The 72,089-nt window shown below is 41.4% G+C and overlaps 1 protein-coding gene across 4 annotated transcripts; it reads left to right on the plus strand.

Annotated features, from left to right (window-relative positions):
* Positions 1-17,221: 17,221 nt before the first annotated feature.
* MXRA5 (matrix remodeling associated 5) lies at positions 17,222-49,455 on the plus strand. Of its 4 annotated transcripts, none has more exons than XM_053387279.1 (7): positions 17,222-17,645; positions 30,384-30,599; positions 32,359-32,488; positions 33,211-33,601; positions 34,901-39,631; positions 41,335-42,235; positions 45,858-49,455. In XM_053387279.1, exons 2-7 carry the CDS (start codon positions 30,394-30,396, stop codon positions 47,764-47,766), a joined length of 8,268 nt encoding a protein of 2,755 aa, XP_053243254.1. In that variant the 5' UTR covers positions 17,222-17,645; positions 30,384-30,393; the 3' UTR covers positions 47,767-49,455. The 4 variants fall into 4 exon arrangements, with proteins under 4 accessions (XP_053243254.1, XP_053243256.1, XP_053243255.1 ...); XM_053387281.1 differs by lacking the exon at positions 17,222-17,645 and adding an exon at positions 17,803-18,069; XM_053387280.1 differs by lacking the exon at positions 17,222-17,645 and adding an exon at positions 17,986-18,073.
* Positions 49,456-72,089: the final 22,634 nt, after the last annotated feature.

Genomic DNA, 72,089 nt, shown 5'->3' on the forward strand with positions numbered 1-72,089 from the left:
TTCTTTGGGGGAAGTCATGCATGATACCACCTTCAATGTATAGGGCAGACGGGGCCTAAGATTCAACAGCCTGTCTAGTATGTGGAATGGAAGGTGTGGATTGCCATCTTGTCCACCTCAGACAACAAAATGGCTTGACCTGGGCTGCTCCTGGCTGTCTTTCTCGAGCTGTCTTACTGTCTTATAACAGAAAGGGCCTCTCCTGAAAGCATGTATAATTAAGCAGTTTCTAGAGGAATGGAGAATGTTTTTCAAATCATTGCTATTTTAATGACAGCCTTTAAGCATATTGTTTCAAGTCTTGATATCCAGCAGGCCAACTGCTGTTCCTATGGCCTGAAATAATATACACAGATGTGGCTCCTCCAACATATTAGTCAACCAAAAAAATGTTCTTATTTACAGGAAACACATTTTATCCAGGGAAGCAACAGAGAATAAAAGAACATGCCGAAGTTCAACGCTATGAAATGGGAGGAGACACACAGTAGTTGTTAATGGGGAACATGCTGTGAGATGTAAGATGTATATATATTTTCAAGGAAGGCAGTTTTTCTTCCTCCTTTCCATATCTCCACAGAGCTAAGAAACATTGTTCCCCAGTTCTCTGAATAAATTACTATGACTATGCATGAAAGGTACAGACAGCTAGCTCATTGCCTTTTGGGATTTTTTTTCCTGACGTGTTTTTTAACCAAATGAACATGTGGCAACAGCATAAAAGAGTAAGTTTGAATTCCAGAGATTCTGTTAAACCAACTGATCTACTCATATAGTTTGGAAAGGTACCAAACTGACAGATGGGTTCCAAAACAACAGTTTTTAATTTGATTAATTAGATCACTTTTGAAAAGAAAGGAGGGGAAAGGCTGCTCAAGTTAATTTCCTGATTTCTATAATCTCCTCTCGAATAAAGGAGGACAGCTGAGGAAATAGCCTAGATAAATAGAACAACTATGATGCAAGATTGTAGCAGAAGAAAGAGAGGTTAGATTTGTGGTGCATTCAGACTTTATGAGTTTTTGTTTTTTAAAGCGGTGAGCACTTAATGTTTCAGAAGAGGTGCAAAACCTATTGAATACATGGATGCATGGAAAAATTTCAGTAACATCTGAATGGCCAGGGGTTCGCCATCCCTGCTGTAATGGAAATCAAAGCATCTTTAAGAAGTGATGTCAACTAAAGGAAAAGCGTGTTTAAGTATATCCTAAGAAGGTGTGTGTGGCCAGCTAGCTTGGGGAGTAGGAAGCTGAATAAAGCTAGTTTGTTGAAAGTATTGAAGAAAATGGGACTTGAGCCAACTCACCAAATCACAACTTATTTCCCTTGATGCTGTCAAAGCTGTCTCTCAGTCTTGCCTGCAAGCAGTTGTGCGGAAGACTTAATTTGTGACCTGCGCTCTCCAGTTATAGAACTGTAATAGTCAGGATGAAATATTCCATGTTGATAGCAGCACTTTGAGATGTTATACTCCCGGGAATTGCTGGCAAGTTCCTGTCCATGGGCGCTCCCAAGTCACACAGCTAAGGATGATTCAGTTGGCATTTTAAGGGGAACCCACTTAATTCACACTTTGTGAAACAATAAGTGAACGGTGATCTATCAAATCTGAATTTTGCAGTGCAGTTCTCCAGTCAAGTAAGGTGCACAAACCAAAAGTCCAAGTTGACATACAAAGCCAAACCATGGCTTACCACAGAAGAGGAAGAATTACAGAAAGAATGGAGAGTCCATGGGCCTTTTCAGGAACCCTCATGCTGATCTGTTTGTCCTAAGCTATGGTGTGGTTAGCTATGGTGTGTTACATGCACACCAGTTCTATGTATTGATTTCATTATTCATGGTATAATTGACTCAGCTGCCATTGTCAACATTTGTGATTTTTATCTGATATCCATTCATTTCACTTCTTCTGGATATTCAGCACTGGCTATCTTTGCTGTTGACAACTCAGCTAGAACATTTCTGTTTGAACCAGGGAGCACATATAAAACAATGACTGCATTTTCTGATGGCTCTTTAGTGGATAAGTTTAAACGAGAAATGTGTTTGGGCTGAATCCATATTACATTTTTTAAAAAAATGAGTTTCTAGTAGACCCCTTTCTTTTGTGAAACATCGTTCAATAGTTGTTTCATTATTTCAAAATTGTAGCAGTGGTTGGAATCAACATGCCTATTGGTTGGGTATACCCACTGGGATATTTGGGTCTCCGCCTTTGAACACCTGACTTCCCTGGCTGCTATGCCACAAACTGCTTTTCAAAGTCCCCTCATTTTCAAAGGTGGTATGAGGTTGGTTTTGGGGGGCTGGAGGTGATGTTTAAGACACAGAAACCCAAAGCCCCCTTGGCTTTGAATAACTGCCTTTCTCTCTCTTGTTCCTGCCCAGTGGCTTTTTATTTTATTTTATTATTATTTTTTAGAAATGGGAGAGTACAAATAAGGCGGGAATTTCTTTGAGGAACTAAATGAACAAAATTGAGGCTGTGCCATAGCACCATGGGCATGAATAGAAGATATTGCAGGTGAACCACAAGCCTTATGTCAATATTTAATAGGCGCAAACAAGTCACTCCTACTCATTCAACAGCACAATTAATTCAGAAATCTGTCAACAGAGGTATAAAAGGAATGCCATTCTACGTGGTTCAGGGGGAGCAGTTTGCCAAATAAATGTTTGTTTTCCACAGGATATGGACAATAATATTTGTACAGGATTTCGCGTATTAGAATATTTAACGTTATGTTGAAATCGCCATCATAATCCAAATAGCTTAACAAACAAAAATGGGGAAATGGAGTAATCAGGGGATTCTAGTGATAAAATCCACTTTGATTCAGCAACAATGTTCTCACACAAGAGCATGTAAAAAATGGGATATCCTGATGGGGACAGGATCTCTCTTTCCTCCCCAGGAACCCAAAGGGTGGCAATAAAGGGAGAGAGAAAATAAATATGGTCCTTCATGAGCAATCCTTTAGTTTACACATATGAAAATAGTTTCTACAGTATTGTTAAATACAGGACAACTAATTCTTTCCCCTGTTTTATTTGTCTTCACCTCTTATGAGTTGATCTAAGAGTACTGAAACTTGCAGGCTAAGAAGTCCACATTCATTTAAATAAGACCTAGTGTTGTACAGTTAACAACCCTACAATCTATGAGATCATTGCTGGCGTGAAAAGTAAGGTAAATATGATTACTGGATTTGTGTATATATATCTCCTGTCACTTTCCTTGTATTTCATAATTCCTTAGGGTCTTGTTATCCTATAATAGCTACACATGTCCTGGGGTTACTAGCATTTATATATTTTCATTCTAACATCTGCCCTGTGGGCTTGGTTGCTGTGTTTAATACCTTCCTCAGTGCCAGATGGCTGGCCTTACTTTTTCACCATGCCACTATTTTGTTGTTGTTGTTTAGTCGTTTAGTCGTGTCCGACTCTTTGTGACCCCATGGACCAGAGCACGCCAGACACCTCTGTCCTCCACTACCTCCCGCAGTTTGGTCAAACTCATGCTGGTAACCTCGAAAACACTATCCAACCATCTCGTCCTCTGTCGCCCCCTTCTCCTTGTGCCCTCCATCTTTCCCAGCAACAGTGTCTTCTCCAGGGAGTCTTCTCTTCTCATGAGGTGGCCAAAGTACTGGAGCCTCAGCTTCACGATCTGTCCTTCCAGTGAGCACTCAGGGCCGATTTCCTTAAGAATGGATACGTTTGATCTTCTTGCAGTCCATGGGACTCTCAAGAGTCTTCTCCAGCACCATAATTCAAAAGCATCAATTCTTCGGCGATCAGCCTTCTTTATGGTCCAGCTCTCACTTCCATACATCACTACTGGGAAAACCATGGCTTTAACTATACGGACCTTTGTTGGCAAGGTGACGTCTCAAGGACTCCAGTATCCTTGCCAAGAAAACTCCATGGACAAAGACAACCATGCCACTATAAACCATCCTAAAAGCAGAGATGGTTTTAGGGTAGTGTGACTGGTTTGCCTGCACTAGGCCAAACTGAGAGGGCACTGCAGGAGGTGCCACAACAATGATGAACAATGGAAGGCGAGAGGCAGGAAACTCTGGATTTTTGTGTCACACAGGGTGCCAAAGTCTGCCCCTGCTCCAAGGATCTGTGCTCCTGACTGTGCTCCTAATGGAGCACTCTTGAAGACAATCCATGAAACTGTTTTGCTGGAATAGAAGCAGGATGGAACTACTTCAGTGGTCTGTTATTTACTGCCACGTTCAGCCCAAGTGACTTTGAACAAGTTGTTCTCTCTCAGACTCAATTACCTACATGTAAAATACATCCAATGTGAACAGTAAGCTCCCATCTTATAGAGGTTTGTTAGGCTACAGGGCAGAAAGACACCAAGAAGGAAAGTTGGAAAGATCCCTCTATGCAGGGATTAACTGACTTCTGGGACATGGACTTGGGTCTGGAGGAGATTGAAGTTCTGGGGGCCTTTGGATTTGGAGGAATCTTGAAACATGTCCTGAAACACTTTATGGATTTTAGCTTCAACTATGGAAATTTGGCTGACCTGTCCAGAAGGAATAAAAGTATTGTTAGGTTGGAGTCTTCCCGAGATCTGCTCTTTAGCATTAAAGAATATGAAGAAGACCAGCAGAAGGGACCTGGAAAAGAGTTAAGAGCCTCGGACATAAGATCTCCAGGTTGATGGACTATATGGAATTGACGGAAAGGACTGGCAGAATCCGAAACCAGGGAGAGGAGATGGTGGAAGAAGATTGGAAAATGTAAAGTTTATATATAGAAACACTGTAAAATTAATGAGTGATAGAAAAATGGTGGAATGAAATTTTATGGCTTTAGTAGAAATGTTATAAGGAGTTAAGCATATATAAGTATTTTAGTCTTAATGGAAAATAAGGTTAAAAATATGTTAAGATATTTATAATATGATAGAAAATAGAGAAAGATGGAAAGGATTTGCTGAAACAATTAATAGAAGTGGAATACAAAAAGGGAGGTGAGAGGAGGTCGAGGAAACAAGGGAATGAAAGATAGAGTATGGAAAAGGTGTGATGTATGTTTTTAAATTGTTTTTGTTTTGTTTTATTTAGGGTTAGGGTTAGGGTTAGGGTTAGGGTTAGGGTTAGGGTTAGGGTTAGGGTTTTGTCTAGGTTAGTTTAATGTGTTTAGTTTAATGTGTTTAGGTTGTGTTTTGTATTGTCTATATATTGTATTGTATTGTTTTTTTCTCTTTAGTTTTTTTCTCTTGTCTTCTTTTCTTTTCCTTTTTTGTAATCTTTAAAAGTAATAAATATTATTTTTTTTAAAAAAAGAAAGACACCAATAACTTCCATGATGAATGTGTGCTAACAAAAACAACAAGCCAAATAAACGTTCTTCGTGATATAGCCTCTGTGCACCACAACCCTCAATCATAGAAAGAAGCTACTGTAAGCCCTGCAGTTTTACCTTTCTTGCACCTTAATTTTTAGTCTTCAATGAAGATGCTCTTTATATCATTTTTATATGCTTAATTGATCCTGAACCAGTTACCTAGATATACAATGCTGGATGGTTTAAGATTAAATGTATGTTGTATTACTTTGAGATATTCTAATGACTTCATTTTAATTTTTATTCTGTTGGCATGCATTGCCTTGCCATAATTGAGTATAAATGGAAATTAATATGCAGGCAATTATCAAAATGAGGTCTGTGTCTATTCACTTAAAGGTAAGCAAAATACAGATTGACAAGTTAAAATACAGATGGAACATTGTTTTCTTCTACTATAAATTCCCAGGTGTTAAATGGTTTGAAAAGTAGGAAAACAAATTTGTAAGGTGGGAGTTGGGGAGACAGGATCTGGCCTTTGGGGGGGGGGACTATAAGAATTGGCTTACTGATGCTGATTCTTCCAGGTAGTGAAATAAATCCAGGAAGTGGGTTTCTCAGCTTACTAGTAGTTGTCAATTCCAAATATATCAGACTGTTTTGTTTTTCTTTGTTTACCCTCTCTGCATTTCTTTTGCCATCTTTTTCAAAAACAGAAAATATACATGTCAGCTCCAATTACTGCTGCTGTCGAAAAATCTCCAGTTACAGCCAGTTGTAGATTACTTTCTTATGGCTGTGGGATCAAGTTGTAGATTAATAGAAATGGTGTGATATCCCAAGTCGCATGATTCCAAGGTATGTATAACAAATCCATCATCACACACAGTGTCCCTGACTTTATATTCTGCTGCAAAGTTTTAGCTCCCGGTAGTAATGGCACTACTAGTAGTGATGTATGGAAGTGAGAGCTGGACCATAAAGAAGGCTGGTCGCCGAAGAATTGATGCTTTTGAATTATGGTGCTGGAGGAGACTCTTGAGAGTCCCATGGACTGCAAGAAGATCAAACGTATCCATTCTTAAGGAAATCAGCCCTGAGTGCTCACTGGAAGGACAGATCGTGAAGCTGAGGCTCCAATACTTTGGCCACCTCATGAGAAGAGAAGACTCCCTGGAAAAGATCCTGATGTTGGGAAAGATAGAGGGCACAAGGAGAAGGAGACGACAGAGGATGAGATGGTTGGATAGTGTTCTCGAAGCTACCAGCATGAGTTTGACCAAACTGCGGGAGGCAGTGGAAGACAGGAGTGCCTGGGGTGCTCTGGTCCACAGGGTCACGAAGAGTTGGACGCGACTAAACGACTAAACAACAACAACAAGTAATGGCACTGAATTTCATTCAAGCATTTGTATCCTAAATGTCACAAATCTCTCTCTCTCTCAAGCCTGTTTCAAATTGTGATCCTCTGAAATTTGGACGTGAGTCTGAATGGACCCCAAAATGCCCAGCTCCTACCACGAGCCCTCATCATCCTGACTATCCTCTTCCTTAGACATTTATTTAGTGGTAAAGGCTAGCAAAAGGTACTGCTGTAGGGTCTCTGTGGAACTGCAAGTACACAACAGCATTCAAGAGCCACTGAGAACAATGTGAAATGTTGTTGGTATTGAATGCAGAGGTCCCTAGGTCACATTGCACTGCCTGTAACATCAGAAGCATGATGGGACCTTTGCTTAAAATGCAGCCAATTACAATGACTCATAATCTGAAGATCAGTTACAAAATAAATCTTTTTAACTTTCTTCACTCCTAACCAGGCTTGGAGGGAGTCGTCAGGAGAGTTCTAGAGTTACTACAGAATTCTGCCTTTTAAAATCAATAAAGGCTTTAAAATGCCTGAGAAACCCTACAACTTGTTAACTTGACAGTTTAACCTGAAAGTGTTAAACTGAATTTTCACACAAGTCTGCTTTCAAATTCTTCAAATGTAAATGAAGACAGAACAGTTCTATAACAGGACTATACCACCACATTCCAAAAAGGTTTGGCTCACTCAGTTTCCAAATAGATAGTATTGTGATCCATTAAACAGAAATGAGACAAATCTTGTTTTTGTAACCCCCAATCCAATTCAAAGGCATCTAGCACAACACTTTTTGCACCTATCCATCTGAAATTTGACAGTATCCCTCTATATGTAAAAGGCTACTGTGCCTACAAAATTCATCAAATTATGACAAAATATTTATAATGGCATTTACCTTTAAAAAAAACACCTTCAAAATTCAAGGGCTACTTGCACATACACAAACAATCCCCTCTGCACCTATTTGTCTGACATTTGACATGCATCATCCACTTGGAAGGGGATAGTAAGCCTGCAAATTTCAGTCAGTTTTGTCACAAAGCAAAAAGACCATAACTATGTGCTGATTTCCTCTAATAGTCAATGGGGAGACAAGCGAGGTTCTGATTCAGACCCAATGTGAAGCTATTTACCTCCGTATGGGTCTGAGAAGAATCAACCCACTTTTTGGAGTCCTCTAGTTTTTATTTACTTGCATTTATACATTTTAGACAGCTTTTAAAAATGTTCATGGTAGCAAAGATACTTAACAAGCTTGCAAAATGTTGCTATTCCATGCACAACATGGAAGGGTTTAACCTATCCAGGCTGCAAGGTGGCAACCTTAAGAACCAGCCATAGATTTCTATCTACAGTGGTACCTCAGGTTAAGTACTTAATTCGTTCCGGAGGTCCGTTCTTAACCTGAAACTATTCTTAACCTGAAGCACCACGTTAGCTAATGGGGCCTCCAGCTGCCGCCGCGCCTCCGGAGCACGATTTCTGTTCTCATCCTGAAGCAAAGTTCTTAACCCGAGGTAAAATTTCTGGGTTAGCAGAGTCTGTAACCTGAAGTGTACGTAACCTAAAGAGTATGTAACCCGAGGTACCACTGTATTCAGAGAATGCATTTAGCTAGTGAAGCTGAATTCACACCAGCCAGTCATGAAGACAGATGAAAATGCTAACAGCTGTTTGAAAATTCAGGGAAGCACATGTTCAAGCTCTGAACCACAACTTGGTTTTTTTGCCCACTGTGTCCCTTTTAATTGATGAAGTGACACATTTAGAATTTAATTCCAACATCATTTCTGTAGCGAGTGTGTAAAAGTAAGAACAAGTTGTTCCATAGAAGTCTGTGACGTTAATAATAGTGTGTTAATTCAGGAAATAGCAGAGGCAACATTACATTTCTCCAGAGGGAAACAAATTGAAAGAAAGGCATGAAGGTAGAAGAGAAGTGAAAAATCAACATTATGAATAATATGAGTTTTCTAGACTTTGAGACTCCCTGCCTCAGGATCAGGCTGCATGCACAGATCTAAGCACAACTTTGGTGCTAGAGAGAAAATACTGATCATGTGTTGGAGAAGAAGGAGAGAAAGGGAAACATTTCCTCATTCCTATATCATTGGCACTGGATTAGATCCAGAGTTGCATTTCCAAAAATGGACGGACTCATTGGATTCATGGAATGGATTGAAATCCTGTAGAGGCAATTCTTGCAGATTCCCCCTCCTGGCTGCAGCATCATGCAATTCTCCAGAGCATATTTTCATGGGACTGCAAGGAGGATAGAGGAATCAATATCAGCCCCTTCCTTCTTTCCTAGCGAGAGTGCCCCATGAGTTCAGCTTCACTCACAGGAATTCTGGATCCAAGCCACTGTCCCTAATACTGCCAACCATTTGTTTGGCAATGTGTATGGTGTGCAGAAGTGTCCAATATGTACCCCTTTGCGTGCATGGATCTAATTTAGAACAGTGGCCCATAAGCAGAAGCCAGTTTCCATGCACAGATCTCTTTTGCTGCACTGAAATCTGACTCGGAAATATTTTTTTTGAAAGACAAAAATACAATTTCATCGTGATTTAAGTTAATTCAATAAGGTCCAGGATCAACATATTCAATACTTTTATGCTTTGTTTCTCCTCCCCTGCCCCCAATTTCTTAAATCCAACAGTACCCATTACTTGGGAATGCTATAAAATTGATCGTAAGAAAAAATGGATTTTATTTTTTATTTTTTTACAAGCAAATTGAAGCTTGTAGAGTTGGCACTATAGGAAGCTGTGTAATTCCTTTGGTAGGATCAAACAAAGACAATTGCCTGCAAAATGTGTTGGTGTTGAGTGTTGTCTCTCAGCCTTTCATATGTCGTCTAAGTGGTTTGTGACAACCATAGTACCTGATTTGCCAGCCTCTTTGAGTAAAATATTAGAAGTGTGGGTGGTATGAAGTCTTCCAGGGATTTGGATAGTGGTGTCACAGAGGGGGCACCTTTTACCAGTCTCAGATCCTCATATAAATGTGAAGCATCACTGTAGTATTTTATATTCCTTATCTAATCAGGACTCCAAAGTTGCTGTCTTTCAGAACATCCCATCTGGCAGGACATCTGTACATGCTCTGAAATCCAAGACTCTGCTTAAGCAAGGAAATTGTAAGTTGCTAATTTAAACTGAGCTTTGTTTCTCATTTGCAAGTCTATGTAATCACAATTTTGATGCCTTTCCATTTCCTTCCTTTCCCCCCTCCCTTTCTTATTCTCTAGTAAAATTCCATATGTTTTTACATTTGCCTTTATTGATTTTTAAAAGGCTATTTTCTGGAACTTCTCACTAAAATCATCCCCACATGCTAGATTGCATGCTTGCAAATCTACCTCTTTGCATTCTAAGGATAGTTCACAAGCTTTTCTTAAGTTCTGGCTTTGAGAAACTAAAGCTCTTCTCTTCTTTCTCTTCCTGCCCCCACCCCAAGCTGGACTGAGGCAAGTTATTGGCAGTAAAGACACTCTCCAAGCAACTGGATCCCTTAACTGGAAGCTGCCTATCATAATTTTTGGGGAGGGGAAACCCTTGCAACAATCTGCCCGCATAAAAAGAACCAGATCCGTCACAAATGGAGGTCCATTTGGAACAGATTTTCACTTGCAAGGGGGGAAAAAACCCTCCTTTGCCAATGGTGATGGCATGTGTATGTGCAGAACAGTTATTTTAATCCTGTCCTCCAGATCAGTACGATAAAGTAGCCAAGCACCAACCTGAAAATATAGTTGCAGATCAAGTGATGCTTCTGCAGGAAACGGGGGGGGGGGATTTTGGGAGCAGACAGGAGCCTCAAAATGTGGATACCATCCAGCATTCAGAAGGACAACTCACAACTTGGATTGCAAATATGAGGCACCCCTATTATTATCTTCCAGACATTTTAATAGGATTTATTCACATAATAATTAAGATTGGCTACTCTTTGTCGTGACATTTCCTGAATGAATGAGACTCCCCTTCATAAGTTTCTGTAGCTCAGCTTCTACATTTCAATGACTTCATCCTGTGCTCCTTATGTTGAAAACCACATGCTAGGGGAAACATGTGTAGGTCCTTCTTATCTCATCAATGCTCCCCCTTCTTAGCTGATCAACAGTTGGGTGAGAAAAACTGGACCCACCTTTCAAACTACACTACAGCTATGTGCTGGGTGCCAGGATATTGCTAAATGTCATTTTTTCGAGAACTACAGACTTCCCCAATACTGACCTCAGAAGAAAGCATTACAAGCTGTTACGATGTATGATTCGGAACACATTTAAAAAGTCACCAGAATGTGTACTTCCAAACCAAGGAATATTTTTTTCTGGCAACCACTGGTGGTTCTATATTAGTGCTTTTCAAAGTCTGTTCTAGAAAACTCTGGGTTCCTTGGACATTCCCCTTTACCTGGCGCTCCAGAAAAACAGTGTTTGTTGCCTTGGTGCAGTCATGGCCCAGCTCCAAGAAGCATATTTTCTTCTCACAGCTGTTGGGGGCCATGCTGGCTTGATGCCAAAGGCCCATTGGAACAAGCCAACCAGAGCACCGCTGGGGTGGGTCTGACCCAGCCGAAGCCGACTCCACCTTCATGGTATAAAAAGAGGGCCACACCTGGCGGTTCTCTCCCTTACAGCAGAAATTGTCGTGGGATCTCTACTTACATCTGTAGTAAATACAAATGTCCTGTGTCTTATTGCTATGGTTGGCGGCTCACCAGGCTGCAGGCATCATGCACCTGGGCATGCAGTTTACCATGGGGTGCTCAATGAGAAGACCAGACATATAATGCAAGTACTGATCTCCCTATCAATGTAGAGCCACAGAGCGTGCTGGGTCTATTCCAGAGTGCTCCCTGTTCACATAGGGTGACGATAAACCCATATGCTTTGCCAGTGCTTCATGTGAGTTCTCTGCATCTTAGAAGATGCCCTAGGATCTTCCAGGAGACACAAATGTTCGATGGTCAGCCAATGTGAACAGAGTTAATGGAAAACTGAAAAGCACTGTTCTAAGTGAATCATATTACTTTTGATTCTGTAAAAGCAAGGTTTTATACTTCTTTGAAACTTTTATTGTTTTGAGGGGGGAAGTAGATAATTCTCTCTTTTTTTTACTTTCTTGTCTAAACAGAAATATTGGATAGTGGATTAAATCTATGAAAGATGAGACATTTCATTTCTTCTTTGCTAGATACCTCGGGATATCTAAATATGATATAATAATGATAACGATAATTTGTTGGCTGGGTGATATATCAATCATTCTGGTAGGTGAGAGAAAGATGAGTAAAAGCTGGCTAGGGTTCGTTGATTACATTCTTCCAATATTAAAGCACTCCAGCCACGCAAAACACGAAGGAGTAAACCCTAAGAGGATAACTAGACATGCACATCAAAAACATTGATATGCTGACAAGCTTGAACCTGTCCATCATATCTGAGCTTTACTCCTTCCTGAGAAGCACTGTGATACAAAGCAGGGTCTGGAAGTTATTAGCACTGTTGAAGAAATCCCATGGGGAAAAGTCAGTCTACCTTCTCTGGAGACACAGGAAATGCTTGCCCATATATACAGTGATACCTCAGTTTAAGTACTTAATTCGTTCTGGAGGTCCGTTCTTAACCTGAAACTGTTCTTAACCTGAAGCACCACTTTAGCTAATGGGGCTTCCTGCTGCCGCTGTGCTGCCGGAGCACGATTTCTGTTCTCATCCTGAAGCAAAGTTCTTAACCTGAAGCACTATTTCTGGGTTAGCGGAGCCTGTAACCTGAAGCATATGTAACCTGAATCATATGTAACCCGAGGTACCGCTGTGAGTGTGTATATATACATATATTCTTGTGGAGAAACAACATAGTGCAGATTTATAGCTGATGTACAGGACGGGATTAAATAATTAAATTCAGGCATATCCCTTGTTTCCTTGATTTGTCAGATGTGTGTTTCTCCACCCACAGCATCCAGTGATATGGAGCAGGGAAATGTTCAACACAAGGATATCTAGAAAGCAGGGCAAGTATTACTGCATGCTCCAGAGGGAAATAATTTAGGAATATGGGGAGCTTCTTTTATACTGAGCCAGAGACCATTGGTTTATCTCACCAGCTATCATCTACAATGCGACTTTTTTGATGCATCTGCTTTATGATGTCCCAGAGCAAAGACAGCTGGCCTCCACACAAAGGGACTATACTACTCATGTGAGCAAGAAGCCACAGCCCCCTATGGATGCACTCTGTTCACTAGTGACGATAAACATTCATAATTCCTGTGCTCCTGTTAAGTGGATGTGGATTTTGCCCTGAATCATGATCCCCGTCCTTTACATTTTTCTAACATATTCATTCATGCATTGGAATATTTAGTCATAGAACTGAATGTCATGGACTGGCTGGATGCAGAGGAGTGATGGAAGACACCAGCCAGGGAACCCCTAGGGAACCCCCAGGGGAAGAAGGCTCAGAGCCAGGGAATTAGTGGTGGGACGACAAAGAATTATTAGCAACATCCTTCCAGGGTTTCAGGCAGAGAGAGATTCCTAGCCCTACTTGGAGATGCTGGGGATTATTTATTATTATTATTATTATTATTATTATTATTATTATTATTATTATTCCCCACTCATCTGACTGGGTTCCCCCACTCTGGGTGGCTTCCAGCACATATAAAAACATAATAAAACATCAAACATTAAAAACTTCCCAATATAGATGTCATCCCAATACAGAGTTGCCTTCAGATGCCTTTGGAATGTTGTTTAGTTTTTTTTTTAATCTGTTTGACATCTGATGGAAGGGCATTCTGCAGGAAGGGTGCCACTGCCGAGAAGGCCCTCTGCTTGGTTCCCTGTAACTTCACTTCTCACAGTGAGGGAACCACCAGAAGGCCCTTGGAAGTGGATCTCAGTGTCGGGGCTCGACAATCAAGGTGGAGATGCTCTTTTGGATATACTGGGCCGAGGCCAGGATTCTCTTGCATGCAAATCATTGCACACACTCACCGAGCCGCAGCTGCTCCCATAGCTTGGCATGGGAAATGCTGTCTTTAGTAGCAGTTCCACATTCATTGTGACAGGGATTTCCATTTAATTTTCTTCTAATGGGGGGGGGAGAGATGGGGACAACATTTAAAAATAAACAAAACAGCAGTGTCTCCTGTTCTCGCTTGACAGGCCTATAAAAAAGCATCTTGCCATTTAACTGAGCCACAAAAGTCTACTTTCAAATTAAAACATTATGAAACAGACTCACCATAATTTCGTATTAATAAGCACATCTTTGAAGAATTAACTGTGCTATCACTTACATACACACAGAGAAAGGGGGGCAGGCAATTCAACACAGTGAAATGGTATGAGGATGGAAAGAATTCTTCAGTCTTGAATGGCTCATGCCGTGACCCTGGGTGCAATTTTGAGAGGGGGCACAAATAGGTGCCCCCACAGCAGACTCCTTCATTGGAGCCTGGGTCTGCACCAGAGGGAGCTGTGCCTTGGCGGCGGCACTTGTGCCTGACGTAGCTCTGCCCCAGGTCAAGACTGACCCTGGGGGAAAGAGCAGGCAAGTGGAAGGTAATGCTGTTGCCCACCCTCCTTGCCTGTGAGGCATCTTACGCCCGGCTACAGTAGCTCTGCCACCGGTCAGGCCTGACCCAGAGAGCAGGAGGTGAGTGGGCAGAAGCTTCCTCACCCCTCTCCTACCCTGAACTGTAGTGCATGGAAGAATGCCCCTTTCCAGGCATTGCGGGCATAAGCCCCACTGTTGCCAGTCATAAAATGATTTCAGATACAATTTACCGTATTTTTCGCTCTCTAAGATGCACCCGACGATAAGACACACCTAGTTTTTAGAGGAGGAAAACAAGAAAAATAATATTCTGAATCAAATGTTGTTGAAGAGGAAGGAGGAGGGAGGATCAGCCTAAGGCATCACAACAAGAGGCAGCTTTCCCTCTTGCTGTGCTGGGTTCAGCAGAGCAGTGCAAAGCCTCTTCAGCGAAGCAGGAGGAACGCTCCCACTTCACTGAAGAGGCTTTGCACGGCTATCCCTGAAGCCAGAACAGCAAGAGGGAGAGCTGCGCAGCCTGCATTCGCTCCATAAGAAGCACACACATTTCCCCTTACTTTTTAGGAGGAAAAAAGTGTGTCTTGTAGAGCGAAAAATACGGTAACAATTTGCAATGAAAAAATGTGAGATTAAAAAGCTGACGTGTGGTTCTGCGCTGAGCTTTAAACATCAGCACCGGTTTTGACAATACCAGTCATTTGTTTCTATTCTATACATATTCATTCTTTTATTCAGCGTTGAAGACAGGACTGCCAACAGCTGGGGTGAAACCTTATACTGCCTTGCTCACTATAGAGCCAATGATTGTTCGTTATTAGATGCGTGGTTCATTGTAGAGCCGTCGTACCATGAAATACCAGCAGTGGTGGCTGATGCCTTCTGGAAATTGTGAGACAGAAGGCAAGAAGGTAAGTGGAGTCGGAGCCAATGACAGGAAGAACCAATGAATTTTCGCTTTGTCCCCATCCTCCCTCCTGCCAAGTTCTACAGGGCCAAAACTGAGACTAATGAGGAGGAAGCTGACAAGCAGTGCCACCCCCTGGACAGGAAGCAGCAAGGCAGACAGGTGGAGGCTGGCTGATGGCAGACTGAGGTTGTTGGAGCAGTGCCCCATTCGCCCAAATGGCCCAGCCTCCACTGAGTATTGGAGCCCTTCAGTACTCACTCACAGCTAATGTGAATCGCTGGGCAAGACAGTGCTTTGAAAGAGGATTTAGAATACCCCTGTGGGTAGGGGAGGAGATCACCTGACATCATTGGCAAACTCCCTGTCAAACTTGGCCTCCAAGGGATGGGGAAATTAATGTCCTGGCCCACCAGCCAGATTCCATTTCCTGCTTTAAATTTTAAAAACAGGTAATCCTGTTGCCTATACAGTGGTACCTCAGGTTACAGATGCTTCAGGTTACAGACACCTCAGGTTACAGACTCTGCTAACCCAGAAATAGTACCTCAGGTTAAGAACTTTACTTCAGGATGAGAACAGAAATCGCACAACGGTGGTGCGGTGGCAGCAGGTGGCCCCATTAGCTAAAGTGGTACCTCAGGTTAAGAACAGTTTCAGGTTAAGAACGGACCTCCAGAACGAATTAAGTTCTTAACCCGAGGTACCACTGTAGTCTGGTGGAGCTAGCACATATCACACAGTTTGACCAAAATGCAGAAAATTTCCCCAGCAGCAACAGGACTTGATGTTCTCTCAAACTCAGGGGGAATTGTATAGAAAGGAAAAGAAAAGAAAAGAAAAGAAAAGAAAAGAAAAGAAAAGAAAAGCATGTCTAGCCCCAGTTTGTTTGTTTGCTTGCTTGCTTGTTTACATGGGGGAGCCATGTTTTCTTGTTTTTTCAAGGGAGAAGCAAATCGTACAGCACAAACACATCTTAATCTGAAGAGTAAAAAAAAAAAAAGACCCCTAACTATCCCCAGAGCCTGGAGAGTGACAATTTGCCAAAGTACCCATGCTCATGAGAAGAAAAGAATGGGCTCAACTCAACTCCGAAGCCTCATGGAACAAAGTGAGGGATGCAAAATCTGGACCTCCTGCAAGAGTTAAATTCTTCCCTTAAAATCCCATACAAACCAGGCAACAGAGATCTCTCACCCATTCTTTTGGTCCAGGTCCAGTGGGGTATGAAGCTGGTCCTTTTTTTGCAGAGCAAACAGGGGGGCCCATTGCTGTTTTGAACTACCTAGCCATTGAAAATCTAGGGTTTTGGTAGTCTTTTAAATCAATGCAACTTTACGGAGAAGAGAGGGGTCATTTGGGGTGAGTGCCAAAATATCTTTATTCCTTTCTACCATTATTTCGTACAAATTCCTGTTTCCTATTTTGCTACCTCTACCTAGTTGCCTTGTATGTTTCTTGAATCGTGTGTTTTACCTACAGGAGATGGTAATTAAAGTTGGCTGGTAGCGCAGGATTGCTGATCTTTCCTTTAGGCATTAGCTCAGGATATTTACTCATAACTTCCAGGACATGCAGAAGATAAGGACTAGTACCAGATAATGGGCTCCTTATTTTATATCAGGTTATGCCAACTGCTCTATCATGATCTATGACAATGAACCATGGGGGGAAATCGTATTTGTGAACACCCTTAGACTATCTGGTGCAATGATACAGAGTTGCTTTGGCAGGAGCTTCTGTGGAAAGGGGAAATGGTGGCGGACAGCCAGGAGCACCAAGACGAGTTCTGGTGGCACATGCCAGGGGGTTGGACTAGATGACCCCCACGGGTCCCTTCCAGCTGTACCATTCTGCGATTCTATGCCCCTTGCAGGCGGCGTGTCCCACGTGGGCGCATGAATCGCAGAAAGGCGGGCGCGCAGGAAAAGGGACGGCAAGTTAAGTTGCGCTTTTGCGCGAAAGGGGATTTCCCCACGCCGCTCGCGCGCTCAGCCAATGGGCAACCGAGGGGCGCCCCTTCGTCGTCTCCTCCCGCGAAGCTCAGTCCGCCGCGCGCTCCCCTCCGCCTCCCAGAGCCGCCCACCAGGCAAAGGAGAGCCGCCGCTCGCGCCTGCTTGCAAACGCGCCGCGCAAGACGCAGGAGGCAGAGAGCCAGCGCGGGGCATGCTTGGCGCGGGGCGCGCTCCTCTTGCTAGTCCCGAGACGCAGCAGCTGCGGAGGGAGCCGGAGGGGCAGAGTCCGTCCGCGGGGCAAGAGTTTGGCTGCGGAAGCGCCTCGGTGGGGAAGTAGGGAGAAAAAGAAAGAAAAAAAGCCCCAAGCTCGCTGGTGCCTCTTGTTTCAAAGTGTTCAAAGAGAGAAGCGCCGAGAGGACAGAAGCGCTCCAAGTTCCCTGTTCTGTTACCCTGCTTTGCATTCCTTCGCTTTTCACTTGGCTCTTCAATAAGAGTTCCTGGATTTACTGCCTAACAGGGGTGAGGAAAACAGAGAATAGATCTTGGGAAGGATTCCTGAGCTCCCGTTTTGTTTTGTTTCCCTCCCCATTTTTTTTTTAAATCTTAAGATGTGTATCTATTTCCCGCCCCTTCTTCTCCTCACATCCCCACTTTCCCCGGATTGATGCATCTCAGAACTGGGAGTTGCAGAACCAGGAAGGAAGACTGCTGAGCTCGGCTCAAAGCGCGCACCTTCGGGGTGGGGTGTGAACTACGTTTGCGCGCAGCTCTGGAGTCCACGGAAGAGGAGACCCAGAAAGGCGCTCGAGGCGGGGGCGTCGGCGGGGGTGGGGTGTTGCTCGGGCAGGCAGGCGAAGCGCCCGCCCGTGGCACTAGCTGTTCTTTGCTATTCGTCGACAGGATGGATCCTGCAAGCAACAGTGTCTGACACTCTTGGCCAACAGTAGGTAATCTCTCGCGCGCTCTCCACCTCTTGCATGGCTTGCTGCGCCTCCCGAAGGCAATCTTGCTGAAGGAGACTCCTCCTGCCCCGTAGTCAAACAGCCTCAACTGCTTTTGTCATTATATTTTGTTTGAAAGAGAGAGAATAAATTGCACAAGCTAGTGGACTTGCAGTTGTTGCTTTGGAACGATTAGAAAGGATTGGAACTTTGTCTGGCTTAGTTTGAATTTCACAATCCGCCCCTTTGTTGTTGCTGTGTTTGAAAGGTCGGGATGAAATGTGGAATAGAAACTCACTTTCTAGAGATGGAAGTGGCGCTTTCTCCCTCCCCCTCTCTTTTTCTTTCTCTCTCTTTTTCTTTCCTCTTTCTTTCCCCAAGGGATATATCGCTGTAATGACTCAGTGAATTAAGGACATTCTTCTCTAATGAGAAGCATGTGCCCTCCAAATGAAGCTAGGAGTGGAAAGCACATCCAGCTCAGGTATCCCTTAAACAGTGTAGCTCTCAGGCACATCACCTTCAGCTGCCCTGAGAAGGGCTGGGGAAATAATCAGCCTGCCTTCCTTCACCACCTACTCGTTCTCCCGCCTCCAGGAGGAAACCTGAGGCCACCTTGGGGGATAAATCCTTGGACTTGATCCCACCACAGCCCCTGCCCAGACAAAACGCACATGCAGGATGGAGTGTTGTGAAATCATCTGCAGAGGGATCGACACAAGACGGTCCTTTGCCCATCCAGAAGTTAAGCTCTCTCTGACTTCACCCTGTCTGGTCTCCCAGATTCAATGTGTCTTCCTTTGCATCATCAGCACTGTGTTTATATATAGCCCTTTAGAGTATTCAGAGCCTTCCTAGCACCTCATACATTATCTCAATAATCCTGCTTTCTTGACCCTTAAGGTCTCTGCCTAGGTAATAACTCTAAACAATCCCTAGGGGGCGGTGGGAAACAGTATGAATGCTGAGATGGAATGGGGCAAGCAGGATTTCAAAGCAGTAATTTCCTCTGCTGTCTTACGTTTCCTCTATTTTCTCACCCTTTCCCCCAACTTCTCTGTTCTAGAGAGCAAGGAAGATGTTTGGAGTTGCAGGATGTCCCCTGCAGATGCAGGGATGCTTCTGATAATCCAATTCAAGCACATCACCCACCAGTTTGTACCACTTTGCCAAAGTTTTCTACCCTCAGGGGCACACATCTAAGGCAGTGTTTACATGTGGCCCTCAGAGGGGTGGCTGTCAGTGTGGCCCTCAAACTGAAATTGGAGAGTCACCCCAGTCTAAGCCAAGATCTCTTTATCCCTGTCACATGTTAGTGTCTTTGCACATCGCCATCCCCATAGGCCACTTTTCAATAGGAGAGATTTGGTAATTAGATCCAAGTATTATATTCCTTCTGTTATTTTGGTACCCTTGGAATTGCTTGTTCATTGCTTCACTGGTGTTATAGAGTTACAGGCTTGGAAGAGATCAAAAGTCATCTAGTTCAAACCACTTTCCCTCTCCACAGAGCCTATCTCCACAGAGCTTAAATTAATATTTCAGTTATTTTATTTATTACAGTTGCATCCCAAACTTCTGCTGATGAGCTCAGAGTACTGTATATAGATCACCAGCTTGCGAGGGTGATTGGAGGTCCAACGTGATGAGGGTGACATCACATGTGATGCAACATCCTGATGTGACACATGTGACGTCGAGAGGAGCTGGGAGCAGAGCCAAATGTTGTGGCTGTGAGGCTTCAGTGGCCAGTTACTCCACCTCTTCCTGGTTCCACCACTGACAGAAGGCTGCTTCCAGCCTCCTTCTCTTCAATGGCAGGAGGAGCAGCAGTTTGCCACTGAAGCTGTACCACACTCAGCTCATCATTGGGCAGCCCTGACCCCCTCCCAAAATATATTAAGGGGGAACAAAACAGCTTGACCCCCAGGAGCTGGCATCCCTTAGCCTTTGAGTTCTGGTGACTTGCCCACTAATTAATCTTTATCGGCTAGAGGCAAGTGAGAGTACCAAAGTACAGTCGTATCTTGGATCCTGAACGCCCTGGAACTCAGATGTTTCGGCTTCCGAACGCCACAAACCCAAAATCAGAAGCCACAATTTGGCTTTTGAACATTTTGGAAGTCGAACAGACTTCAGGAATGGATTCCATTTGACTTCCAAGATACGACTGTAAAGCTTTCTGACTAGAACGGTGGTTATTCACTGTTGATTATATTTTACTACTTGTTTGTGCCCTGCTCCCTTCTAACCACAACTCCTCCTCTGATGTAGACTGGATCTCTGCTTGTGTCATAATGTGATCTGCTGCTCTTCAACCCATGACCTCTCTTTACACATCCTCTGTTTTTTGCTCTCCTGTGCACCAAGCCCAGATTCCTAGACTTGACTCTATCTAGCATGCTACTTGGCTTCCTTCTACTGGTAACCACTTTTCAAAGTAATCATCAAACAAAGGGGAAACGGGCTCCTGTAACTCTTAAAACAGAGCTTTCCAAATTTTTCATGTTGGTGACACATTTTTTGGACATGCCTCATTTCACTATACAGTAATCCAGCTTTACTATCAAACCGGAGGCTAAGCTAACCCCTTTCCAGCCCTGGGAGGAGTGTGGGGAGCATTCGCGTGACACACCTACACACTGTAGCCGACACACTAACATGTCACGGCACACATTATGGAAATCTCTGCTCTAAATGCTACATAAGCTTGCAGATTTTGGCAGGGGCTCCTTTTCGTACTCATGTAACATAATAGCATGACATGCTGCCTTTGCTGAAATTCCTTCTTCTGTATGAGGGTTAAGCACCCTAGCAGTCACCAACCACCAAACTGCTAATAAAACAAGGTCCTTGGCCCTTTCAATGCAGTTTATATCCATTACAAGCTAGAGAAATTTAGGAGAAGTGTTTTTTCCTGTCAAGCACAGTGTAGGTACAGGACAGGACACAGTGCAGGTACATTCTTTCTCCCCTGTGATTATTAAAAAGTGCAAATTCACCTTCAACCTTACTAGAAACTCAATAGCAGGCTCACTGGTCACTCACATCCATGAAGCAGGTTTCACTGTATTTCCCAACTACTGAGTAGCAGATTCCCGTAGCAAATGATATCAAGGGCTGCTGTTTATTGTGGACCTGGTGGTGCTCATGAATGCATGTTTTGTGCAACGTTCACTTGGCATTGTCCTCCTCAAATTCCACCCTATATTATTTTTTCCATTTAAATCAGATTTTCCACAGAAAACTCAATGAAGTTAAAAAACACACAAAACCAAACAAATCACTAAACTGGTAAATTCACATTAAATGGGGTGGGGAAGCTGAGGTGGCATTTTGATGAGGACCCTGAAAAGTCTTCCATGCATGAGCATCACCAAATCCTCAATAAACTGCTGTATGGAAGTGTCCTGTCATTTGGCTCATTTGAAGCATTTACATGTCCATTATTGGCTTTGACCCAACCTCCAGTGGACTATTCATATCCATCATCAAGGTATGTTTAGGAGGCATGGTGTTGTCTTTGCTGACCCTACACCTAACATGCACATCCCCTCCTGCTCAGTCTCCAACCTTGTCCTGTTGAGCCGTCTGAATGAGACTTGAACTAGAGTTTGCTTGAAAGCGAGTAGAAACCTCTGTGTGATTGGGCACCCTCCTTCATCAGGATCCCTGATAGCTAAAGCAAATATGAATAAAATAAACCCCTTCAGACCTCTCCTGCTCAACAAAGGGAAGGATCAGAGAATGAGCAGGTTCGTCAGAACTCACCTGGACATTGGGGCCAGGCATTGTGTGTGCATCCCTCACCATCATCACTACCAGACCCCAACTTGAGCATCTGTGTCTCTCCATGCCTATCTCTGCCATCAGAGACTGGAGTACCACTCTTCCGGCATGGAGCTCCCCATTCCGATTCCCAAATATGCAGTCAGAAGAAAGTACCACCTGTGGGATCCTCACCTGCAGAAAGTCCACAAATGAGGGGAGGGAGTGAACTGGCTTCACTGCTGTCACTCATTAGCATTGAGCCTGGTCACTGTGCAAGCTCCAGTTTGGCACAGCAGTTCCCCTGTACTCCGCCTTCCACTCTGACTGGTGAAAGCAAAAAGGGTGCAGAGGTGATGATGTCTCTGCTGCCCACCTGGGATTTGGATTGTTCTGTCCACCAGTAATTGTGTTTTTGAATGTTTGAATAAGTTGCTTCTTTTTTAATCTCACATCTTCTCGAGGAAAAGACATAGATAAGCAGCACATTACAAAGAATATTAAGAGAAGGCACCAACTGAGAAACAGAAATACCTATATGTAGTCCCTGTGTGATTCAACAAGTATTCTCATTGCAATCATCTTCTAAACCCAGAAACAGTGCAAATGCCAGCATTTATACTGTGATGGGCTTAGATAACATCAACAGAGCTCTCTGGTTAAATTAGTAGTTGATATCCTGATACAATTGCTAGTCTTCATATATAGCTTCTCCATCATTCATATTTTAAATGTTCATTTCTGTGTAATAAGAACTTGTGAACTTTAAAAAGCCATTATTTCTAGCCAGTACGTGTTTGCCATTGTGCCAAATGTAGGAAGCATAGGAACCTGCCTAATACCAAGTCAGACTATTGGTCCATCTGCACTGTTTGGCAGCTGCTCTTCACGGGTTCAGGCAAGAGTCTGAAGATTCCAGGGATGGAACCTGGGATATTTTTGCATACAAAGCATGTGCTCTGCTACAGAGCTACAGCTTTTCCCTAGGGTCTTCCATCTGTAGGGGTGGAAGGCATTGTGACGGCATAATGCATTTTCCATTGTTATGGATCTTCTTATTTAAAAGGAAGAAAGAAACCTCGCGGTACATCATTTTCCACTTAGAGGCCTGAGCCCAGGATTTTGAGTAGGAAGTCATCTTTTGATGTTGTAACTTCTGTCTGACTCTAAGCAGGAATTATATGAATAGAAGTAGATGATTATTAGTCCTCTAAAGAAAAGAAAATATGGACTTCCGGAGGCGGCGCGAAACAGCAATGGCGGTCCTCTTCAGTTGTTGAAGAGGGGCTCCGCGGAAAAGGGTCGTGCGCTGCGGCACAGCGACGACCCGTTTAGGAAAACCACGGGTAGAGTGAGCCCGTGGCCGTGGGATTCGGCGGGCACCAGGAGCGACCTCGGATACGCAGAAGGGACCCCGTAAGGGGCTCCGGAACGTGGAGGGGGTAGCGGTGCTGTGAATCCATCGCTCTTTCCGCGGAAGCGAAGCCGCGCGGCTGCTGCTGATGAGCGCTGACCTTTCTTCTTTGAACATTTGATTGGAAACAACAAACTCGTGAGTAAGAAATTTGAGGCTTTATTTGGACATCAAATTGGTGAATTTCGGCTGAAAGCGGGAGACGCTAAAAAGGAAGTCAGTCTTCCGTCCCTGTTTAAAGTACTGAGCAAAGTTTTTTTAATGCGGAAGCGTTGAAAGGAGTTTAAAAGAAGTTGGAACTTACCCTGCAAGTTTGGATTTGATTGTGAGACTGTGCTATACCTCTCTATATTTTGTGGATTATAAAGTTATAAGCCCCAGCTCACGGGCTGCCTGGATACAAAGTAACATCAGACTGTGGCAACTGTGTATAGAGACATAAAGTTACATTGGGCTACTTTGCAGTTACAAAAAAGGAACTGTTGTTCACACCTTCGCAAAGAACCTTTATCATCTGCAGTTTAAAGTGAATTTAGAGGGTTTCCCCCCCTTATTTTGGATTTTACCATATTTGGGAATTAAATGGTGGAAACTTTTGGGGAGCTCCCCCTGCTGGATTGTGGAAATATAAACCTCTGAGAACTGCTGGTTGTTTTGGAAATCTTTTTGCCTGGATGATTGCTTTTCCCATGGGATTTACAATTTGACCTTGAAACCTAGACAGTTGTGGAATGAGTGTGGCAGGAAAAACAAGGGCTGCCAAGAAAGCAAAACAAACTGAACTATTGCAATCAACTTTGCCTGTGCAGCCACGTAGATCATCTGTTCCAATTGTGACAGGTCTGCAAGAAGGACAATTTAAACAGCCAGTTTTGGAGGATATGGCTGCAGGAGGATTAGACCCTATTTCTAAAGAAATATTGGATCAACTGGCAGCATTAAATAAGAAAGCTGATGAACAAGCGGCTAAATTTGACCAGGTTACAGCAACGATTAATAAGTTGACAGACCAAGTTGCTCAAAACACACAGGCGATAGGAAATTTTGAAAAGACTATATCAGAGAACCGAAAATTAGCTGAGGACGCAAACACGAAAGCAGACCAAAACAAAAAAAGGATTGAGGAATTAAGAGGGGAAGTAAGACCACTGAGTAGACAGGTCACTGAACAACAGGCCTATCTGTCTATGGCGGAGCTGAAAAACCGGGAAAGTAATCTTAGGATTAGAAATATTCCAGAACTAGAAAAGGAAGATTTGGCTGGCTTTTTGACTGCAGAAATATCCAAGTTCTGGGGTTTGGCAGAAGAGAAAGACTTCAAAATCGTCACCGCTTTTAGATTGGGAAGAGTGGCCAAGAAAGATAAACCAAGGGATTGCTTGATCATATTGAGATACAAGCAAGAAAAAGACAACATACTTGGCCTACATTTTAAAAACCCATTGGTGATACAGGGAAAGACAGCAGAAATCTTCAGAGACATACCAAAACAATTGTTGGACTTAAGAACTACATACAAGGATCTGGCAAGATTATTAAGAAACAACACAATCCCTTACAGGTGGGAATTCCCCCAAGGATTATCTTTTAATTTGAAAGGGAAGAAGGTGAGAATCAGAACAGCAGAAGAGCAAGAAAAATTCCTAAACGATCACGGGGAGGACCTTCGAAAAGGGACAGCAGGTACCTGGCCACCCCCCACGCCTGGTACAAAAGATCCACCTCCAGACATAGACGAGAAGGGAGACAACCCCATCGGCTAACAAGCTGATCCAGGATGTCTCTGCAGCTTTTTAGTTGGAATATCCATGGGGCAAATTCCCCTGAAAAAAGGAAAAGGATTTTTCACATTTTGAGGAAAGAACAACTAGACGTCATTTGTCTCCAGGAAACCCATGTGACTAGGCTCCACAGAAGAGTGCTAATAAACAAGCGACTAGGCCAAGAATTTATTTCATCAGCTAAAGAAAAGAAAAGGGGAGTCGTGATATATGCAAAGGAGAGCCTAGCACCAAAATTTGTGTTCAAAGATGAACAAGGAAGAATTTTGGCGATCGAAATACAATCACAAGGAGAAAAATTTTTGATAATTGGAATTTATGCACCAAATGAGGGGAAATCTGAATTTTATGGGAAGCTGCATGAGACAATGCTGGACCATATGGACTATAATAACATCATTCTGATGGGAGATATGAATGGGGTTGTCTCCACACACATGGATAAGTCACAAAATCAAAATGTGACTAAAGATGGCAGACTACCAAAGACTTTTTTTGAACTCACAGACAATATGGACTTGATTGATATCTGGAGGACAAAGAACCCCCTAGGTAGAGAGGGAACATTCTTTTCTGAGGCCCACCTATCCTGGACAAGAATCGACCAAATCTGGATATCTAGAGGACTGGCACCCAAGACCAAAAAAGTAGAGATCTGCCCTAAAACTTGCTCCGACCATAACCCCTTGAAAATGGACTTGAGACTTACACCAGCTGGATCCTTCAGATGGAGAATGAATGATGCATTGTTTAGAGACCAGGAGATAGTGAAGAAGGCCCAAAAGACGATGAAAGACTACTTTGAACTAAATTTGAACACTTCGGTGGAAAAAAAAACAATCTGGGACGCAAGCAAAGCTGTTATGAGAGGGTTTCTGATACAGCAGAATTCTATTAAGAAAAAACTCTGGAACGGTAAAAAGGACAAGATCTTGGAAAGGATAAAAGACGGAGAGAAAAAGTTGAGACTAAATCCAAAATCAAAAGAAGTTTTGAGAGAAATAAAATTCCATCAAGCACAATATGCAAAACTGATAAATCAAGAAGTTGAATGGAAAATCAAACAGATGAAACAAAGATCATTTGAATCGGCAAATAAATGTGGGAAGCTGCTATCATGGCAGCTGAAAAAGAGACAAAAACTGAACTTTGTTACCAATCTAGAGGTTGAAGGAGAATGTATTCAGAAACCAGAGGAAATTAGAAAGTGTTTCCAGAGATATTTTAAAAAATTGTTTTCCCAAGGACCCCAAGTGGAGACTGAAATAAATAAATTTTTAAAAAGCTATGGCCTACAAAAACTAACACAAGACAAACAAACTGACCTGAATTATAAAATAACCCAACAGGAAATCGAAAATGCCATTCAGAACATGCAACTAGGCAAATCCCCGGGCCCAGATGGACTTACCTCCAAATACTATAAGATATTGAAGGAATACCTGACTCAGCCATTGATGGAGGTATGTAATCAAATTATGGAAGGGAAGGGGGCACCAGAATCGTGGAAAGAGGCATTCATCACTTTGATACCAAAATTGGAATCTGAAAAGACTCAACTTAAGAACTACCGTCCCATCTCACTCCTAAACGTGGATTACAAGATTTTTGCTGACATTTTGGCAAATAGATTGAAAAAAGTCTTAAATGGAGTTATTCATAAAGACCAAGCAGGCTTTCTCCCTGGCAGGCATTTGTCAGATAATACTAGGAACATTGTTGACGTTCTGGAACTTCTACAGACAAATTTGAATACAAAAGCAGTTTTGATATTTATAGACGCGGAGAAGGCCTTTGACAATATATCTTGGAAATTTATGAAGAAGAATTTGGAAGGGATGGGAGTGGGAAGGGCGTTCCAAAATGGCATAGATGCAATATATTCAGAACAAAAGGCTAAATTGATAGTAAACAATGTGGTGACAGAAGAGTTTAAAATTGAAAAAGGAACACGACAGGGGTGCCCCCTATCACCCTTGCTATTTATTTCTGTCCTTGAGGTTTTGCTAAATTTGATCAGGAAGGATCAGCAGGTGGAAGGAATACAGGTCGGAGGAAAACAATATAAACTGAAGGCCTTTGCAGATGACTTGGTTTTGACATTACAGGAGCCGGTGTCCAGCACAAAAAGAGTATTGGAATTAATTTCTGAGTTTGGTCGGGTGGCGGGATTCAAGTTAAACAAACAAAAAACTAAGGTTTTAGCAAAAAACTTGACACCTTTAGAAATAGATGGGTTTCAGAAGGAAACAGAACTAAACGTTGTTAATAAAGTGAAATACCTGGGGGTCAACTTGACTGGGAAAAATTTGAATCTGTTTAAAGATAATTATGAAAAATGTTGGTCTGAAATTAAAAAGGATCTAGAAATCTGGTCAAGATTGAAACTTTCCTTGTTGGGAAGAATTGTAGCAGTAAAGATGAATGTATTGCCAAAAATGCTGTTTCTGTTCCAGACCCTACAGATCGTGGACAGAGTGGAATGTTTTGGAAAGTGGCAGAGGGACATTATGAAGTTTGTCTGGCAGGGCAAAAAGCCCCGAATAAAATTTAAAATATTAACAGATGCAAAGGAAAGAGGGGGTTTTGCCCTGCCGGACTTAAGGTTGTATTATGAAGCTGCATCCCTCTGCTGGCTGAAAGATTGGTTTTTGCTAGAAAACACTGATGTCCTAGATCTGGAAGGGTTCAACAATGCTTTTGGGTGGCATGCATATTTGTGGTACGACAAGGTAAAGTCTCATAAGTTGTTTAAAAACCATATTGTAAGGAAATCTCTGTTTTCTGTCTGGACTAAATACAAGGACTTATTTGAAAACAAGACTCCGAGGTGGTTATCACCGATGGAGGCTAAAGCCACAAAAATACTTAATATGGGGGGTGGCTGGGCAAAATACTGTGAAATAATAGAAAGAGTGGGTGACACTTGGAGGTTGCAGAGCTTTGAAAAATTGAAAGGGAAGGTGCGAGACTGGTTTCACTATGCCCAAATTTTAGAGATCTTTAAAAAAGATAAAAAAATTGGTTTCCAGGTGGAAAAATCAAAATTAGAACTAGAATTACTTGAACCTAAGACGAAAGTGCTTTCAAGAATGTACAACTTGCTGCTTAAATGGAATACTCAAGATGAGACAGTCAAATCAGCCATGATAAAATGGGCACAAGATATTGGATACAACATTATGTTTGAGGACTGGGAAAGGTTATGGACCACCGGTATGAAATTTACGGCATGTAGTGCCTTAAAGGAAAATATTATGAAAATGATGTACAGGTGGTACATGACCCCAGTCAAACTTGCAAAGATATACCATTTGTCTGATAATAAATGTTGGAAATGTAAGGAGGCTGAAGGAACTTTTTACCACCTCTGGTGGACATGCCCGAGGGTGAAGGCCTTCTGGGAAATGATTTATAACGAGTTGAAAAAGGTATTTAAGTATACCTTTCAGAAGAAACCAGAGGCCTTCCTCTTGGGCATTGTGGGCCAGAGGATACCTAAGAAAGACAGAACCTTCTTTCTATATGCAACGACTGCAGCAAGAATTCTCATAGCTAAATACTGGAAGGCACAGGAGCTACCCACACTGGAAGAATGGCACACACAACTGATGGACTATATGCAACTAGCCGAAATGACTGGCAGAATCCGAGACCTGGGAGAAGAGGCTGCGGAAGAGGATTGGAAAAAATTTAAGGACTATTTACAAAAACATTATAAGATATATGAATGTTAAAAATTTGCTAAGGTTTGAGGTAAATATGCTTCAGTATTGAAATTCGGAGTTGATAGAAACAAAGTTAATGATTGAGAAAAGTTTTAATTTCAGAGTGAATAATTAGATGAAAATACAAAAACACAGGAAACAAGGTATTAATTTGCTGTTTATATTTATTATAAAGAATGCAGGGATGGAGGAGATGGGGAAGTCCAGTGGATGATGAAAAAAAAAAAAAAAAGACTTCGAAAAATGAATTTTTTCTTGTTTAATTTCTTTTTCTTTCTGTAAAACCGCTTTTGTTGTGTTATTGATGATGGATTTAGATTCTGGAAAAAAGCAATAAAAAATTTATAAAAAAAAAAAAAATAAAGAAAAGAAAATATGTAAAATATTGATATGCATTAAAGAAACACTGTGTTAAGTACAAAGTTCTTTGACGTGCCATGGAGTTATTTTTTAAAGAAGGGGCAACTATTGTATTAACCTGACCACAGACATTTGAGAAGCCCCTTCAGCCTCTTGAACCGCTGCTTTAGAGTCATAATGGCTTGCATATGATGCTGATAGGAAAGGAATGACAGCATTATTGCTTGCAGATCTAAGAACTTCGGAGTATACACAAAGAAATAGCTTTGTAGAGGCTAATGGCTCAATCCCATGAGCCATTTTTCTGAGGAAGCGGCTTGTAGGGATCAGGAATGAGAATTCCAGCACGGATGTGAGACTGTAACTCACCAGTTGCTCCAGAGACTATAACTCGCCAGTTGCTCCAGAGCTTCAAACAAGCTTATGGCAAAGCCGCTCTTGTGCTACTCCTTGACTCACACACAGCCATGTAAGGATGTCTGTTGACAGAAAACAAACCAGGTCATGGATGGCATAGCAGAATCAAGGGAAGGGCAAACAGGAAGGGAACAAGTAAACAGAAACAGGCAAGAGTCATGGAGAATTAGATCAAAATGGCCTGGGGTGAGCTTACATCCGAAGAGCGGGTGGGGCTGACTGGTGAATAGGAGGAATTTGAGAGGCACATCGGGGGTTGAGCTCTGATTTAACTCAGATTGGCTCAGAGTAAGCAAAGCTTATTGTTTGAGGAAATAGGTCAGATTATTCTAAGGAAGTTCAAGGAGAATGGGGAAGATCCTTCCTTGCTTGACATGTCATCGGTCTTTTTCATACTTTGCACCAGCCACGGGTAGTATTAGGAGTTATCCATCCATACAGCCATGCTTCAGCTGCAGCAGAGCAAGTAAATGCTTGCAGTACTTTATCTAAACCTCATTCATTGGCTCTAAATGTTTAAGATCTGCCTTTTGGTTATTTAATGGGTGTGAACTTGTGTTAAGTCTTAAGTATATGGGTGTGTTCTGCTCCCACTTGTTACTTCCTTTGTGTATGTTTATGAGAAGAGTGCTTGCGGGTGGTTTCTTCCACGTTGGGGTTAATTTGGTAGCAGTGTTTTAAGTGTGATGGATCTGGGTTCTTCACATGTTACTCCATGAAGGGATTCCACACACTTAAGGAAGTAGTGAGGTCATCAAACTGGCCACATGAAATGCAGAGTATCTACATAGTCATGTTTGACATCTATTTAAAAATTAAACTAGTTCTCTCTCTTTTGAATTAAACAGGTATAGTGAGATGAATAAATTGGTGAAGATGCTAAAGCAAACATATTTGGGGGCACTATCCGTGGTGCTGATTCTCTCTCTCGGGCTTCCGGAAACTACACTTGCGTGTCCTCATCCATGCGCCTGTTATGTTCCCACTGAAGTTCACTGCACATTTCGGTCCTTAGCAGCTGTGCCAACGAGAATCTCTAAACATGTGGAACGAATCAATTTGGGGTTTGTATTGCAATTTTACTGCGGCATTTTACATTCTTTGAGAGTTCATCCCACTAGTTTGAAGCATTGTGCATCACATGAGCTGCAATGTGATACCATTACTGTACAGATTAAAAGCCTTCCATAAAGAGGAGCGTTTATGGGAATTGATCTTAAACTACTGTGATCTACCTACATTTATATTTAACATTTTTGTGAGACCCAGATAAATGCTACTGATTTGTCTTCAGTATATGAGCAACACAATGAGCCAATGGTGAATGTGCATTAGCATTTGCTGTCTTGCTACAAACCTTTCTCCTGCCCACATCATGATCACTTCATTTTCAGAGGGGAGATAACAATTGTTGTAGCACTAATAATCACTTCTTATCCTTTTTGGAAAATAGATCTCCAGTTTCAGTTGAACTTGCTTTCTTGCTCACTTCTTACATTCCAACCCTACCAGTCTTGTTTCTTCTAAGCTCTTAAACAAAGACCTTAACCAGCTAATTTTATATTTACCACACCTGTCTTGGTCATGGATATTTGATAAGCTGTACTCTCTGTGTGTCCATGTCCCAGCAATTTCCTTCCCTTGCTTTGCTCCAGAATTTCCTACTTCCTCTAGACTCTAGAGCATCTGCTCTTACTACCACCATTGCTATTGCTTTTATCCTTTCTTCTGCCTCTGTTTACCTGGGTTGTGACTCTCCTCCTGCCCACACTGGGGTTCTCCCCAAATCAATTGCTGAATTTGTGTATAGACCACTTAAACAAGCAGCATCCCATTTTGCCTACAAGACTCAAAATATACAGAAATAATTGCTGTACTACTGTCTCTGGTGCTGCTTCCCTAAATGATGCCATATTGTAATAGTGGCCTACAAAAACCAAGAGAATAACCACAACCCTCCACAGTGGCTGCTGTGTAGCATTCAAGGAGAGGAGCCATAGAAGTCATGAGAGCATTTTCATGTTTCTCTTCATTAGTTGTTCTGCTGTGCTACTGTGATTGGGACAGAGGTTAAAAGATGGCCTTCTAATAATGAACCATGGCTTTCTTTATTTAATATGCTCCCTTCAGTAGCTGAGACAACTGCAGTGAAACTTTAGTAAAATGCAAATATACTGAGAGTTAATTGATTGGCCTGTCAAAGGGCAAGCGATTAATCAACTCAGCATTTTTTAATCAGTTTGCAGCCTGAGTTTCTAGATTCACAGTTTTGCAATTTCAAAACCACATATTTATCTTAACAGTTAAATACCTAATTACATGCTATATGTGCAAATCTAGCAGTTTAGCTAGTAGCTGTGGTTTTCTGGTTCCAGAAACTGCTTGGCAGTCATCCATGTTTAAATGTCCTCTGCACAAAATGTTATTCATTTATTGTTACATGTTCTGTTGGCATCCTTGCACGCCTACTGGTTGCCAGTCTCCATATCATCATAGGTTGGATCCCTGCCACTGACTAATATATCCAGCACATGGAGAACACTGTCCAGAAAAGCCTTTTCTAATTAATTGATAATTCCATTAATTTAAGCTGCAACTGAAGAGTGTGTGTGTGTGCGTGCGTGTGTGTGTGTGTGTAGTCAAAGAAGCATTGACTTTTAACACATGAAACACCAGGTCTTGTTAAAATGCTTCATTAACTTTGTCAGGTTAAGTGTATGATTTATGAATAACCCAAAGGTGCCTAAAAATGTCTGGTTTACTCAATGCAAAATGATGATTCAACACTTAAATGTGGTTCTCCCCACCCCCACCCCCCTCCAGGTTTAACAGCATACAGGCAATATCTGGAAACTCGTTTGCAGGCCTTGCAAAACTGGAACTGCTCATGCTTCATGGGAATGACATCCAAAACATACCTAACGGAGCCTTAAAAGATCTGACATCACTACAGGTTGAGTCAAAACGTTTCTTCTTAAAATAACAACAGTTTCAGTCTATTAGCTGTGTTCCCACAAAGCCCAGATGTGCATACATGGGGAAGGAGTAGAGCATCTGTGTTGCATGCAGAAGACCCCCAAGTTCAATCTGTGACATCTCCACACAGGGCTGGGGGTGTCCATTGCCTGAAACCATAGAGAGCTGCTGACTGGCAATACTGAGCTGGGTTAACTGATGGTCCAAAGACAGCTTTGTATGTTTCTATGGAATTAGTATAAACAGTGACTGCCTGGTTGTTGGTGGCATTGGAGAAAGCTATATAAGATACATGATCAGAAGCTCCTGCATACACCCACAAACACCCACCCACCCACATCTGTAGTCTGTATTACTGAACCATGTTTGTTAGTGGGTACACACACACATACACAGACATACAGTAGCACACAGTAGAGCAGTCACTTTCATTCCTCACGTATGTAGGAGTTCCTGAATCAGACTTACAGTTCTGTGGCTCTAATCCACATAAAGTCAATCATACTGTATGTACATCCTACTGAAATCCATTTTGCTGTGTCTTAAGTAAATCCTGCTTATTTTGAAGGGACTGAAGTGTGGCTACATTTGTCTAGTCTGGGCCACTATATTCTCCTGTATTGCTTTATGTGTGCCTATTCTGCAGTGCCATGTTACTACTAAAAAGTATTAACCTATTCGTTTTACCTGGCCATTTAGGTGTTCAAAATAAGCTACAACAAGCTGCAGGTTATAACTGGTCAAACCCTCCAAGGGCTTTCCAGCCTTATGAGATTGCACATGGACCACAACCGAATTGAATTCATCCACCCAAATGCTTTTAATGGATTAACTTCCCTCAGACTTCTCCATTTGGAAGGAAACTTGCTCCAACAGCTTCACCCCAACACGTTTTCTACATTTTTGGTCCTTGATTATTTCAGGCTGTCGACAATAAAGCACCTCTACTTGTCTGAAAATGCCATTAGGACACTGCCTATGGGCATTTTTCAAAAAATGCCACTCCTAGAGAATGTTTATCTTCATGGGAACCCCTGGTCTTGTGACTGCAGGTTGAAATGGTTCCTTGAATGGAATCAGAAGTTTGCAGGTAAGGGAAGATCATAGTTGTTGTTTTACTACATTAGAAATAGACTCCGGCAGAAATTATCACAGAAATATTGCCTTCCTTTGTTGGCCTATACTCAGGGGCTGGGTTATTTATTTATTTATTTATTTATTTATTTATTTATTTATTTATTTCTAAACCTTAAAAACTGCCTTTCCATAATTCATAAGAACTTAAGAAGACCCTGCAATTTCATGCCAATGGCACACATAGTCTAGGACCTGACCAACCAACCAAACCAATGGAAAGTGTTAAAAATATATAAGTGAATACACCTGAACTGGTCCTGAGATATTTCTCCAAGCCAATTGGGCACTATTTGAATAGCAAAGTACACTATAAGGGCCAAACTACACATTATGCTAAATACATAGCATGCCGTTCTGTCTTCCCTTCTATGGGTCCCAGTTCTGCTGGTATCCCTCCCCTCCCCAGATGCAGTCTAGACAAACCACATAGTTACAAGGCTTAGGGAAAAAAGTGCCAAAATTGAAGACACAGCTGCAGGCTACATACTGGGCCTTAAAGGCATGATTTGGGTGTGGGGAGGCTGATTCTTTCATGTATTTCTGATGTTGTAGAGCAGTTAGCTCAACAGAACCAACTTAATTGGGGAACTTTCCATTCTAAAGAAAAGGGTATTTTCTATCTCTTGTCTTTGGGACAATGATAGCAGTCAGGCATACACATGTTTCAGAATGTGGTGGCCCAGTTCAGAAATGGCAGAGGGGACTGTACCATTTCAGGTGCTCAGGGAGTTCAACCCTCCTCGGAGCAGCCATATCTCTACCTGTCCCATACCGAATATCACATATGATGTCAGATGTGGGGAAAGTGGCCACAGCATGAGAAAAATGGCATCTTGGATCAAATGGAGGTGCCTGGTAGGCCAAGTTTGACCCATAAACTGGAGGCTCCCTATTCCTCATTTAAATGTTTTAAATAGCATGTATCAAGCTCCCAAAGCTGCAGAATTAATGCTTGTGAAACCAATAGCTATTGCTGTTGGGCCGCATTTCTGGAAGACAGTAGTATGATAGGGCAGAAGGATATGAATAGTCAGAAGGAAAGTTCTTGCATTTCTTATTCCATATGATGATACCTTCAGTTAGAATTCGCTTCCTAGTTCTATCCTCTAAACCAAGGCATCTGAAAAAAAAAATATCAATAGGCTGTACAGGCCAATTGATAGAGTGTTGTATAGGCAAAACTTTCAGATAAAATATTTCTCTGTCAAAATTCCATCTGACTTTTAGATTATTATTATTTTTTGTCTTCCAGCTGTTTTAAAGTGTAAAAAAGACAAAGCCTATGAAGAAGGCCAGCTTTGCCCTAAATGCACCTTCCCTAAGCAATTCCAGAAACAAGACATTCAAAATGTGAAAAATGTTTCCTGCACAAAGCCTATCATACAGTCTCCACTGAAACAGAGCATTGGCCTCGAGGAGGTGGAGGAGGTAGAGGAAGATGATGTCTCTGAGCTTCCCATGGAAGAATTTCAGCTGTCTCCATGGAACATTACTCTGAACCTGACAGATGAGCATGGCAACATAGTGAATCTGAAGTGTGAAATCAAGAAGCCAACAAACACCACCCAAATTCAGTGGAGCCAGAACTCGCCTCAAGAAATTGAAATCAATGCAACCATTTCCTTGGATCTGGAATGCCCCATGAACCGAGAAAACTATGAAAAATTGTGGAAGCTTATTGCTTATTATAGTGAAGTGCCTGTCAAGTTAGAAAGGGAGTATGTGCTCAGCCATGAACCCAAATTAAGCTATCATTACAAGCAAGGTTCTGATTATGATGCTCTTTACTACACAGGTGTCAAAGGGAGAATCCTTGCTGAGCCTTCCTGGGTGATGCAGCCACTGATACATATCCAACTGAACAGGCGCCAGAGCACAGGGAATAAAGTAGTGCTCTCTTTTTCTACCCAAATTTCTCAAACACTTCAGATTCAAGAAAACAGACAGCAGAGAAGCAGCTGGGTTATGATAGAGCAAGACCAGCACACAAAGGCAGCTCAGAGTGTAGTGGAAGGTTCGGATGCTCAGCTAAGTTGCAATGTGAAAGCATCAGAAAGTCCCTCCATCGTGTGGATGCTTCCAGATGGAACTAAACTAAAAGCTCCATTCAGAATGGAAGACAGCAGGTTTTCTGTCCTCAGCAGCGGTCAGTTAGTCATCAAATCCGTGGCCTATGCTGATTCTGGTGTGTACCACTGTGTTGCTCAAGTGAGGAGTGATGCAGACACAATGGCCTACAGACTTCTGGTACAACCCGCAGTCATCCAGCCAGCTGACTCTGAGACGATGAAAATTGAAAAAAATGTGGGGGATTCCATACTTCTGCCCTGCAGTGCAGTGGCTGTACCAGAAGCGCACATAAGCTGGGTACTCCCAAGCAGCCATGTCCTTCATGATTTATCAAACTCATCCAACCAGTACCTGTTAGACAATGGCACCCTCTTAATTCCACGCAGCCATGTCAGTGACAGTGGGTACTACAGGTGTGTGGCTATAAACCAGCAAGGATCAGATCAATTTGCTGTTAAAGTCACAGTAAATAAAATGGTCTCTGACAGATCCTCAAAAAGGGTGAAACTAAAAAAACGCCTTGGTTCAAGAACCTCTGTAAAAGCAAAGGGGCGGGTCATAGAAGATGATGAGGGATCAGGTGCTGAAGAAGCTGATGATACTCAGAGCAAAAAATTCCACCTGAAGGACCGTGAAGTGCCCCTTAAAGAAAAGAATGACAATGTTCCTCAGGTTCAGGTTAAGAAGAACAAGAAAGGAAGGCACAAAATGAAATTATGGAAAGGCATGGACAGGACTGAAGAGATCAATGTTGCAGAGGGCCGTAGGGTATTTGAATCCCGAAGGAGAATAAATATGGCCAACAAACAAATTAATCCGCAGCACTGGGCCAACATTTTGGCAAAAGTCCGTGGGAAAAATTTCCCTAGAACAACAATGGTACCAGGCACTTCCTTCAGGACTACAACAGAGACGCCGTCCATGCACCAAACCACCAACGCTCCTCCCATTATCAGCCCTCCACCAAACACTGCTGTGGAAGTCAATGGAGAGGAGTCTTCTGCAGATTCATTGCAGCTGGGTGAGGGAGAAATGTTCTCAGTCACAATTCTTCCCACTGACAACGCTCAGAATAATAACCAAGACCACACACCGTCTACACCAATGAGTACTGAGTCTTCCATAGCAAGTGGATTATCAAACAGGGGAGAAACACCTACTGGAGGAGATGCTCTGATTTCTCCAACTGTACAGACACAGGTGTGGGATCATAGTGATTTGAGGAAAGATGATCCATCAGGGGCACGAAAAGGCATAGATAGCTTCACCCAAGACCCTTCAAATGAAGAAGTAACAAGCAGCTTGCCTTATCCATTATCATCTGTGGAACTATCACCTAAAGCACCTGTCCCTGCAAAAACTGAAGGTTCAGGAACAAATTTACAGCAGAAAAGTATGAATAAGCTACATCATGCTGTAAAACATCCCACACATTCTCAAACTGAAAATTATATTAATTCAATAGCCTCTACTACTATTTTTGCTTCTGTAGCTACAGAGAGTGGTAGTATAGAGCACCAGCAAGGAAGAATTTCTTCTGACCTTTTCAGGGGTTCTGAAGGTATAATACTTGAAAAAACAGATGCTCAAAACCCCAAAGCCACTTTTATTGTAGAAAGTACCACTGCTCCACTTAACAAGAAAACCCAAACAATGACTGCTGCTGCCAGTAACAAATTGACCACAGTTACCATGATTACAAGCAAAACAACTACCTCTAACTCACAGGTCATCCATCATCCCAGAAGACGACCATATGGGAGAAGGAGATTAAGACCAAATAGGTTCAGAAGACCAAAACTTATCCCTCCTACTGTCTTCACCATAGAAGAGACACCTTTTATTAGAAAAATATCTAAATCGGAAGCTGCTACCCAAAGTTTGCAGGGTTCCATTTTTAAAGGTCATCATAAATCTGATGCTGAAACACAACATGGAAATGAATATAAGCCTCCTGAAGTAAGTTCTCCACTAGCTACAAGTACTGCTGCCTTAAGGAAGTCTACTGGGGCCCAAGACACAGAAGAAGCTTCATTTCTTCATCTTTCTACTTTGCCACCTAAAATACCTGTAACTCTTTCCAATGCTGCCAAGGACTGGAAAAGTCACATGGTGACAACACCAACACCGGATTCTCTAACTACAGCCCCTGGTAGACAACCACATTTGTCTCACAGCTCAGGACATATGCTTACAACATCTGCAGGCAATGAATTCATCAAAGTCTTGGAAGGTGTTTCAGCAAATAACCAAGTTAGAAACACTCATACAACAAGCATTTCAGTATCTATAGAAAGTATCACTAGACCAGTGTCACTTTCTGAGCTTAGTTTCTCAAAGATCCCAGAATTCAAAGAAGAAGCTTTTCTTACTGGCTCATCAGCTTCAAGGAATGAAGTTGACTTAAGGGTAGCTCAGTCAAGACCTTCCCAGGTACAGCGTTTAAGTACTGCTGATGGCATGGGGGAACGCTTTAAGGATCCTCCAACTGTAGATGAACAGGAGAAATTTTCAGACTATCTAAAGATAAGTACAGTGGCAACATCTCCTCATCAAAGAGAAATACTGACTTCATCTCACCATGGTACATTGGGTGATCACATTTTCACACCTGCAAAAACTAAACAAGTGATCAGTCTTTGGCATAATAAAACACTTATACCACCATCTTCAAGGCACACAAAGGAAAGTATTACTCAGTTACATGATCAGACCAATGCATATAGAACTGAAAAAAACTATCCCCCAGTATTACCCATTCCATCTGCACCATTAGCCACTACTCTTCCTCCATCAAAGCCTAGCACTCTTAATTTGTCTACAAAAGAAAATTACACATCTGGTCAAGTAGCAGTTCCAGACATCAAAAGATTCAGTCTCAGCCCACGACAGAATGAACTTTCCACTTCCCATTCAAACTACAACAGAATAACTTCACAACAAAAGCAACCGAAAGAACCATATGGTGGTAGGAGATACAATACACTGAATCCAAATATTCCTAACCAGCCAATTGGAATTATACCCATTTTTAATCAGGCACCTGCTTTTGCACCTCCAAAACAGATCCCTGCTAGAGGGACCATGAGACCTCCATATCTCATTGCACCAGGTCTGTATCACCATTTTGTAACTCACCAGGCCCCCCTTCACTATACCAATAAGCCAGAAATAACAGCTTACGCAGCACATACCACACAGGACAAAAGAACCTCTTCTCCTCATACAGAGACCTTTCCCACCACAACTGTTGCTCCTTTATACAGACCTAAGTTGCAGACCCCCAGCAGATTTGGCAACCAGGGAGAAAACCGACTCAACAGTCACTCCAGAGTTTTTGCCAATAACTACCTTCCTGACACCAGAGACAAGCCTGGAAGAACAACAAATCAAGCTGTACCCTACCTCCCCAATTCCAGAATACCATTCCTGTTGAACAGAACTAGGGTATTCCAACAATTGGGAGTAAACGCAAAACCTATAGTGCCTAATCCGCTTTACCCAATTAGCAAAACCGAGAAGAAATTTGTCTCTCCAACGAGGGTGATCACACAAAGCACTCCTCTAAGGGCTGCAGCTACCCCAGTGCCTCCTGTGCCCCTTGATACTACACTGCCATCTGAGAGTACTACTCCTAGTATTAAGCCACAAGGGACTTCCACATTGCAGTCCTCCAGAAACATCCACTACAATAATCCTAATGTGCTATTTGTGCCTAAAATTGGAGGAGTGAAGGCACTTAATTCCAGTATAATCCAGCCTTCAACACATTTCAAGATACAAGGAGAGAGGCCTAAGATTATAACAAAAGGATCTAACAGTCTATCCATCCTTGCTGAATCAGATGCTGTTATCCCATGTGATGCCACAGGAGAACCCAAGCCTCTCCTTTCTTGGACAAAAGTATCCACCGGTAAGATATTTAAACTAGTTAGATTTACTCAGAATGCTTTTCTTTCTTAAAAAAACAACAACCGTGATGTTTTTCTTCTTCCCCTGCCCTTAGAAAAGGCACGTTTATAGAATTTTCTTTAAATATTATTTAACTTTTTGAGGCTGCTACTTTCCCCCCCAAAAAATGTGTTTAGGGCTACTCTCATTTTCCTACTCATATTGAAATACTGCCCCTCATTGAGGCCAAACTTAGATTCACAAAATGTTTAGGGGTCTTTGTATCCCTGTGTTCCCCCCAGAAAAAAGCACTGCTGCTACTACCCTTTCTCTTGGAATGATGCTAGAACCAGAGAATTGTGGAGGATGCAAAATGGTGACCAGGCTGCACAGTAGTTACTGCTGCCACCACTTGTTATAGAAACAAAAAGAAATAAGTAAGGAACATAAAAGTTGCCCTACTCCCACCCCTAATGGTGAGTCCTGCCCCTGAGAAATTGGTGAATAATTTATCTTCCCCTCTGGAGAAATTCAGTCCCCCCCCCCACACACCCAGTTTCTCTGCCCTTAAATAGAGCAGATAATTTTTAGAGGCCATTTTCCCACAGCTTGTATTAAAGCATTCAATTTTGATCCAGTCACAATAAGGCAGAGGCCACCAACCATTTTTAATTTTGAGAGCTGGGGGTGCCACTCACAATATGATTGTCATGAGGGTGTGGCAGAACACAAAATGAGCAAAGGTACATGGTGAAAAGTACAACCGTGGGGAAAAAGACGTATCCTATTGAATATCAGCCTAGAAGATTAGACGGAAACAGGAAAAGTGCATTAATGGGCAGAGGGGAATTAGTTATTCAGGATCCCAGGGATTCCAAACAACTCACTTATTCACTGCAGCTTTGATGTCAGTCATTGGCTAAAAAACATTGACAGGAAGAAGAAGCCAGGCTTGCTCATCTCAGAGAAATCACATAGAAGAGTACCTGCATATTTTGCTTCTTACCTTTCTTTGTAGGAGGGCTAGAGACTTACTTTTTAAATGCAAATTCAGAGTTTGGGGCTGCTGCCCACAGGTGCCAGGTTGGCAACCTCTTCAGTAAAGCATTCTCTATATCTCCCCCCCCCCCAATGAACAGTATGCTTTATGTACAATAAACATACATTTTCATTCCCTTTAGGAACCTATTTGGAGGGTACAGTGTCCATTTGCCCATTAATTTAGGTGTGCGCTGATTCGGTTTTTTTACCTAATAATAGGGTTTGATGGTACCTGTTTTGGCACAACTGTTGCACCCATCCAGTTATACCCTCTGTGTGTCTGGCTGCCCATTCTCATCTGCACTGTGATGAATGTCTGTTGGTAGTGCCAGAAAATTCTTATGATGCAAATAAGGACATAAAACTGCATCTGGGACCATTGGGTGTTCTGACATGACTGACTAGATTGGATCTTCGTACCTCTGCTTCTTATAAGGTCCTACCAGAGTACTATTGTGCAGCAAAAAAAGAATAAAGTGATGTGTCTTGGCCTTTTCTAATTTATTTAAATTAGAAATTTATTTATTTAAATTTTATCAAATATACAAGATATAATACTAATGCATAATAAAATAATAATAATCTTGAATATTGTAGTTTACTACAGTTTCTATGTTCCTTTTCAGAAAAAAAGGTTTCCCCAAAAATGCTTTTCTTCTTTTTCCTTCCTGCTTTTCCTTTCAGGAGCTGTCATGACAGCCAATACAAGGATACAACGATTTGAAGTCTTGAAAAATGGTACATTCCTCATTCGCAATGTTCAGCTTCAGGACCGTGGACAGTATTTGTGCACTGCTCAGAACCTGCATGGTGCTGATAAAATGATCGTCTCGATGACCGTCTTAGCTCAGCAGCCCAAAATGCTGGGTTCCCGCTTCAGAGATGTGACTGTTTATTTTGGAGAAAAAGTGATCATGGAGTGCCAAGCCAATGGTATTCCAAGTCCCCATATTTCTTGGATTTTTCCCGACAGGAAAATATTACAAACTGTGAGCACTGCAGAGGGAAGAGTGATGCTGTATGAAAACAGAACCTTGTCCCTCAAGGACACTAACTTCTCAGATCGTGGAGTATATAAGTGTATAGCCAGCAACGCTGCAGGAACCGACAGTCTTGCCGTGAGGCTTCACATCGCTGCCTTGCCACCTATTATCCAGCAGGAGAAACAGGAAAACATTACCCTCAGCGTGGGGCAGAACATTAACATTCACTGTAGTGCCAAAGCAGCTCCTCTGCCTGGCATCCGCTGGGTGCTTTTTGATGGAACCCAGATCGGCACTTCCCAGTTTGTACGCGGCAATCTGTTTGTTTTTCCAAATGGAACTCTTTACATACGTAATGTCTCTCCCAAAGACAGTGGGAGCTACGAATGCATTGCAGCCAACATGGTTGGGGCTGCCAGGAGAACCGTATGGTTGCATGTCAGAAAGCAGTCCACAAATGCCAAGATTACTGGGAGCTCTCCTCAGAGAACAGATGTGACCTATGGCAGTACCCTGAGACTGGACTGCAGTGCCTCTGGGGACCCCTGGCCACGGATACTCTGGAGGCTGCCTTCAAAAAGGATGGTGGATTCTCTACAAAGGTAAAAAAATTAAAATGACCATAGATATATGTATCTAATTGTTGTCTTTGATTAGTTTAAATATAACAACTCTTCAAATTAGCACTATAGCTATAGTCATTTCAATGTTACTTCCTTTAGGCTGCAATCCTATACACATTTACATGGGAATAGCTCTCTCTGGGCTACTTCTGAGTAGAGTGCAGTTTAGCACATATTTATATTGCACATGGTTTCAGAATGTAAACCACCAGCAATAGTGTTATACCTTTCACAGCATTTCAATTCTCTTGCATGCATAGAACTTTAAAATAGTAGAGTTGCATGGGACCCTGAGCGTCATCTAGTTCAATCCTCTGCAATGCAGGAATCTCACCTAAAGCATCCATGACAGTTGGCACTGTAATGACATGTTGGACTTAAGTGCTTGATCATACACCATGGCCACTCAGAAACAAATTGCACCGAGTTCAATAACACTTCCTATGAAGGATGTATAGGATTCCAACCTAAGACCATTTGTTTAGAATACCTGTTTTATAAAGAATCCTAAAGTGGCGCTGTGGTCTAAACCACAGAGCCTAGGGCTTGTCGATTGGAAGGTCGGCAGTTCGAATCCCCGCGAACCGTTGTTCGGTCCCAGCTGCTGCCCACCTAGCAGTTCGAAAGCACGTCAAAGTGCAAGTAGATAAATAGGTATTGCTCCAGCGGGGAGGTAAATGGCATTTCCGTGCACTGCTCTGGTTCGCCAGAAGTGGCTTAGTCATGCTGGCCACATGACACAGAAGCTCCCTCAGCCTATTGAGCGGGATGAGCGCGCAACCCCAGAGTTGTCCGTGACTGGATCTAGGTCAGGGGTACCTTTACCTTTAAGGTTCCTTGCAGTCTTATCAGAGTTTTCTCAATGGGAAAGTATCCTTGAAAGACAGGTAGCCCACCACTGTCAATTTTCCCTTGCTTCGCAAAGTGGTAGGGTGTTTGGTGTGTTCTCAGGTACACTCTTGTTTATGCATATCAGCAGTGAAATTCAAAGTGCCACACTATGGAGCCAGATTATGCTTTTGAATGTCTTGCAGTGCACAGCATGCAGGATTCTGCAGTGAGCAGAATATCCTGCAGTGAGCATGCAGGATTCTGCACTGTGGAAAAGGTACCTTAAAGGCAGAAATTTTCATTCAGACCAGTATAGGTCACAAAGAAATTCCTCTGGATATGGATGGGTTAAATTAAGGTAGAATGCCTTGAAATAGTTCTAATGAAGAGAGTAGAGAAGCTAAAATTGGCCTGCATAGCTATCCACTTTATTTGTCCAACTTTTCTCCATCTAAAAAAAATATAGGCTGTAGTGTATCCAGAGTGAAGCATTCTTTAGTGCATTGGCTTGAGGAGAGATAATTGTGTGGTGAACTCCTCACTTAAACCAGCAGGGCTTAAATGTATTTCATTTTGACTGGATTGTGTCCATGTTTGCTAGAACAGCAATATGAGATTTGATTTCACTGTTCATGCTTGTATACATCCAGTGAAATTCAGCGTTGATATTTATATTAAACATAAATACAATTATTTATATTTTCCAAGAGGTTCAGGTATGGAGAAATGCTTGGGCTTGATTTACCGTATTTTTTGACTATAAGACTCACCTTTTCCCTCCTAAAAAGTAAGGGGAAATTTGTGTGTGTGTTATGGAGCGAATGCAGGCTGCATAGCTATCACAGAAGCCAGAACAGCAAGAGGGATTGCTGCTTTCACTGCGCAGCGATCCCTCTTGCTGTTCTGGCTTCTGAGAGTCAGGATATTCTTTTTCTTGTTTTCCTCCTCCAAAATCTAGGTGCGTCTTGTGGTCTGGTGCATCTTATAGAGCGAAAAATACGGGTATATTTATACCAATGCTACTTCACATTGGTTTGCGATTGCAATGTTGTTTTAAAATACATAGTTGTGTGTGCATATTTTTCGCACTGACCCTGCCTTACAAAAAGTTATGTAAAAATTGTTAGCCTTAAGAGAAGGGCATTAAGCATTTATGACTGTAAGGTAATTTGTTCAGGAATGTGAGTTTTATAAAGGATGCTTATTCACCCATCATATAAAATGCATTAATTATACCTGAGGTCATGGAACTATAGTAGGATGTGTATGGCAAACTTTAACATTCAAAAGTGTAGAACTCTTGAGGCTCCTGGTTTTTTAGATGGATTCTATAGGACTTTTCTATAAACGTACTGTGGAATTAGATATTACAGAAGACATGGGATCATCCCCCTATTTCTCCCCCATTCCCTGTAACATGTAAGGAAGTCACAATAGGTCATCATACTGCGAATTCCCCCAACTTGTGCTCTACATCATGGACTGCCACTCTCACTAGTGAGAGTGAAGAATGTCACAGTGTGATTGTATCACACCATGCACCGAATCTTATTAGTCTTTCCTAACAGTAGATAACAAGGTACAGGGGTCTCATTTTTTATTTTGTTTTTTGCAGCAGCAGCCATAGACCTTCCATAACATCTTCTTCCACTTTTAGGCTCCTTGGTAGCAGGAATGAAAAAGATCCCTTAGTTTAAGATAGTTTTGAGAGTGGTTTGCATCTGATTGGCAGTGCTGGTTTTAACATTTGAAGTGGAGCATGCATGGGATTTAGATACACCACACAAGTTTTCCTTTGAAGTCTGCCTGAAGCTCCTTTGTTCGGTGAATGCAGACAGTAATCGCCGAAGTAACTCAAAGAGAAAAGTTTGCAATTCTTCCATCTCTCTGATCTGAGAATAACGGGAGGAACTCCCTAATTGGTCATTGCTAGAAAGACTAGGTATTCCTGCAGAGCAGCATCCCAGGCAAACATCTTATTTATGGTATCACTGGATGTTTATAACCATTTAAAATAGATTGATCATACATTTTGCTGTTGCAGAGAGGATAAATGCCCTTATGCATTAAGTAGTTAGGCTTTATAAACTTTTTAGATTGCTCCATGTAAATATTTTGTATCATGTTAGTGAGACCCAAACAACCATTATCTTCTGCTTCCAGAGGCCCCATGGTAACTTTTTGGGAATTGGCAGCACAATCCTATTCATGTCTACTCAGCAGTAAGCCCCATTAAGTTCTGTGTGGTTGACTTCCAGGTAAATGTGCATAGGACTGCATTCTGAAGGTGGGCACTCGTATGTACAATATAATAGGTAATATATCTATATAAAAGCTATATAATAGCTAATAACTTCTCTGGCCTGTTTCATACCAAAGCAATGTGGCTCTCTATGGAATAAGTGTATGTATATCTTGCCATATGGAGTATATTGTCAATATCCTGTTCACTTTATAAACATATGTATCCATGCATATAAGCTTACATGGGATTTATCTGTGGTGTGTATATATACAGGAGATTCCCCCACCTCCTTTGTATTTCCATGTCTAAATGCAGCATAGAATACTGTAAATAAAATCTGGATCTTCAGAAGAAGCATAATGATGTAAAAACATCCTTCCACTAGAAGAAAGTCAGTTGCAGGGTGGAATTGTTTGATTGCAAATGAAGATAATTGTTCTTGTTTGTTTTCTGGCTCAAAATATGATGGTTTATGAACATAAACTTAAAACACATGTTTTGTTTTCTTTCTTTTTTCTAAATCAGTTTGGACAGCAGAATCAAGGTATTTGGCAACGGAACTTTGGTTGTTCATTCCATCACTGAAAGGGATGCAGGGGACTATCTGTGTGTGGCCCGCAACAAGATTGGAGATGATTACGTGGTTCTTAAAGTGAATGTAATGATGAAACCTGCCAAAATCGAACACAAGAATGAGAATAATCGCAAGGTGATGTATGGAGGGGACCTGAAAGTTGACTGTGTAGCTACAGGTCTGCCTAACCCTGAGATCTCCTGGGGCCTTCCAGATGGCAGCATGATCAATACCCTCATGCTAGCAGATGACAGTGGGAGCCGAACAAAGAGATATGTCGTATTCAACAATGGGACACTGTACTTCAATGACGTAGGGCTGAGAGAAGAGGGGGACTACACCTGCTATGCCGAAAACCAGATTGGTAAAGATGAGATGAAAGTGCGGGTCAAAGTAGTGGCCGAACCTGCTACAATTAGGAATAAAACCTACTTGGTTCTCAACATCCCATATGGAGATGTGGTATCTGTAGGATGTGAAGCAAAAGGAGAGCCCACACCTAAAGTGATGTGGTTGTCTCCAAGCAACAGACCTATCCCACTTTTGTCAGATAAATATCAGGTGTACAGGGATGGGACGCTTCTCATACAGAAGGCCCAAAGATCTGACAGTGGCAACTACACATGTGTAGCCCGGAATACCGCTGGGGAAGACCGGAAAGTTGTCTGGATCCGTGTCAATGTTCAACCTCCAAAAATAAATGGGCACCCAAGTGCCATCACCTCGGTGAGAGAAACGGCCCTGAGAGACAGCCGGAAGCTCATTGACTGTAAAGCTGAAGGCATCCCAACTCCACGGGTCATGTGGGCTTTCCCGGAAGGAGTGATCCTGCCTGCTCCCTATTATGGGAACAGAATTACTGTGCACCGCAATGGCACACTAGACATCCGAGGAGTGAGACAGACAGACTCAGTGCAGTTGGTGTGCATTGGCAGGAATGAAGGAGGAGAGGGCAGGCTGATTGTGCAGCTGCAGGTCATGGACCACATAGAAAAGCCAGCCTTTCGGGATCCAGTCACTGAAAGGATCACTGCGGCAGCAGGACACAGTATCAATCTGAACTGCTCAGTGTATGGGACTCCTCAACCTAGCACAGCCTGGATCCTTCCAAATGGCACCGAGCTGCAGAAGAGCAGCCATTTGCACCGATTCTACCACAAGAAGGATGGAATATTACACATCAGTGCCTTGTCTGCAGCAGATGCTGGGACTTACCGCTGCACAGCCAGGAACCCAGGTGGTTATGCAGAAAGGGTGGTCTTCCTCAAAGTGGGGTTGAAACCAGAAATCAGCAATCAGTATAACAACTTAGTGAGCATCATCAATGGGGAGACCCTGCAGCTTCACTGCATCACCCAGCCCAGCCAGCAAGCTCGCATAACCTGGACTCTACCCAATGGGATGGTGTTAGATGGTCCCCAGGCTGTTGGGCGATTTTCCCTGTTAGAGAATGGCTCTCTCACAGTGCGTGAAGCATCCGTGTTTGACAGAGGTACTTACCTGTGCAAGGTCACGACCGAGTATGGCTCTTCCCTTATGAATGTCCCAGTGATTGTGATAGCCTACCCACCCCGGATCACAAGCGAACCGGCTCCCATCATTTACGCAAGGCCAGGCAATACAGTGAAGCTGAACTGCATGGCCATTGGGATCCCTAAAGCAGAAATAACGTGGGATCTCCCAGACAAATCACATCTGACAACGGGAGCTCAATCCCGTCTGTATGGAAACAAATTCCTTCACCCTCAGGGCTCATTAATCATCCAGCAGGCTACACAAAAGGATGCAGGCTTCTATAAATGCACTGCTAAAAATATACTAGGCAGTGATTCAAAAGCAACCTACATACACATATTCTAAAGTTTTTAAAAAATGCCTTTGAATACACAAAAATATCTAAAGTCCCTGCCAAGTGAGCACAGCTAGGAAAATACAGTTGCTAAATGAAAACAGTTGTACTGAGAGAAGAACAGGGTTGTGCCAGAAATGGTGGATCACAGCTTTACCCTTCATGAAATTCCAAAATACTATTCAGACAGGTAGCAGATCTGAGAAGCCGTCTACACGCTCTCTGTGATGTAAGAGGGCTTCTTGCCACCTGTCTTGAAATCTGCGACTAGACCTTGGGGGCTGCAGATTTAATAGCCCACAATCTTTCATCTCAATGTGGTGAACTTTAAGCATTTTACAGTTTTTCATTTGATTTAGAGGAGTGTGCTTTAATCCTGCCATATACCTATCTAGGGTATATAGTGCAATTCAGCCAAAGTTAAGTACTTTCAGGACTCATTGATTTCAGTGGAAGAGTTAACCACTGTGATCAGTGGAACCTAATAAGTGGTTGGATTGTGTAGCACAACCTTAAGGTCAGGAATGGGGAACCCCACTGTTGGACTCAACATTGCTCATTGGCCCCAGCCAACACAGTCGGAAATGATGAGAGGTGTAACTCAAGAACATCTAGGGGGCCACAGAGCAGGTGGGCAACCTGTAACCCTCCACATGTTGATGGAGTGTAACTCCCATCATCCCTGACCACTGAATCCCCCTGTCAAGTTCTTCTCTCCTGGATAACTTCTCAGAACACTCACCCTATTGTGAGTTTCCTACTGGTATTGGGGATGAGGAGAATACTTGATCCAGGAATGCTATTCACAGAAGCAGTCTTGTAGGGCATGTAACAAGTAATTCTGTCCTAAGTATAGCATTAGCTTGACAAATTAATATTTTCAAACCTTGTGCTATCTAAAAACTCCAGTGGCAGGAATGGGAAACCTCTGGCCCGTCAATCGTTGGACTCCAACTCCCATCAGCCCTGGGCAGCATGGCCAATAGTCAGGTTAATGGGAGTTGTAGTCCAGCAACACCTAAAGGGCCACATGTTCCCTTTCCATGCCCCATGGCTTTATTTTGAGGGAGAAAATAGGAACATAAATGTGCATCTTTTGCAAGAAAGCTCAAACTGAGAGAAACATGTTGCTAATTCTCCTTACCCCAATCAATTTTGGTTCTGCCTATGATATAAAGTACTATGACCAGTGATAGTGCAAATCTGTTCCTTTATGCAACATGCACCTTAAAGCGTACCAAAGTAGTATTAAATATAACAAAAGAGCTGATGCAAGAGAAGTTATTTCATTATTATCTTTGTTGGACACAAAATTATTTCCATAATCCCCTGCAATACTTTTGACATAGCCAAGCCTTTATAGAATATGATTACTAACTTACTCTCTAACCATTCTTCTATCAGCTCTCTGGGATCAACTCTTCAGTTAGCAACAACCCCGATTTTTTTCCATCACAGCACAGCAATAATTACTGTAACAATGCAAATGCCTCACAGCAAGGGAATCCCTAGCTGACTTCAGTCCTTCTGTATTTTGTATGGTGTTTGTTTCGGACTATGAGACTGGAAGAATACAGTGACCTGTGTCTCAGTGTATAAATTATTGGTCTTTACAAGACTCTGATACTTCTACTGTGTTTTATATAAATATTAAGATCAGTATACTGTATGTTTTATAATAAAAAAATATTTTCCACAAAGCTTTGTCACAGTGGGTTTTCCTGGTAATAAAACCGCTCCATGGACCATGTCAAACAGAGTGTGGTTAAAGAGTAGACAATTCCAAAACACTTAAAAAGAAAGTGTTTTCTTTAAGGACTCAGCCCAGGGCCAGCCCAAGGTAACGCTCTGCTGCTTGACATGAAGGAAAAGATGGCACTTCTCCAGTCCATGTACTAAGCCTGACAGCACTGGCAGTTGAGTCGTCCTTCAATACTGGCAACAAAATAGCATCCAGTGAACCTGAGGGGACAGTTTAATGGGTGTATGACAACCCTGTGGCAGAAAGAGAGATGGGGGAGAAATTTGATTCAGTTTGCCTTTAAAGGCAAACTTAGTTCATTTGTACTAGCAGTGCAAGAAAAGAAATAGTCGTCTTTTCTGATAATCTGATCCTGAATATTGCAATGCAGCTCTCCAGCCCCAAAGCACATCTGCTGGGGCAAAATGTGCATCAAAATACATCTATTCGTGACAGCATCATACAAAAATGCATTGTATTAGGAGGGAAGTGCTTTACAAAAATGTGTATTTCGGGCAAAATTGCATACAAAAAGTGCATATTGTAAGAAAGGTGTTCTAGAATGCTGGTGAACTTTAACAAGGACTATTTTAAAAAATCACAAGCTCATATGCAAATGTGGAGAACTGAGCTTAAAATTGGGAAACGGAAACAGAGTAACCAGGATTGACAGGTTCAACCATCCTTAGATACACACAGCTCTGCTCAAAGTTTGGGAATGGCTGGCGGCTCATGGAAAAATGGTTTGAAGGGACTGCTACTGTTCCCCCACCCACCCGCCCACAGTATTTGTTAGCTAAGGCAATTGACTTATTCTGTCTAATGGTAGGGCTAGCACTGACTTGATCAATGGTGCACAAAGCTGCCACAGCCTTAGTGTTGATGTGGTTTCATAATCTATCCTCCTTCCCCAAGGTGCTTCAGTGCTCAGGACTCGTGCCTTGTGACTGAGCAAATGCTATTAACTGCTATGGAAATGCTAGGTAAACATGGCAGTTGTGAACTGTAGCAAGCTCCACAATGCTCACAATCCTTTTTTCATACACTGATCCTGTAAAATGGGTCACAGATAATATACATCTCTTACAGATGGGGAAGAGAAGCTGAAAAATTGTGACGGTTGGTCAAAGTTACACAATGAGTCCATGTCAGGTGTACCAAAACTCCCAGGTACAATTCCATATCTGCTGTCCGATCAGCATCAATTCAGGTGTGAAGGGTAGGGAGAGCAATGGACCTTTAATATGACATCCTGTCATGGGTTTTTAAGAACATAGCTCCTTCCCCACCATTTGCAAGCTGGCCTAAAGTCTTCATCCATCAGCCAACTTGATTTTAAATCTCCAAAATGTATTGTTGCGGGGGGGGGGGGCTCTCAGAAAACTTTTTGTCTGTCTAGGTCCTATTTATAACCAAATGAAGGGTATATGAAATACTACTTTGTTCCACCACTGCTTAATTTCTCGCTCTTTGATAGTCACTTAAAGAACATCATGCTAAAAGTTGACTCTGATTTAAAAGACATGTTTCTATTTTTAAATGATAGGGCACCAACATCTGTGAAGCATAATGCAACATCTTTTAAAAGAAAGAAAAGAAAAACAGTTTAAAATGTCAAGCCCACTTCAGTTATTATACTGAGCAATGCATTATTTATTGTTGTTGCTGCTGCTATTATTATTATTATTATTATTATTATTATTATTATTATTATTATTAGAATTTCTATGCCGCCCTATACCCAGAGGTCTTAGGGTGGTTCACAGAACAAAATCAAAATATAAAGCCACAAAATATATAATCAAAATAAAAACAAGAACCCAATAACCCCCTCCCCCCCAAAAAAAACACATTTTAAAAGGGCAATTAGCTCTATATGGATTCTTATTCTGAAGACTAAGAACAATAGCACTTTAAAAGACTGCATGATTAAAGCTGGCTCCATACTTCAATATCATATTAAATTGGAGTCTTGGGCAATCTGTTACCAGAGAGAGTCAGGAAATCCATTAACATCGACCATGCATTGCAAAGCAGATTTTTCGATTCAAACAGCTGCACATAATGTGGCATCCAGAACTTGCAGTGGTCATCTGAGTACTCCACTATGTGGCATTTACCCAATTCCACTCCCTCCAAAACACAGAGATGCTAATTATCATTTCAAAGTATTTGCAGAAGAATACTGCTAGGTTAGATACTGGCCTTGTTTGCACAAAACAACAACAAGTTAATAAGTTGTCTCACAGAGCATCAGACTAACCACAGTTTCTTTTGCCAAAGTTTGGTTTGTTCTCCATCTGCTCTTGCCTCATGCCTTTTTAATTTAGTGAGGATGCTCAAAGAAACCATAGTCAGGGAAAGATGATTGATTTGCCGGTAATGCCAAACCATAGTTAAACCATGGCTCATACACCAACAACAAAACACAGCTTCAGTCTGGTTTGTTGGCAGTAAACAAGTCATAGTTAAGGCACTGGGCAAGGCTCACACTTAATACTAAGCTTTAGTGTAATCACTCAGCCATGGTTTAATAAAACAGTAATGCCACATCCGGGACGCAGGTGGCGCTGTGGGTAAAACCTCAGCTCCTAGGACTTGCCGATCGCATGGTCGGTGGTTCGAATCCCTGCGGCAGGGTGCGCTCCCGTTGCTCGGTCCCAGCGCCTGCCAACCTAGCAGTTCGAAAGCACCCCCGGGTGCAAGTAGATAAATAGGGACCGCTTACTAGCGGGAAGGTAAACGGCGTTTCTGTGTGCGGCTCTGCCTCGCCAGGGTAGCTTCGTCACGCTGGCCACGTGACCCGGAAGTGTCTGCGGACAGCGCTGGCTCCTGGCCTATAGAGTGAGATGAGCGCACAGACCTAGAGTCTGTCAAGACTGGCCCGTACGGGCAGGGGTACCTTTACCTTTACCTTAATGCCACATCCTATGATGCTATGCAGGTGTTAATTTATTCATTTCAAAAACAAAGCTACCCATTTTTAAAAGGAGAAACTGAAACATTACGAAATAGTAAATATGTTTTGAGTACTCCATAACTCCATCAGGGCTGCTGTTTAGCAAAGCAGAAAGGGCAGGGAAAACATATGCTTAGTGTTGAAACATTTAGGGCTAATCCACACTTACTTTTTGCCTCACAATTTCTAGGCACAGGCCTGCACGTTAAAGTTCCATGTGCCCCCCCAACCCACTCTTTAACGTTGAATCAGAGCAAATGGCAATTTGAGGTCCCTACAAATTGCCCCTTGATCCGATTCAGCAGTAAAGAATGGGTTTTTGTGGGGAAAGTGCTGGGGCGAAAAATAATAATAAATAAAAGCACTCAGATACAGAGCTTTAAAGCATGGACCTGTGCCTAGAAACTCAGCATAAAAGGAAGTCTGGATGACCCCTAAGTTATGGTGTTAAGATGGAGAGAGGATGCTTCAGTTAGGCTTTACTATATGCAACTGTTCTCTAAGAAGATCTGGAAGATTGGAGGGGGGGACCTCTATCTTTCCCCACCCCCAATGAGAGGGATTCATAAAGCAGGCTTGTTCATACAGAGAAGCTGTTGTAAGTATGCAGGGACCCACCACATATAATATGAGACAATCATAAGGCAAATAGCATAAATACCTAAGAGAAAGATATCTGTTTTCAATCATAAGGAACCGTTTTGCCTCCCACAGAACAAAATGGCATATCATATCTTCTTCAATCAATCGCAGTTAATTTGTAACACTTGAAGGTGAAAGCTGTCTTCGGGCTAAATTTACACAGAATTACTTGACTGCAACATGTGAGTTGCAAATCCCTGTGGAACTTGTCAAAGAGATTAATTATCTGGAGACATTGTGAAGACACAAGGTAACTTGCAGAAAGTGAAAGAGAAATAAATGCCAATGTTAAAAAAAAAAAAGGAGGGGGTTTCTTTTTCTGAAGTAGCAGTTTGAGGTTCAGTGAGACTTCAGGGTGGGGGTGGGGGACCTTATTGAAAAGCATGAGAAACTGACCAGTTTTGGGGGAATAGTCAGGCACATACATGAGAGCAAAGCAGGGAAGCATGAATCTTCAACCAGTGTACACAAATATACTTAGAAGATTTGTCAAAAGAAGGAACAGGGTCATGGAGCTGTAAAGGCAAGAGATTGAGGCATAAGTCCAAGGACCCACTCAGCTGTCAGAGGGCCCTCAAACACAATAGGGCTGGCTCACCACATATTGAGGTGAAGTAATACACTTTACCATCTAAAGTGCAATGCGAGACCATAAAGTATCTGAAAATATCTAACTGCACCACTGGGATAAAGTATGTACTTGATACAATTATTGTTGTCAAAACTGCTGCTGTCAACATAACAGCTAAGAGGGGGAAAGAAAAGAAGCTCAGAGCATGCACATACAATTATGCAATTCCATACCAATATAGATCCCCTTAGAGTTTTGCTTAACGGTTTCTCCAGAAATTCACAATAATGATCGGTTTCTATGGTTATAAAACAGATTTCCCTCCTGTCAGAAACTGTATGTCTATATTTAAAAAATATAAAATGAGCTTTTTCAACACAAGCAAATCCGACTTCCTATATTTTTGAGTACATGAAACATCAAGAAGGGATTATATGTTTTTAGTGTTTTTTAAACAACAACAACAAATTTGTACAGTGGTACCTCTAGTTACGAACTTAATTTGTTCTGGAGGTCCGTTCTTAACTTGAAACTGTTCTTAACCTGAGGCACGCTTTCGCTAATGGGGCCTCTTGCTGCCACTGCGCCACCGACATACGATTTCCATTCTCATCTGGGGCAAAGTTCTCAACTCGAGGTAACTCTTCCAGGTTAGCGGAGTTTGTAACCTGAAGCATTTGTAACCTGGGGCATTTGTAACTCGAGGTACTACTGTATATTATTTGAATGGCCCATTTCAGAATACTAAAATATTCTGAGTTCATGAAGATGTGAGAGACTCAAAACTACATACACAAATTCCCTCTGCAAAGAATGATTTATTTATTTTAATAGAAACATCCAGATTTTAATTTACTAGCATTTCTGTTTCAAGAGAGAGAGAGAGATTTCTGTAAATTGAGCTGTCAACATTTTTGTACATCATTATGTTTAAGACATCTCATGGGCTCTGAATGGGGAACCGTTTGAACTGCATGTTCTACAGCTTTTGAATGGAATTATTAATCTTCTTTCCTTTGAGTGGCCCGACCTCAAACCTACTGTATCCTCGTCAATTCTCATAAGCTTCCAAGACAAAAGAAACGTTAATCTAGATTCTGTACCCGGGTCATCTCGATACACTGAACACGCAATTACATTAAATCACCACCGCAGAGCTAACAGCGGTTGGAATGGCCAGCATGTGAATAAATGCTCATTTCCCTCATTACTGGAAGCATGGAGTGCCTTGGGAAGTACTGTAAAGTGCCACATACAACAAAGGAGCACTTGGCCTCGTGAACTTATGCTGTATGTCCTGCTGTTACATTACTCATTGTATTTTGATTCAGATAAAGCGGTTCTCACTGAGCGGAGGGCTTGGGTACAATAAAAGGTTGAACCGTGAGGCAGGAATGCTCGCGTTGGCCTGTGCTTGCGTGTTGATCTGCCACCCATGTACCATCTGTAAGGTAATTGTACAGATTTAAGAGGCATAAGCGGTCTTGCAAAGCATTTAAAAGTTTCTATGTGACCTACAGCATGATTCATACATTAGCTTGAAAGGAAAATAGAAATTTAAGGGCCGTATAGTGAATTCAATTAAGAGCATTGCTATAAGGATGATGTATTCCTGGTGATTCACACATATATGCAGGAGGAGTGAGGCGCAAACAAGTAACGTGATCCCTTGTTACATCCAGTTGTGGAAGAAAACCTTTCTTGTGGCTTGCTTTGTTGGAAAGAGATAGAAAATTCCCACTTTGGTAGATGTTTTAAAAGTTGCTGGGATCTATTCCTTTTCCAGCCTCCTCATGACCTGTTTAGGAGCTTCCCAGAGGGATCCAGTTTCCACTGTGGGAAATGGGATGTTGAGCTAGATGAGTTGTGGTTTGATCCAATGGGACTCTTGCCCCCAGACCCCTGAAGAAGACTCAACAGCCAGCAAACTGGTGGAATGATTATGTTTATTGAAATGTAAGATCTGCAAATCAAGAACCAATTAATAAGTGTGGGCAGATGAGTTAATTTATTGTAATTCAAAGGGCAAGCACACAAGACATTTCCCATGCGCCTATAAAGCTGTAGTAGGCTGGTGAAATGTGGCCAGCAGATACCCTACAGATCCCTATCAGGGAGCCAGGATTGGACACGGGTTCACCTGATGAGACACCTGTGTTTCTGTGCCATGCTGGTGGAAGAAAGAGGCCATAGGTCTCTGAAAATCTGAATGGAATTTCCCACAGCTTTAAAAGGAAAGAGGGACTGTGAAATTATTAGTTTCATTTTGGATGATTTGCCCTCAGACTAATGGTGTAATCATAGCCTATTCTTATAACATCCAAGACCAAAGAAACATATCGAGTCCTGTCGTAAATTTGTGTTATTTATGCTATGTCCTCAACTAGCGCAGACTGTTTCAATAAACAGGTTGCCAAGACCTGCTCAAAGATTCTTCAGTTTTTGTTTCTTCTACACATCAGTATTGACCTCCATTCCCTCCCCCCCCCCTTAAATGTCTTTTAGGAACAAATAGTCCCTTTTAGGAGGAAGGAGGGGGAACAAACTGACAGGCCTGCCAAAACCAACAACTAGCCTAAGTCAGAGTGAGCCACCGATTGTCAAGCTCCCGCAGGCTTTGCTGACTTGGAATATTTGTATGGCATCCTTTCCTCCTGCTTTTAAAGTAATCTGAGCTATAGGACGGGAATCTTAACCACAAAGATGACAAGACAAGACATGCTTTGAAACCATCCAGAGAATTACGGCTGCCATAAGACTGCTTAATGGCAGACTCAGATGAGTGGCCAAGTTCTCTGCAGATCTGGAGTCAGTAAAATTATCCAGACATAAATTAGCACAGGATATGCCAAAAGGTAATATTTAATATGGAGTTGATAAACAGGACACCACACCTTAGGGAGGAACAATCTCAAACAAGGACAAACTTACACTGTGAAAAACAGCTACCTGGAGAGGTGGGGGAGCCCTTTCAGACATCATGTTTGATTACTGCTACTGAGAAAACGTGATATTTACCCTTATCATTGCATCATCACTTTAACTCATGGGATACACCCTGTGCTCAACATAACCATGTGGCACACCTATCTCTTCTGCTGCTGAGCCTTCTGGCCTCATCTTGCAATGACATTCCACACACACTTTCTGTCGGTACCTGTGGTTGGGTGTGTAACTGTCAACTGAGGATAACTCTTTGTGTATCCTTGTTTCAGACTAACAAGCTGCATCTCTGGAATTTGTCGCCGTGCAAATGGTACTGGTGTTCAGTCATGTTTCTGCCTAATGTGTCATATACTTTGATCCCTATACATTTAGAAGGAGCCAATTCCTTCACCATTTCCTGTTGTGACAATGAATAAAAAGTCTCTCTCATAGACTAAAAGCAAATACATAATAATACGCACTTTCAGTAAACCTGAGGGCACAGTCATTGAAAGGGTTTCTTCCTGAATGTCCAACAAGTTCCTTTGGAAGTTCATCATATCCAGAATGACATCTTTTTGCAGAGATAGCATAAATGCTTTTTATTTTCATTGGATGTCTACAACTATTCCCTCTTTCTCCCTCCTCTCTTTTTCCCCAATGTCTATGACGGTAGGGTATCATACCAAATGTAAACAACCTGTGAAGAAAGACTCTATAAATTGAAAGTGGAGATGCTATATGTACTTTTCCTTGTTTAGTTGTTTGTTTTGCATTACAAAAAAAACTTTAATAAAAACTAATTTTAAAAAACTAGCGAATGACCCAATAGGAAATTATTCTGCATATCTATTTTTAATATTCTAATTTTCTCTTTCTATTTTTTCCGCAAATAGGATACTGTTCTGAGTCTTCAAGACAGTCTGCTATTATTATTATTATTATTATTATTATTATTATTATTATTATTATTACTACTACTATTATTATTATTATTATTATCTTTCACTGTTGGTATCATGATACATTGTACACAATGTATGCAAAGAACAGAACACCTTCTAACATCATCTAACATACCATCTAATAAACATCATGCCTAGGGAAGGCATGTATTTCTACTACACATGCAAGCTCAGTGCTTTCCTTCTAAAACTTTCACGAATAAAGAAGATTAATGAGGCTGTGTCAGGCACATGGAGAAGCATGGCTGAAATTACATGGTCTAAGCATAAGTAATAAATGGATGGTTTGATCATATGGATAGTGCAAATTATGTGGGTACTTCTGACACCAGTTGCAGTAACCCCAACAGACAGTAGGATGGAGACATGATGAGAAGTATTTGTCTAAATTAGGCTACTCACCCTGTCAAAATGTTCATATCTTCCGCACCATTTGAAAAACTTGTCTCTTTGCATAGGGGTTCCCAGATCACTGTGGTCAGCTTTTAATGGATCTGTATTCAACATTGTGGTTTTATATTTTATGATGTTGTTGCTTTGTTTTTTATCTTGCACTGTTGCCATTTGATTACTCTTTTTGTAAACTGCTTTAAGATTTTTTAATACAAATGCCTTTTTAAAAAGTTAGCTGGTCAAGGGTAACAGAAGACTTTAACAATGTCAGTGTAGGCATTGGCCAAGTCTGCTTTTTATTACAATGCTTTTAGTGCCAGAGCAAGAGTCCAGCTCACAGTTAGAGCAAATGGGAAACATATGAATCATTCATTGCATTTGGCACTGCTTTATGAATTGCACTACTGTATATGGCAGAGCTTGGTGTGTGTGATGACTATGAATCAACACTACAGTTGTCAGAGCATATATAAAATAAAGGAACAACCCCCGCCCCCGGCAACAAAGCAATTCTGATACTCTCTGGGTATATTCACAAGTAACACTACAAACCCTTTAGTGTGAATTAGGAACACAGTTAATGCAAGATTAAAAGCACAAGAGAGGGATTTTCTCATTTAAAAAACTTAATAGTCAATGCCAGTTTTAGACGCAGGCAATGCAATCATTCATTTAAGCACCACTTCTGAAAACAACTTTGAACTTCAATGGATTTCTTTATGCTGGCACTTCCCACAACCTCTGCCAACCACAAATCCCACCCTCCAACCCAATCTACTTATATGTAGTTTTTCTATCAATCTGTTATCAACCTGCCTTCAGTGACATGATACAAGTCATTTGTAGATCCGCATTTGTGTGTAATGTTGCTTAATCCCCCCCTGTTGACCGGTTAACCACAATGCTAGTCAAGGAGACATGGCTGTCAATGATCTGTTATACAAGCCTCCAACTCATCTCTCTGCTGGACATCTTCTGATGTTGATTCTAACCTCCAATGAATCTTCAGGGTGCTGCTTTTTAAGTTCCCCACGTATTTTCTGTCAGTTACCTCTGAGATGCTCCCAGTCAAAGCAGAGAGAGGCGGAATGGGATGAGAGATTCTCAGGCTCAGGTCTCCCTGGGATGCTCAAAGCATTTTTAAGTTTATATTGTGGGCCTTCCTGTGTACTCACCATCCCCACAGAACAGCCCTGCTGTCAGCAATTTTGAAGTAACTGTTATTTTACACCCTATGAAGTCCTTTGTGCTCACCATCTATTTATTCTCATCTGAAAATTTCACCAGAGGTTTTCTTTGAAACTTGTTTGGATTTCTTCTACAGTAGCCCCCTGGAACTGTTATCTCTTTAGGTGGTCAGTGTTTCAATGACATTGTTTCAATATCGCTCGGGGGGTGGTAAAATGTCACGTAACTTGCATTCAGGATTTTATATTAGAGAAATCTTCCAGCAATTATATGATTATATCAGCATTTCCTTTTTATCAAACATATAACCAGTCACTGTCCATATAGACTGAGGATCTATATTGAGCACCAAGTTGGTGAACCCCACTCTAGAATAGTGTTAAACTCTTTGTGAAACTCTGTGAAACTTACAAATGATCACAGAGACAGAAAAGAAACCTGAACTCACAAAACTGAATTTTTATATGGATTTTATGGACTTTCTTAAATATTGTTAACCTCAAAGTATTAAAATTTCATAACAGTACATAAATGGAAGCTTTTTGGAATGGGATGGTTTTGATATTAAAATGTCAAAATATGTAATCCAAGATGAAAATCTAATTTAGCTGCATTTCAAAATTGGACAATATTGTGAAGTGGTGGAAATGATTTTAAATACCAAGACATTCTAATATAGTACCGTAATGGCCTTATTTTTACAACTGTTTATCATTCAGCTCCATCTATTAATGAATTGTGTTGAGAAGTCAAAAGATTAGTAACATTTGTAAATAATTAGTTTTCAATAAGTGAACTGCTTAACAAGGGCTTCTTTTCACATGGATATCATATAGTGATAAGAAAAATATTATGCTTTCCTCGTAGCAAACAAATAGGGATACATTATTTTATCTGTTAGTTCATGTTTCTCTGTTGCCTGAAGACTTATTTTTATTAGGTATTTGTGATTAGCATCTCATGTAAAGAGTCACTCAGCTAATTACTTTCAATATATTGCAGGTGTTATGAAACTTCAATTTTTATGCCAAGTTGGATTCTTTTTCTTTTCTTTTGCAAGTCTTGTACTTGAATATGTCAGCCTTGTAACATAAAATAAAGTTTCCTGCCTGCAGTTCTGATAACATATTTTTTTTCAGGACAAAACTATTTGTTAAGCATTTATTTTGTTTAAAATATTTCAGCCCACTCTTCATCATAAGTCATCCCAGGACACTTACAATAACTCAAATAGAATAACTGGACTATTGTAACACAAACTGTGTGGGGCTTCCCTTGAGACTAGTCTGGAAGCTGAAGCTGGTGCAGAACACTGTTGGATCTGTATATATTGCACCAGTGCTAAATGAATTGCATTGACTGCAAATTAGCTACTGGATCAAGTTCTTGTTATTAACATGTAAAAACCTGAAAGACCACTTCCCCATATACAGGCCTATTTGGCCACTTAGATGATCAGTGAGAACCTTCTTGTTGACACTGTCCTGCAATTTTTTCCAAGGTGTTTTTCCATTTTCCATGGTTACCCTGTAGTCATGCTACAATTCATCAGACAGCATTAGTTATCTGTTTTAGTCACTCCTGAAATCATATATTTTTACCCAAATCTTGCCTGACCCTCTATGTTTTTTAAAACATATATTTAATATTTGTGTACCTTTGCTATTTCATTTCACTACTGATACTGTATCTTTAGGAGCTACTTAATGATTTTACATCATGTTCTTTGTTTAATAAAAAACAGTCATCATGGAAATTCATCAGCATTTTGTTGTGAATTTCCCCTAGTATTGAAGTATTTAAAAGCTGCATATTGGTAGCCATTTTTGCCTAATGTGCAGAGTTTTGCAAAGACTCTCCTCCTGCAAAAGAGGGGTGTGGTTGTGGGTGGGAGCCGGTCTCCGCCTCAAGCAGGGGGCATTAGCCCCCCCTGGCTCCCACTCACCTGGCTGGCGCACCACGCCCATGGGCAGGCACCCAACCAGGTGCCTTCGAAGGGGCGTGGACGGCAGTGTAAATCGCTGCTGCTCCAGCCACACGGCCTCACTCTTCGTCGTCCCGTTGCGAGTCACCCACCCTCCACTCCCTTAGAGCTCAGGGTTTCAGTTTTTCTCTTGGCCTTGCTATGGACCTTAGGTTGGTCACCCTGGTTGTCCGGGGGGGCTGGTAGGAATTTTTCCATTTGGCATTAGGCTTTGTGGTTTTTTCGCCTACCTTGTAGCAATCGTCACAACTTTCGTGGTATTGGTGGGTAGGTTAGGCATTGGAATAATGTGTTGTGGTGTGTGGAAGGGCTAGGTGTGGCCATCGCCTATGCCTTCAATTTTTGGGTATTCCGTTAAAGGAATCCGGTGGTCGTGTATTCTGTCTGATGCCTGCGTGGCGGGAGGCCATGGCACGACCCTCGGTGACATCAGGGGAGAGCTTATAGTTGGATTAGCATCAACAGGCTCCACCTACTGGTGAATAAACCCCCCTTTTTGACTCACCCCTCTCCGAGTGGGTGGAGTCAAGTGACGTGATCCAATGCCTAAGCCAATACTTTTTCACTTGCTGTAATCAAGAAAGTTGTGGCCTTTTCTTGCCCATTAACCTTATATCACGTGTCCGTGTGTCTTCATTCCACTATGTGGGGATCAGGTCCTCGAACCACAAAGCAATTTCCTCTCAAAGAATGCATCTTTGTATATTCTTTCCACCAATACATGCATTTCTGTAGACATTAGTCCAGTAAAATTCAGAGAAGTGTGCATTTTGAAGAATGCCTGTGGTCTGGCTGTATATTGTTTCAGAAAGTGTAGATTAAGGAAGTTCTCATTACTGAACTGAATTTCTCCCCTGTGGGTGTTTTTCTTTCCATTCAACCTTTATCTAGTACAGTACAGCCTCCCCAGCTATCCTTACTTCCTGAAGTGAAAACAACACACGGGAGCAGTTTTCTCATGATGTTACATCTTGAGAAACCAGGAAGGCTGGCTACCAAGTGCTTGAGATGGGTGTGACCACTGATTTTGTTTTTTCAGGGAAGTTCTTCCTTTTACCTGTTTTCCTTTTCTTTTATTCATTAGTAAAAGGACTAATCATCATCATCATCATCTAGACAGCCTCCCCAGCTGCCACAAAAGGGATGCTCACTTGATCATCTTGAAAGAAAACATACACACAATGTGTAACCCACCTATTGACACAAACTTTCACCAAAAATTTTTCCTCCTCTTTGAAAACTTTTCAATGCAATTTATTTTCTCATGACATGATACAAGAGGGTCAACAAATGTTCAGTACAGCACTAGTATCCCAATTCAAAATACGGTAGATGCTGGAAACTGTGAGTCCCCAGCCAAAACCAATCCTTAAAAAAAAAATCCTATATCCTTCTCATGAAAACATTAGTTTAATGATCAAAAGATCACCACAGAGGCACAAGTCACTTCAGCCCCATTGGTGATTGTGCCTTGAATACTATTTTGTTTTATCACACAACCACTGCACACAGATGCTTTTAAAAGCCTTTGATATAGTTTCAAACACAGATGTTATCTGCTTGCCTGGGAAAGGTTTTACCATGCTAGCTATAAAATAAAATGCAGTCACTATTTCTTTTTTTTAAGCATAGCACTCAAAATATATGAAACGATCATCAATTCTGGCAGGCACTGCCGAAACAGGTTTTTTAAAAAGATATCTTTGATGTTCAAAACAAATAAGCATGTGCCCATTCTCTGTTGTTGTCATCTTCACCATTCATTTCCAATCTATATTTGATGCTAGGTACAAGTCATGACACTGACAACACATGCAAGACTTTCTTAGCCATCTTTTAAAACATCTTGCCTTCTCTTTAGGTTTCTTTTTTCCTGTAAGACATTGTAGTTTATAAAGAAGCATATTTCAAAAGTTTGTGATTCACTTCACTTGCAAACAGTTAAAAAAGCAAAACAAAAACCTGTTGTTGCTTCCCTGGAGCTTTTTAGATGGCATCTAAGTTTCCTAAATAAGTAAAATGCTGAGGCTCAGTTCATGCATGCGCCCTGCCTAAACGAAAGGCAGGGACTCTCCAGCCTGGAGGCCAAATGTAGCCACCCAGGTCTCTCTATCTGGCCCAAGTCACACTCTTCTTCGGTGCTTTTGCATGGTTGGAGTGTGTCCTAGAACTCTGGCCCTGCCTCTCACTTGCATGGATGGAAGGGTGTGACATGGATATGATACAAAGGTAAAATCATTGCTCAACCCACTTTTGCTTTTGCCCTGACCATCACTAGCATGTGGTCTCTAGAATGTGGCTCAGCAGGGAATGTGACCTATGGGCTAAAAAAAGGTGTTTGCAAGGTCACTTAAATAACTCAGACGGAGTCCAAAGAGAAAAGAATTGATAATGCTTTAGCAAACAGAATAAAAACAATGTAAAATTTGAGGGGAAAGGAACAGAGAAATTTCTCTTTCTTGCTTTACACCTTTTACATAGTAGAGTGACATTAAACCATGCGTACAGAGGAGAAACTCCTTCCGTACTACACAACCAATCAGGGCACATGCTGCTTCAGCAAACAACATGCCATTCTGCCTGGTTGCTAAGCAATGCCTCCATCATTGGTTAGCTGACTTACTGAAAGCAGAATTAACCAACTGAATGATCCCTGCAATGGCACTTTGAAAAAGGGGTTCTCCCATCCCTAGCCTAAACTGAAATGCAGCAACGTAGAGTTCTACATATTAAGTTGTTTGTGTGATGTGGTGTCATATGCAGGCCAATGAACTAGAAATAGGTCAACACATTCTCCAAAAGAAGGGTTGCAGAAAGACCATCCTTGATACTTTATTTTACAATGGTTTTGTATTCTACAGCAATTTTCTATATAGAAAAATATCCTGGTCTCTCACTTCATAACAACCTTTCAAGGTAGGCTTTGATGGATCTTCTGCCCCAAACACCAAAGGATTTTATGCTCTTTTAGGCTTTAATTTAAATTGTCATCATAAGTTATAATCTCTAAAGTGAAACGAGACCTTAGAGATTTTACTCTGTTATCTCTCTTTGCTCCTGCTTCAGGTTCTTCTTTCTTTTATCAGTGCCAAGATTACTTGTCAAAATAAATCTTCCACTAGACCAAAACAATTTTTTAAAAGAGCATGGAAAGTATTATTTAGAAGGATCCTCCTTGGCGTACATTCAAGTCCTATTGCACAAAGAGAATTTTTATGCATTCAGTTGCTGCATAATTTATATTCATCAAGTTTCTATAACAAAAAGTGCAATATTTTCATTATGATGTATCGCTGGCCTGTAGCCCATAGCTGCATTTTTATAGTCTTTAGCTGAAAATTACAAACGTAGAAACCTCACAGTAAACATACTTATAGTGCAATCCTATCTCCTCCCAGCACAGCACTACCCTGGGGAGAAAAACCATCTCCTCTCCCCTTAGCACATCACTGCAGTGGGAGCGGAAATGCAACAGAGACTGCAATTTTGTCCCTATCACAATGCAGTGCTAGGGCACTATTAGCATTTGAAAAGATCTTGAATGAGAGCCTGATTACTGATTGACTAATTCATCATAGGGATTTAGGTATTGCACATACAGTGACAGAGTTCCTAGGAGGCTTACAAATATAAAAATAAAACTACAACACCAGCAGGCTTTAGGAAAGCCAACAATTAGCTTCTCTCTCAGGTTGCAAAATTGGAATCGGCTTTTCCATTTTTGCTTGTAGCTAATAGCGCTGGAGGTTACAGTTTTTTCTCCAAAGGCATTTACCTACACAGAACAGGCTGTGGAGATCCTTCTCACAACGTTACTCAGAATATAATCTCAGAGGGATCATACTCAGAGCATTGTGTTTTTACACAATTAGTTTCTGGTGTAAATTATATATTAACCCTTCTGCTGTTTCATTCTATCTGACAATTTCTGGTCTAGTTGGGGGATTGCTCTAGACATGCAACTATCATACTTTGGCTTCACCCCATCTCTACTACACTTGGAGCCCCTGAGAGCTAAAGACACAATGAAACTATGAATCTGGGATGTAGCCTTCCAAGAGGATAAAGCTCACACTGTGTGTTACTCAGCAGCTGGAAACCGTAGCAAAAACCCAGCTCCATCTTACTATTTCTATACCCCCCAAATCCCCAAATAGAGCAGCAGAACTTTTACTTTGGCCTACTTTAATGTCATACTATCTGTTCTATTGGAAGAGAGATATTCACACATCCTTTATAACTAGTGTGTCTGCTCTTGTCAATCAGGTATTGGAACAACGGAGCATGCACTACTGTACTGCTTGTTTTAGAAGGACATTCACGCCTTATATATAACACCTATTTTAAGGCAGATCTGACCATTTTTACAGCTCCCTCCTTTTGTCAGATTCCAATCACAAAAACAATATCTGGCTGGCAAAATTCTGTGCATCCTTCAGCAGTCATTCCCAGGAGCCAGTTGATTACATCTCCTCACCAACCATACTAGCATTCAGCAACCTGTTCTAATGTGCAGCTAAACAAACAAACACACACGCACGCACACATATACACACACACACACACCCCGTAGCCTTTTGCTGTGCTGTTAATTCCTAATAGAATTCTGCTGCTCTGCAACTTGCAGATTTAAACTATTTGCAAGCCATTTGCAAGCTGCAACTATTCCCCCTGAAAATAGAGACATATATTTCATGCTTAGTCATTCCACTCTAGTTTCACATTCTATCTTCTCCAGAGAAGAACTAATCTTAGCTGTGTGAGAGGAGGCTAAATGCTTGAAAAAACTGGAAAGATCAGTAAATCCAAACTGTTGTTAAGCATGAAGGGCTGATTCTATGCATCCCTCCCTGAAAATGAAAAAAAAATTGCTATGATTTGTGATATTTGCCAAGATATATACATATATCAAATTGTGTGGGTGCAAGGGCTTGACTCCAAAGGCCATAGAAAGACATCTGTTGCTTTAAAAAAGAAAGAAGAAGCTTTACTTTAGATTTTGAAATGCATTTGGTCACAAGAAGGAATATACAGTAGAACAGAGTCAGCTAACGGACAATAAAGCAGGAGTTTCTCATGCAAACTTGAAAAGATAAATATTTGTGCTGTCCCTGCAATGAACACATGTGGTGATGTATAGGCAGCCCTTTGGGGGCTACACAAATAAAGCTTTAAGTGTGATTGAACTCTCTGGTGTATGGTTAGGACTTCCTGCCATTAAAACACAAGTATCTGAAAAGTTACCATTTCTCTCTCTGCTCATGAAAGGACCCATTTATAGCATTATCCTTTCCTATATGGAGAGGACAGATTGTGAGACCAGAACAATAAGTTTTTCTCTGTTTCCACAGTCTGATATATTATTTTTAAGGTTCATTCAAAACAACTGATGTTTTCAGAACATACCAAACAGTATTATTTACAAAATGGGGAGCACACTAGTTGGTTTAAGTGAGCTATTTACACACAGAGGTAACCCTCCAAAGGACTCGTGACCCAACCAGGGCCTTTCACCCAGCTCAATCACAACTGTAACACAAAAGGAAGAGCAATATAGTCTGGCCCACCACATGGTCTGAGGGACAGTGGACTGGCCCATGGCTGAAAAAGGCTGCTGACCCCTGTTTAAGACTAACCAATTCAGGCTGCAATCCTGTACTGTACATATTTATCAGGATTTTAATCTTAATGGAAGTCACTGGGGTTTACCTCTGAGTAACGTACAGTTTCTTTGGCATGAACCCACACTAGGAATTCTGACAGCAGGGACCCTTTCTGAACCAAGGTAAAGACACTTAAAAGCTAAACATTAACACAACCTAAAGGAGAAAGATGGGGAGAGAACCAGAACAGATGAGGTCCGCAGAACTTTTCTTCTAGCACAGAAGCAACTGTGAGGGCAGAGGCCCTTTCTGAACCAAAGTGAGAACCATTCATTTAAGTAATACCTATTTGTAAAACTGCAATGCTTAAGTATCCACAGCCACTTTGCAAAGGAGGAAGGTGGGGACAAAATTGGAACAACCTGGCCACATTCCTGTTACTGCTCATTCGCCATGACCCTGTGACCTTCTAGCAGTACCACTTGCTGTCACAGGCACCAGCCACCACTACTTGTGCAGTTGCATCAGCTCACCCACTTTTCCAAAGTTTGCTAAGATAAATCCACTCATGATACAAATTTCTGGTGAAAGCCTTGGCATTGCAATCACTTCATCAGCAAAAGGTAATCAGGGAGATACTAAATGTATCCCTGTGATCAGGTTCCAAATGGGTCATAGATTATAGGTATTTATGGTGTCTTACTGGCCCAGACTATCTCTGCAGGCAACTTGATTTAAGGGGTTACCTCTGGTGGGAAATATAATAAGACACCTTCCTCTCTGCAGATCTGTGCTAAGTATTTTGGCTGAATCAGAGGAAACATCTGGATTAAAAACATAATTCCCAAATTAGATCACTACCAATCAGTAGTGAAGGACTGTGTTCTTTTCAGTGGCTTAATGACATAATCATTTCCAGCAAATCCTGCAAAGGAAGAATCTTGTTTCATATGAATGGAATGTCTTGCATTAATTCATTTTATTTGCATGTATTACTTTTCCCTGTCTAAGGTTTGGTTTGGACCAAAATCATAATTTGATGTGCATTGTATTGTAACGACCACTTGAATAAGCGACTGAAAGGATAAATCACTGATGGAGAACAGACTTTCAAAACATGACTTCTAGCTATGTAGGCAACAGTTCACATCTAACCGAACACATGTGATTGAATGCTTATGCCTTCAAGAATGGGATATTTGTTTGATTCCTTCACATTTGTTGAAATCTAGCGGTAAACATTGTCACAGGACCTTCTGTCACTAGAGATATTATTGTCCTTAATTATTTATACCTTCCTTAGTAGTTGCCTCATGCGTGAGTGATCAGAGATCTGTTGGCCCAGAAGCTTTGATGGTTCTCTTTTGGTATATATGAGAGGTTTTCAACCTTTTTGAGTCCACGGCTCCCTTGACCAAATACATTCTTTCTGCAGCACCCCTGTGGGGCTCAGGAGCCCAGTTATGTCACCCCTTGCTTGCAGAGCTGGCAGTTCCATACCCTTTCTCAAACACCCTCCCTTGTGCAGTGTTCCCTCAGCCTCCTCTCCTCCCCCCTCTCCTTGGAAGTCTTCTGGGCAGCCACTGCTGCTGCCCCTGGTTTCTGAGTTGCCCCCCCCTGCCCCAAAGAGAGGTGCCTTCTTACATTGTCCCACAGGGGCCTGGGACTTGTCTGTCCTTTCCCTGTACCTTGAAAAAAGAGATTCAAGTACCTAATGAAGAAGGTCTCTTCCAAAGTCTCTGTTGGTACTTTATAGCAGTAACAAACAAATTAAAGTGCACCAGGTTTTTTTCTAAGCTCCAAACTTAGCTCAATTAGAAATTAGGGTGGAGCCAATATTGCTAGTTTTTTTAACCCTTGTGCAAATCAGAATGTGATTACTATTAAAGATCAGTTGATTTTGGTACACAGTAGCTGAATGCTGATATGGCTGAACACACGTTTTGCATAACTAAACATTTATCTGAAAATGACATTTTTTTGACCAAGAAGGCCCAAAAAACCTTGAGAGATTATTTTGAGATAAATATGAATACTACAGTGGAAAAAAGAGTAATCTGGGATGCAAGTAAAGTGGTTATGAGAGGATTTCTGATACAACAGAATGCAATTAAGAAGAGAACTCAAAATGAAAAAAAAGATAAAATCCTGGAGAAAATAAAGGAAGGAGAGAAGAAACTGAGAGCAAAACCAAAGTCACAGGAGATCCTGAAAGAGATAAAGTTATATCAAGTACAATATATGAAAATGATGAATCAGGAAATAGAATGGAAGATTAAACAGATGAGACAAAAGACATTTGAATCAGCAAATAAGTGTGGGAAATTGTTGGCTTGGCAAATGAAAAAAAGACAAAAACTTAACACTATTACGAATTTGGAAGTGGAAGGAAAGAATATACAGAACCCAGTGGAGATCAGAAAGTGCTTCCAAAGGTACTTTAAACAACTATATACACAGGAGAAGCAGAAAGAAATGGACATTGATCGATTTCTGAAAATAAATGGACTACAGAAAATCTCTCAGGAAAACAAGTTAATGTTGAATTATAAAATAACGGATCAGGAAGTGGGAGGGGCCATACAGAACATGCAATTGGGTAAATCTCCAGGACCGGATGGTTTGACTTCAAGATACTACAGATCTTTGAAAGAATGGTTAATACAACCATTGAAGGAAGTCTGTAATGAAATACTGGAAGGGAAAAGGGCACCAGAGTCGTGGAAGGAAGCCTATATTACACTTATACCGAAAACAGAGACTGAAAAGACACAGCTTAAGAATTACCGCCCCATATCGCTGCTTAATGTGGATTATAAAATTTTTGCAGACATTTTGGCTAAAAGATTAAAAAAGGTGTTAGTAGAAGAAATCCATAAAGATCAAGCGGGCTTTCTCCCAGGCAGACATTTGTCTGACAATATGAGGAACATAATTAATATCTTAGAAAAACTACAAGTGAATATTAATACTAAAGCAGTTCTGATATTTGTGGACGCGGAGAAAGCCTTTGATAATATTTCTTGGAGTTTTATGAAGAAGAATTTACAGGGGATGGGGGTAGGTCAAGGTTTTGAAAATGGTATAGGTGCAATTTACTCAGAATAAAAGGCAAAATTAATTGTGAACAATGTAGTGACAGAAGAGTTTAAGATTGAGAAAGGAACACGACAAGGCTGCCCAATCTCTCCATTGCTTTTTATATCGGTCCTGGAGGTTCTGCTAAATATGATTAGAAAGGACCAATTGGTTAAAGGTATACAGGTGGGAGCTAAACAGTACAAACTGAAAGCATTTGCTGATGATTTAGTATTGACTTTACAGGAGCCAGAATCTAGTACTAAAAGGGTACTGGAATGGATTCAAGAATTTGGTCAGGTAGCAGGTTTTAAGTTGAACAAGATGAAAACTAAGGTTTTAGAGAAAAATCTAACTGTGATTGAGAGAGATAAGTTTCAGGAGGAGACAGGATTAACATTGGTTAAGAAAGTGAAATATTTAGGGGTTAACATGACTGCCAAGAATGTGAATTTATTTAAGGATAACTATGAAAAATGCAGGATTGAAGTGAAAAAGGACTTAGAAATATGGTCAAATTTGAAGTTATCATTGTTAGGCTGAATTGCTATGATAAAAATGAACATATTGCCAAGGATGCTGTTTTTGTTTCAAACATTGCAAATTTTGGACAAGATGGACTGTTTCAAGAAGTGGCAGAGAGATATTTCCAGATTTGTCTGGCAGGGCAAGAAGCCTCGAATAAAATTTAAGATATTAACTGATGCTAAAGAAAGAGGTGGATTTGCCCTGCCAGACCTTAAACTTTACTATGAATCAGCCGCTTTTTGCTGGCTGAGAGAATGGCTGCTTCTTGAAAACACTGATGTGCTGGACTTAGAAGGTTTCAACAATGTATTTGGTTGGCATGCATATTTGTGGTATGATAAGGTTAAAGCACATAAAGCGTTTTAAAACCATATTGTTAGAAAAACACTGTTTAATGTCTGGATAAGATATAAGGATTTGTTAGAAAATAAAACCCCAGGATGGTTGTCACCAATGGAAGCGAAGGCTCAGAAAAAACTCAATATGGAGGCCAAATGGCCGAGATATTGGGAAATTCTGGAACAAGATGGAGACAGAATAAAACTGCAGAGTTTTGAAAAATTAAAAAATAGAGTGCGAGACTGGCTCCATTACTACCAAATAATGGAGGCATACAACTTGGACAAAAAACTTGGCTTCCAGGTGGAAAAATCAAAATTGGAAACAGAATTGTTAGATCCCAAAACTAAGAATTTGTCAAGAATGTATAACTTGCTGTTGAAATGGAACACTCAGGATGAAACGGTGAAATCTGCTATGATTAAATGGGCACAAGATGTTGGACATAACATTATGATGGCTGACTGGGAACAGTTATGGACCACAGGTATGAAATTTACGGCATGTAATGCCCTAAAAGAGAATTTAATGAAAATGATTTACAGGTGGTACATGACACCAGTCAAGCTTGCAAAAATTTATAATTTACCTGACAATAAATGTTGGAAATGTAATGAGACTGAAGGTACATTCTTTCACCTTTGGTGGACGTGCCCAAGGATTAAGACATTCTGGGAGATGATTTATAACGAAATGAAAAAGGTATTTAAATATACCTTCCTGAAGAAACCAGAGGCCTTTCTCCTGGGCATGGTCGGCCAATTGGTGCCAAAGAAGGATAGAACTTTTTTTATGTATGCAACAACAGCAGCAAGAATACTCATCGCGAAGTATTGGAAGACACAAGATTTACCCACCCGGGAAGAATGGCAGATGAAGTTGATGGACTACATGGAACTGGCGGAAATGACTGGCAGAATCCGAGACCAGGGAGAGGAGTCAGTGGAAGAAGATTGGAAAAAAATTAAAGATTATTTACAGAAATACTGTAAAATTAATGAATGTTAGAAAAATGCTGGAATAAAGTTATATGGCTTTAGCAGAAATGTTACAAAGAATTAAGTACAAATAGATTGTTAATGGATTAAAGGGAAAAATAAGGTTAGAATGTGTTAAGATAAATTACAGGACAGAAAACTGAGGAAGATGGAAAGGATTTGCTGAAACAGTTAATTGAAGTGGAATACAAAAAAGGGAGGTGCGAGGAGGTCGCTGAAACAAGATAAGGTCGCTGAATGAAAGATAAGATATTGAAATTATTGGATGTGTTTTTATTTGTCTTTGTTTTGTTTTGTTAAGGTTAGTGTTTATGTAGTGTTTTTGTTTCTGTATTGTATTGTTTTGTTTAATCTTTTGTTTAATTCTTTTTCTTTTTTTGTAATCCTTAAACTGTTAATAAATATTATTTTAAAAAAAGA

Source organism: Podarcis raffonei, chromosome 4, assembly GCF_027172205.1.
Source record: "Podarcis raffonei isolate rPodRaf1 chromosome 4, rPodRaf1.pri, whole genome shotgun sequence".
In the NCBI taxonomy this organism is placed as follows: Eukaryota; Metazoa; Chordata; class Lepidosauria; order Squamata; family Lacertidae; genus Podarcis; species Podarcis raffonei.

Excerpts from the sequence above, each read along its gene's own strand:
- MXRA5 (XM_053387279.1), top strand. The coding sequence starts at position 30,394 with ATGAATAAATTGGTGAAGATGCTAAAGCAAACATATTTGGGGGCACTA. Across the intron at positions 30,600-32,358 it reads GTGGAACGAATCAATTTGGG|GTTTAACAGCATACAGGCAA; the intron begins GTTTGTATTGCA and ends ACCCCCCTCCAG. Across the intron at positions 33,602-34,900 it reads ATGGAATCAGAAGTTTGCAG|CTGTTTTAAAGTGTAAAAAA; the intron begins GTAAGGGAAGAT and ends TTTGTCTTCCAG.